The sequence below is a fragment of the Pieris brassicae genome, chromosome 10, assembly GCF_905147105.1.
Source record: "Pieris brassicae chromosome 10, ilPieBrab1.1, whole genome shotgun sequence".
Classification (NCBI taxonomy): domain Eukaryota; kingdom Metazoa; phylum Arthropoda; class Insecta; order Lepidoptera; family Pieridae; genus Pieris; species Pieris brassicae.
Genome location: NC_059674.1, coordinates 1,606,202 through 1,678,290, shown reverse-complemented (window position 1 = coordinate 1,678,290; position 72,089 = coordinate 1,606,202). Strand labels below are relative to the sequence as shown.

General features: G+C 33.9%; 1 protein-coding gene across 1 annotated transcript; it reads right to left on the bottom strand.

Moving 5' to 3' along the window:
• Window positions 1-11,369: 11,369 nt before the first annotated feature.
• On the bottom strand, window positions 11,370-71,056 carry LOC123715179 (carbonic anhydrase-related protein 10). Its single transcript, XM_045670077.1, has 11 exons — window positions 70,913-71,056; window positions 65,983-66,159; window positions 43,054-43,104; window positions 35,988-36,124; window positions 34,812-35,003; window positions 30,608-30,703; window positions 22,899-22,965; window positions 21,694-21,848; window positions 13,543-13,674; window positions 12,112-12,160; window positions 11,370-11,746 (listed from the first exon to the last, which is right to left on the bottom strand). Exons 2-11 carry the CDS (start codon window positions 66,044-66,046, stop codon window positions 11,724-11,726), a joined length of 966 nt encoding a protein of 321 aa, XP_045526033.1. The 5' UTR covers window positions 66,047-66,159; window positions 70,913-71,056; the 3' UTR covers window positions 11,370-11,723.
• Between the last annotated feature and the right edge of the window lie 1,033 nt (window positions 71,057-72,089).

Genomic DNA, 72,089 nt, shown 5'->3' with positions numbered 1-72,089 from the left:
CTCTATTATTAAAAGAACCCCGATGGCCCAGAAACCGTACAATTAGTGAGAATAATAAAATAGCTGCATTTTTTCGTGCGTTTATTTATTTAAAAAAAGCTTACTAATGCTCGTCACAGTACAAGAAAGTTACATTGTTACAAGTAAAACAAAATACAATACCTAATAAAGCACGTATAGAAAGATCTATTTCAAAATGTGAGGAAGCAACTATGGATATCCAGACATAGCTCGTTTATCGTAGGGTGCATTAATAATTATAGAAGCAATAATTAAAGTTTTTTTTTCACTAGAAAACGAACCTAAACCTACAAGTAATGTGTTATCCACTAAAGGCGATGAAAAAAGTCTTAGGCAAATTTTTTCTTCGTTTACTATTACGTAATACTATTTACAAAAAAATACTGTAATGGAATGTGCAAAATATGGTAATGTGGATGTGAAATAAGGCTGTAGATACCAGAAACATGGCCTGGGCGTCGCAGCGGCTTTAATGTGGTTAATCGAATTATAAATTAACCTGTTAATATACCACTGGAATATGCAGGTTAACTATTAAACATATTATAGAATAGGGACTGAAGTTTCACCCGATGTTAATTATTACATGGACACTTGTATGGTTGCAGCTCCTTACAAACGTTGTGTAAAACAAAAAAAAACTTGCCGTTTAAAAAGAGTGGCGGAGAGTTTATTGCCAGTTTTTCTCTTCCGTTCTACGCCCTTGATTTGAGAACTGGCAGTAAATGTAAAATCAGAAGTATTTAATGTATATTTCTTTTTTTTTGACGTTCATAAGTGTACATTGTGTTATCTATATGAATAAATGATTTTTGACTTAAAATTACAAAAGGCAATCTTGGTTACTTTCATAAGTCAATTCTTTTCTTGAAGGAAATTAGTTGAATTGGTTAATCACAGTCAACTCTGAGGTTTTATTGGTAATTCAATTTAATATCTATATAATATATATGTATTTGTAATTAAACTCCTCCGAAATGGCTAATTTATTTTTTATGATTTAACATTCAATTTTTTTTTAAAATACACAATTTTCATGGTCACGATCAACCCCTATTTTTATGTGTTAATTAAAAATTTATGACTTGAACTCTGAGGTTTATTCACACAAATTCACAGAACAAACGAAAAAGTTTTTATTCCGGAAAACCTAACAGTCTCTGGGGTAGCATAGCAAAATGTTCCATGGTATGTAAACGAAGTTTGCGGGGGCTGCTAGTAAACATATATACTCAATATACGTGCGGTAAGTGTTTTCCTAGTCGTTATCATGTGATCTTCAACATTGCATCGAAATTAGAAACCAAACTAAACTATTTCTGTACGCAAATTATTATTTTTTTATCTCCGTACTCTTAGGTACAGCCTCAGACACGGAAACCTACTTAAGTTACAGGAAATTTGATATATATATTTTTTTTTGTAGTCTATAAAAAAACATGAAATGTATTTACGTACGGTTATGTATAATTTTGTGGTAAATAAATAACTGTATATACAATTGGATAAGTGACATTGATATGCAATTATACATATTAATTATTATAAAGTAAGTCCGATTGAAATGCGGTCGAAACTGTTGGCCCCGTGAGGCCAGCGTTTATTGTTGGTCGAATTTTAATGAACCTTTCCCTGTCGCGATGAATACCGATAGGAACGTGGTTCACTGTCGAATGCTAAATGTATCCGTATCTGTAAAATAATATTGAAGCACATAGTTTTGTCTTTTGTTGATATAGCTTTTACACATTTAAAGAAAACACTTGTTTACTGGATTGAAGCTATGTATAAACTTATAATTATTTTACATAATTTTAAATTTTTCCGACTTTTTTTTAAATTTCGCGTGCATTACGGCGTGCGTGGTCACTGTGACTGAAGACAAAAGGTGTTGAATATCAAAAAGTATCACCTGTAGAGAAAGTTGTATTGTCTGTATTTATTTCCCCGGAGGTGATATCGACTAAAAGATGACGGGTTTTGCAAAAATGAATTTTGCAGAGGACACCGTGATGATAAAAATTAAGTAAAATAATTTTAAGTTTATAATAGTTCATAGCTTCAATCCGGTAAAAAAGTGTTTTCTTTTATATTAAAGCAATAAAATGAATTCTCGTTGTTCATTTATTTACACGTATGGTAATCAAAAATGACACTACAACCTCAAAAAGATCGTGAACTCTTTCCAGTTAATGTAACACACGCTGTCGATTAGAAGGTAACTTTTGACCTGAAAACGCGTTCCTGTCGAAATTTTCTATCATACGAGCGAGTATTAACTGAGCCATATAAAGAAAAGCCCATTGGAGCAAAGGCGTGATTTGAACGTTGGACGTCAAGGTTGAGAGGCACATATTGACGTCTATGTTAAGAATCGGATTTTTTCTTAGGAAGCTGACAGTAAGAATATGATTTGTAGCTACTTTATCAAAATATTTTTAGGTGTTAGTCGAAGTCATTAGCCCTTTCTGTTAGTTGTGGCAGAAATTTTCCTATAGTGCCATCTTCTTTCGAAGTTTGGTGATCATCATGTCAGCTTTCTCAGCCATTACATCCTTGCAAATTTATGAGGTTTCCCGTTGCCTTCCACATCGCTGTTTGCTGGTCCTAACAATATGACTGACGACTGTTCCAAGCTCGCACTCATTCAGTCACCTATGCAACGGCCCGCACTTAAAGGAGGTTAATGCTTATTTACTGGTTGTTATCTGGAGCTTTGTTGTATTTTCTGGAATAGCCTTTCCTAAGGGCTCCCCACTAAACCATCTAACGCTGCCGATGTGTATCCGGGGACTGCATAAAGCAACAATCCGCATTATCTTACGGTCGTTTATGCGCTACCTATGGGCTCCGGTTTTACCTTACACCTCCAGTAATTCTACACTTTTATAAATGTACATCTATTGTGCTTTACCTGACTTTAACCAAATTAAAATTGTTAATTATTTAAAGGCAGTGCATTATTTCAATTAGAAATGAATGACTCGATAATCGACGATCTAATTGATGTATCGTGTGTCATAAAGATCAGGTTGATTGCCCCAAACTTTTCACAAAATTTAAGTTTCTTGTATCCTGTAGATATACCAGGCATTCCATTTGTCCTTCCTTTCCGGAGAACGCGTTTTGGCCAAAACTCACCGATGTCTAGATTGAGCATTCTGTGAAACGAACTAGGTCTGGATGTCTTCTTCCTGATGTTTTCTTGAACCGATGTACCAGGGTTCCGTGCTTTGGCTAGCTTTTATTAATAAATTAATTAATTGGATTAAAAGGCTTTTATTTTTTAGTACTTAAGTAGTTTTATTATACAACAGGTTCTCTGAACTATAAACCAGTACCTCATCGCCACTTGGTGATGATGGAATCTATTACATTTCTCTCTCCTATACACAGCTTAATTATTATAGAATTCCAATTATTCTACAAAATGTTGTTATGTGTCTTCATCTCCTTAGGCGAATAAAGAAGTGTGTTGCTTTAAACCTACGTAAATTAAAAACACACACAACGATACGTAATTAAAAGTAATAAATCTCTCAGCAGGTACAAAAACTGAAAAGCTTAATAAACGTCTCATGTTGCGGCAGAGCCGTGGGAGCTTTCACACGTGCCATCTTGCTTTTACATGAGATTAGAATGGACAGGCCGACCCCATAATTATTATTTAATTACATTCTATTGTTCATAATCTTTCAAATATTTACTGTGGTTTTTCGGGAAATTTTCAGGTATTAGATAAAAGTTTCTTGGGTTTTCCACAACAATACATCGACAACATGAAATATATATATATACAAGTTTAATATAATAGAAATAGGGATGTTGTCGTCAGTCAGACCGTAAGGACTGCCTTCGCCAGACGCAATACGCATAATATATTAAATAGGCTGCTTAATATCTACCTGCTCACCATCTATAAACTAAAAATACGATAAAAGGACTGGCTTATAAACACACCTAACGCAGTGTTGGAGATGATTCCGAGACCTGAAATGTTGTTACGTATTTCTCTCTCTCACTCACTTACATGCAACACACTCACTCTTTCACGCATGCTTGTTAAAAACAGTTGAAAAAACAAAAATAATTTAAAGAAAGATGTAATTAAATTTTGGAAGTGAAACTTCTTTATCGGTGTTGGAAAAAAAATTACCGTCACATTTTTACGTTACGCGCCGTCTTTTTCTTGTCCCTACCACGGTTGATTCCTAGCCATTAATAGCAAAAATTTATAATAACGATAACAATAATAGTGATAATTCTATTACAATTAATGAAATTCTGTAATAATCTTAGTAAGTAAGGTAAGTGAACTAATTGTATTATTGGTATTCATGTCTATGATAATAAAAGCCTTTTGTTAAACTTTTTCTTATTTAACTTTATTTAACCAATTTCTATAAAGTTGCATATAGTAGATCATTTTTCTAAAAATAAGGTCTTAAAGAAGTTTTACTTCTTACGTGTGTACACTAGTATACGCACACATTTTTTTATGGAAGAGCTGGGAACCCTGACAAAGGTATTTTTACTCCCAAATCTTACATATTATAATGAATAAACACATTTTTATTTATTTACATTGGAAGCCTCTTTAATTTTTTTTAAAACCCGTACTTTATAGATGTCGGTATTGGCTACCGTTTTGAGACTACTACAGACTATTAAAAAAGTCTGTTAATTTGTGGTTTTATTAATATTAAATTTAATAAACAATATTCAAACTAATTTGACTTTGATGCTATTAAATAATGAAAATGGCAGTGGTAGGTATCTATCTGGTGGTAACACAACTGTATTGTATCATAAAGCTATGATGTATTTAAAACTAGTTACACAATATAATCAATACCTCTGTTATGTAACTTGTAGAGACAAATATACTTTATGATTATTAAACTTAACTGTGCTTAAGTAAAAAAAATAGTAATAGTAACAGAGTGTCTTCCCTGTAAAACTGTAATTATTGTACATTACACACAAGTATTGTATTCTTCTTGGTTTAGATCGTAATGTTAAATGACGTCTTTGTGCAAAAACAGTTTTATATTTAAAAAAAATATACTAAAATAAACAGAAAAAAATTCTAAGCACTAACTTCTAACTTTTAACTATTGTAATTAAAAAGTTTCCCATCAAATAATAAAATAATATCAGTAAATATTACCACCGTTGAACTGTCGTCAAATGTACTTATGAACCAATTCGACTTAGGATCCTTCAAGAAAATAGCGTACCAATTCTTAAAAGGCAACGCACCTGCGAGTCTTCTGGCATTAAAAATAAAAATAATTTATTTAAATTTAAGAGATGGTGGATTTAATGGTAAGGCCATTGAAATTAACAAATAAGAATTTTACCAACGCGCGATCACAGGGCGAGGTAGCGTTGAGAGAACTGAAAAAAATTAGGTGAACGCTTAATATTGTAATGGAGATCGATACTGTTATTAAGTTTACAGAACTGTGATTACTTTTTCTTTTACAGAGTTTTTTTTCGCATCTATAACATGTAATAGTTACCTCTTTGGCCATTTCAGGCACAGGTGCTAATTAACGATTTAAGTTGGCGCTTGGTAGATGTACCTGCTACCATCATTGACTCTAGAGCTGGTGCTTTCCTCGCTCATCGAATAAGTATCGCAATACAGCTAGGAAATGCTGCCAGCGTAAATGGTACACTGCCATGCGGAGCAAACTTTTTTTTTTAATTTTTTTCTTTATTTTTATTAGATTAAGCAAATACTGTATACTTGGTTGTTATGTATAGGTTTTAATAAGCGATACATATCCTATATAAATAATCTAATACACATACAAATAATAATGGGAAAATTGGTGATTTAATAAATAAATCCACTTTTTATTTCTTAATTACAAACTTTAATGTAAGTTTGTTATGGTTACATTATGCCTTAAAACAGAATTGGGCAATTGGCGGGGAAAATAGATAAACAGAAAAAGGGTGCACTTAAAACACAAATTGAAAATCATTTATGTAACACAATGTACACTTATAAACGTCAATAAAAAAATATAAAATTTTACATTTACTGCCAATTCAAGAGAGTAGAATAGACGAGAACTGACAATTAACTCTCCACCACTCTTGTTAATCGCAAGTTTTTTATTTTACAAAATGCTGCAACCATTACATCATGATTGTCATGACATCTTAAGTAATGACACATATATGGAAATCGATAACACAACTATATGGAAAGTACCAAGGGAAAGAAGGGTGCCCCACAGAAAGGTTGATAGAAAATATAGAAGCAGTAGTAGGAAGTGAATGGAGAAAGAAAGCCCTGGACAGTATGTTGGAAAAAGCTGGAGGAGGCCTAAAGGTAGCTATGATCTGTGCTGGATATTAATTTTGTAATGATTGGAAATTAAGCGGGCTTTTATTATAATAATAATACATTTTTAAAGTCGCGAAAATGAAATTACAAATTTCTGTACGAAACCTCACTTAACGAAGTTATTGGAGTGTGAACCCTGGTATATTGCAAAATCACTATGAAGACACGAGACAGCAAGATAATAAGTGTTATAGTGCTACACGGCGAAGAAGTTTGCATAATAATATGATTGTGTATCGGCGTATAGCCTTATACATTATGCATTTTAATAATATACTTAAAGTAATGCATTTATTAGTTGGGAATAGTGATTCACAAATAGCTGGAACGAAATAGTTTTCATATGAGGTCCTCTGAGATACCTTTCTTTTGATTTTGATTGTAAAAATACTGTCAAACAATTATAATCAAATAAAGTCTTTTATTGTTTTACATTTTTCTTCCTTAGTTGAACTAAGCAAACCCACACACAATTTTCTTGTTTCCCCACACGCAGTTCGAGGGAAATATTTTGAATGACAGTAATGTAACTTCACATATATACTGAACAAATAATTTAATATATTTATTAAGAAAAAATATGGTGTGTTTCTTACTATCCGGACGTATTTAACCTTTATGAATGATATAATTAAAGTGACAGTTGACATCTGAAATTTGACAATTCTATATTCAGATATATGTCACAGACTTGAAAGCTGTCAATTCTGCAATTCGTTAAACAATGATAGTTTCACCGGTGTTAAAATTAGATCGAGTTTGGGTCTCGAAATAATTGATATTCAAATAATTGATTCAACTATAAAGTACACGTGATAAAAATGCTTGCAAATGCTATTTATGGCTAGGACTGGATAAAATTAAGTAGCGTAGTGTTAATATTGCCGGGATAAACCCTCACCTGCCGTTCTTCCCACGGAAGCGTTTCCATTCCCGATATTGTACTGTGAATCTTGAATGCTATGCAAGCTTTTAAAAATACAAACTTAGAAGCCTTATTGGTCAGTAAATTATTTTAAAATTTAAATTATATCACTTTCAAGCCAATTTGTTTCGTGTAAACTTGTTCATTGGTGTTTACAAGCAGCTTGTATAATATTTATTGGAATTACTTGCTGAGTGGCATGATTTCATTAATACAACATTCTTCATGAATTAAACAAATATAAACTTACAAAAATTATTTGTTAATTGCATAGAGCATGTGATTAAATGAATCTGTTTAAGCCTAAAAAAATACAATTAAAACACCTTACTGGCATACTTAAAATATCCAATACAAATAGGGAAATATAATAAATTTTTCGGTGATTTGTAGGCGAATGTGAAGATGTTTATAAAGTCTGCTAAACACTCGTGAAGAGGGGCGCGACTTGAGTGCTCACTCGAGTACGAGTGTGAGCTTCAAGGTACTTGAGTGTCGGGTTTATTTGCGTTATATATTCATTGAGTGACAGAGATTGTGCATCATTTGGAGGCGTGCTTACAAATCTCTTACATATGTCGTTGGCATTTAAAACGACTGCTAGTACAAAGTCGTGTTAAGGGTTGATACGAAATACATTTTAAAATCTTAAAGCTTACTTGGATTATTTTAGTATCTTTTTTTTTTACCAAAGCTTGCTAAAGCTCGCCACACTGAAAAGACAAGATTTAACGTGATAAGCGCTTATAGGAAAACATACGAAGAAAAAATACTTCGATTCATAAATTATACTAAAGGAAAATTTATTTCTAAGTGTGAGGGGAGCAACTATGAACATCCTAGCGTTTCTTATTTATAAATACTTTTACACGCTATCCTTTTTAACCTCCTCTTATCGTGGATTAATAATCGTGTTTAATATTTTGGATAAAGTCAGCTTAGCGTTTTTAGGTTTCGAATGAAACGAAAAGCTGTCAAAAAGCTTGAGAGAGATAGGCAAATGTTATAACGAGACTTAGAAATTACAAAGTAAATTGTATACCAGTGTATTATATACTATAAACATACATCGCTGTAACTTCAAGGATAAGTTAGGTATGCGAGAAGGAAACTAATCATCCATCTCAGGTAATAACTTGTATGTTTACTTAACGTACTTATACTTCCAAATATTTATAGAAAGGATTTATAAAGGTGGTAACGATTGTATTTCAAACTATGTTCGTAGTTCTCGTTATGTTTATTATTTAATACAATATAAGAATACGCGCTATTAACAATTCCCTTTAAAATGCCTCTGACTTTTACGGCTTTTCCTTCTGGTAGCGTTGATCAGTTCCCACATCAGCATACATTCCCAATTCATTTTAGCATCATCAGTCCCATAAGTATTTTATAGTATATGTGTCAAAAGATAAGATATTTCAAATGTATAATATAAACTACGATAAAACGAAAAGCAATACATAAATTATGAGTCTATAAAACTTGGAAACTTCACATGACAAAGAGATCTGGCGCTGGCATCAAGAGTTGCTAACTCAAAAAATATTTGAAAAGAATTTCACCTCAGCCTAACTCTTTATTTGTACCCTCGAGGAAAGAAGTTAAAAACAGCTTTCACCGGCCGACGCGTTTGAATAAGTTTCGCCGAAGTTTTATTGAAGTTGTAGCTTTGACTGTTTGATATATGTACTTCGGCCGTGGCCGAAGTTGCACTCATAAATTATTCAATCCCTCCTATACACTTGTCATAACCAACTGCTGCAAGTGTAATTTTTGAGGTTTCATTTTTGGTACGCTACGATTGTAATTGTATAATCTTGCTTCCTTCATTTTTAAATTTTAATAAAGCAAACTATATAATATATATAACTACTACTTATCCTACGTACGAACGGACTTAGTACATTCCGTCGTCTGTGCTGGAATTAAAAATAATTTATAGAATGTCGCTGTTGTTTTTATAGAAAAAAAAACAATAATAGTGTTTTATTGTATATAAAATGGTTATGAAATCCTATTGATCATTAACTTGTTCACTTGATACGGGTTTTCCTGGTCAAGTCATACAGTGCAATCGTAAAGGATCTATTTATATATAAAACTAGTTTTCTTTATATTAAATTTTTGCTAAAGCAAAACCTACCTTCCAAAAAGCTCTTTTAATAAATACCTATACTATAATCACTACTTATATTATGTACGGACGGTCTTAGTAAGCACTTGCCATACTGGTTTTAAAAATTGTTTATAGTTGGTCCCTGATGTTTGCTTTTAAATCAATAATGGTGTTTTACTGTGTATAAAGTGCTTATGAAATCCTATTGATCGTTAATTTGTTCAGTGAAACGTATACAAGTATTCTTTGCAAAGTAAAGTAAATATTACAAATGAGAGCTTACCGTATTTGCAACTTCCGTTCAGCAACTTTTAAATATAATAAACGCGGCTAGATAAAATAATTTTTAATGAACTCAATTTGTGTAAGTCTATTAAGGTAGATCGAAGGGAAACTTTTCCAATAACGCGGGGTCGAGTTTTCCGGCGTGGAAAATCGAGCGATTTATAGATCTTAATTAGAAGTTTATTACCTTAGTTTTTTTTCTATAAACACCTGTCTGTTAATAAGTTGATTTAACTGTTAGGAAATTCTGTCCTTTGTTAACAGGTTCTTATCTGTAATGTTTTTAAAAGTCGACAACGTATTGGATATTGTCACGCTTGGGCTATAGTTCACGCTAACTATTCTGAATCTTTTCTTGACACGGAGAGGTATAAGGCTGCGATGGTAGCAGATAGAAAAGGAATAAGTATGGATTTATATTTATTTTTTAACTTAACGTGTATCACTCAAAGGATTTGAGCATTTATCTTTATCAACACACGTGAATATTATAATAAATATTATTATAATCGTATTTCAAAGCCACGTTTTGTAATGGTTCAAACAAATCAAATGTAAGTGATTTAATATCGCAATAGATTTCTACACTTGTACGGTAAAATCAAACCCTAATCAGAGACAGCTGTACCTAGTATGGGGAATCCAGGTTATAGTTAGGTTTATTTTATTTTTATTTACACTTCTTGCAGTAGAATTATAATACTTAAATAATATGGAGGACACGGGTAGCTTTAACGCTGTAGAAGAATCTGCACAATGTACAAAACTGTACTGTGAGCACTAGCGATAAATAATTTTGTAACAACCTATATCTGTTATGAATTAAGTTTTAATAATTTATTATTGAATCTACAAAAGAAAACACATTGTAGACTATGTATTGTTGATTACAATTAGAAGTATAGAACATTTCAACTGAAACTGCAAACGACTACATTGTCGAATCGTAAAAGGTTATTCAGAGAAACGTCAGCCAAACAGCAATTTTCTGATATCTAATCCAAAAGACATCATGAGTACTCGTTAAATTAAGTTACTACAGCGAAAAGCGGGACTATTTCGATTCTCATAGAATTTAAATGAGCTTTTTATTCAAACACAAGTGGAAGGTACACTAACAGACTGTTTCACTCCATTGCGACAGAAACGTATTAGATGTTATGTAAGCCCTACGTTATCTTTTACTGGATACATTACGGATACGAATTTGCGATACGCAAGGTTGCTTATTTATTAAAGTTCACCACATGATTATATATTTTAAAGAATGTAAATTCAAACATAAAATGTTACATAAATTAAAAAAAAATCAATTTTTAAATTTTATTAGCTTAACAATATAAAATAAATTGTTACGAATTGGTCTAAAATATTTGAGTTTAATATAGTCTGAATTCATTTAAATTCCAATATTGAGTATACAAATCACAGTTATAATTACGAGACACTCCGGAGGAATCCAAGTCACATTGCCCGGCAAGCCCTCAAAATCCTCAAGGCAAAGGGACACGTGGCTTAAAACAGCATCATTGCAGAGGCGAAGGAATGACATAAGAGAGCCGAGATCAATCGTGCTGGTTTTCTACGCTGCATGCTCTGTGCCCCACTTGAAGGTGTTTGAGTCAAAGGTTTCAATATTAAAACAACCAGCAAAGGCATTAGACGTTATTATTTAATGAAATAAATTACACTTTTGAAGCCGGAACATTAACAATAATTCGATAGATTTATAAAACTAATCTACAAATTATACATTGATATGATTTTCTAAATTCATTTTTAAGTTTTACTACATTATTACTTATCAATACATAGTTGGGAATACTGCATACGATCTATTTACGCGCTGAATAATCTATCCGAAAATATGTCTTACTTTAAGAGGCCGTTACATGTCTATTAGCTATGGAATTCCTAAATCAACTACGTAATACAGACTATATTATTATTATCTATCATAAGCAGGTTACGTCTGTACAAAATATACAAAGTCTTCTACAGTTTTATTAATATTGTGTCCAAGTTTTTGCTGGAACAAAAAAATAACCATTTAATTCCATATTTAAAACATAAACAGTTTTGGATACTTCTTTCCGTTCACAATTATTATGCAGCCATATTTCTGATGTACCAAAATACTTGAAATTACTGCTGATTAAACAAATAATATACATTTACCAAGGTCTTCATTCATTATGTGTATCGTGATTACTTCTAGTAGGTATTGTCTATTAGATCAATCTGTGTCTGGCACACAACGTCGATTCTGGGTCTAAGGCAAGCCGGTTTCCTCACGATATTTTCCTTCACCGTACGAGCATGTGTTAAATGTGCACATAGACAGAAAGTCTATATAAATAATTACGTTTTTAGAGGTTAAAATATTGTAATTACCTTTATAATGCATATTTCTATTCATACTAGGACACGTCTTTCCAGGATACTGAAAAAAACAAAAATGCGGTAAATCTCCAACATCCAATATATTTTTTCGCGTATTTTTTTACGCGTAGTAGAGAGAACAACTTCCTTTTTGTTTTAGATTAAATAATTTTAGATTTTTTCTTATTTCTAAAAGGGATCAGAGACCTGATGCTAAGTGATACGATCGCCCATGGACGCTCGCAATGCCAGATGGCTCACGAGCGCGTTGCTAGCCTTTTAAGAATTGATACGGTCTCTTCTTGAAGGACCCTTAGTCGAATTGGTTCGCCTAAGGGTAATACTTCAGTTGACAGCTTGTTGAACATAGTCTGCGCTTTAGTTACAGAAGTCATTATTATATATGTATTATATTTGGCACAACATATGTTAGAAATATAAATACTTCAGGAACAGTATGTTTATATTAAGTTATGTACTAATAAATTATTAATTTGTTCACAAATGTCTTTTTCAATTGTATCTCGTATTGTCAAAATTACATATTTTACATTTATAATAAATATTAATACTAATAATTAATCCAGAATTCAAAAATTTTGGTTTGTAGGCAAACAGTCTTTTGTCCGTATTTTTTTAAAAGGCCGACAACGTACTCAGGAGTCCTCAGGTACTGAGCTTACGACGATAAAACAACGGTTCAATAAACTTTTAACAAATGCCAGGTCTTATAATGCCACGAGATATAACTCAGTGTGGAATACATATATTTACTAAAAATTAAAAAAAAAAGTATTTCTTTGCAATTGCGATACAATTTCAACTTAAACCTATAGTGTCTTACGAATAAGATATTATAGTAATAATAGTCGTAAAAATAAGCCTTTATTCATCCACATGTTTCTGACGTACATTATACAAAAATAGATATATGTAGAATTTTACAATCATGCTACAACGCATCTACTCAAAGTCAGAAGACTGATTGCACTCTTGGAAAAAACATATAATTTGACCACTCAAAGATACGGCCCCTGTCCTGTAGAAGGCCTCCTCCAGATTTTTCCATCATATTTTTATTTCATACAGATGGTCAAAGACGGTAACCGAATAGACTGACACAAAATGAAAAAGAAACAAGAGAAGACCAGAATATCGATGGGAAAAAATTTGACGAACGACAAAAGTAATATATATATTAGTATTGTCTTTTGTTAACATAGCTTTTAGACATTAAGAAAACACTTTTTAAACGCATTGAAGCTATGTATTATTATTATAAACTTATAATTATTCACATAATTTTAAATTTAAATTATTCCGACGTTTCGCGTGCTTTACAGCGTGCTTTAAATTAAAAATTATGTATTATGTGATTATAATAACAATACATAGCTTCAATCTGTTTAAAAATTGTTTTCTTAATATATATATTATTCATACCTTGCTCAAGTCAAAGTCGATGTTGGTCCTCACAGCCCGATGGTGTAAAGGCTGTGGCGGGCGGAAGTTGTTCCCGAGGGGAGCTTTCGGGTGCCGAGCGTCACCTTGCATCAAACGCCTCAGGCCGTGCAACTGAAGTCAAAGCTTCATGTAAGTCACTTCGAATAAGCTTACACATTTGTAAATATTGAAATATATTTAAAGAAATTATTATTGACTTCTGAATATAAAAAATACCGTAAGATATGACGAGCCGTCAAAAGAAATTTAACGCCGGCAACGCGAGTCTTCTGTGAGTGTCCATGGGCAGCGGTAACACTTAACATGAGATGAGCGTCTTGCCCGATTGCCTCCGATACAAGTTATTATGTGACAAAACTTCGACTTATTATTATCCACATTTTTAATTCGAGCTAAATAATTATCAGGCATTGAACAGTTTTAATTTTGTTTGGTTTTAAAGGATTAAATATGTTTAACATACGAATTTAAAATTAAAAACATCACGGCATCGGCAACGCCCAATATGGCAATGTGAGTGTTTATGGGCCACAGTTATTATTTAACGTCAGGTGAGTTTACCCTTATTACATAAAAAAAACGAAGTCCTATCACCGTTTCCGTGAAAAGATGTATAATGAGTTTTTGTTTAATGTGATAAGATTCCTTCGAGGACAAAGTATACTGATTTACGTATATTAAAAAGAAAGTTAAGATGTTTTGAAAATTAGTTACACTATCTCATATTTTATATTCTGTTTATAATTTGATTTTTAAAAATTCTATTTCATTTATTTATTTAATTTGGTATGTTTTTTGTTTTATTTCGTGTATTTAGCTGTCTAAGGTGCACGTAGAATGTCCACTGAAAATCAGTGCCGATGAAAGACTTATAGCGGATTTGAGCCCATTAATTAATGTGATTGTGTTTAGACATAGATATAGACATAACATTTATTACTAACAGAACACACACAGAGAAACGCATAAAATAATGTGATATATGTAACACAATAAATAATAATGATCAAAAAAAATATATTAAAAAAAATAGAGATAACAAATTTAAAAAAAAAAAGTTAAATTGTGTAATGCGTGTGTGCTGTAGTTGTAAATGGCCCTGGCATAGCATTATGCTGAGGAGCAGAGTTGTTCCACAGCGCTGCTCATTCTGCCAGAGACCACAGCAGCTAGTTTGCGCCTCAGTCGCAATAAAAACAAATAAGAATCTATTACTCAGTAGAAACAAATTATAATAATGTTTGTATTTCTTTTATATATATTTAATGTATGTGTGTAATCATATAAATATGTAATATATACTTACAAAACTGCTCGCACTTAATAGCCTAGTCTATCATTAAAAAGTTCACTGGGAATCCAACTTGGTAATATAAATATAATGGAGCTATTTGCATAGTCACTAGTATATAACTTCTAAGCTGAATTCCACTTTAAAGTACAATAGCACAATTTGAAATTGAAAATTCTGTTTGTATAGCGGACGAGATTAACGCCCCCAGCGCACGCGACCGCTATCTGCGACCCATCGCTATTTCCACATAACACCGATTCCGATTATAGACACCTAAACGCGAAGTTTGAGATTGTAAAACCATCACTGCCATTCGCAAATTGCGTTTCGAGTTAAGACTCATTTTCATGTTATTCAAGTTGGAACAATATTGTAGAGTTGTAGAAAAGTTTTTGATAATTTGAAATTATTGTTCACGCGCTAGAATTGGATTGTTTTTGAATTAAATTTTTTTAGTGTTGGAGTTTGAGATTGTGATGTGGTAATTGTTTAAGCTACGAAGTAAAATATTATAACTACGCGTAGATAGCTCACGTAGTGACAGCTGTCACTGTCAATCTCTACTAGAACTGCCCGTCATAATTCTGTACATAAAATAACTTGTCTTGTGATATTAGTTTGTTTTATTAAATTGCAACAGATTACCTTACAATTATATTTGTCTTGTTGTTCGTTTAGTAATAATTGTTTCTTTCAATAGTTTCAGGTTAGTCTGTTAAATAAGAGATTTGTTCTCCCTTTCACATCAGTCATATTTGCGAACCTCAAAAAACTGGTTATGACCTGGGTAGGTAGGTAGGTATAACGTCTAATTACATGTCCGTCTCTTTCCAGACGTGGTGGTTTCCGTCGTAATTGTTTAAGCTACGTAATAAAATATTATGATTACGCGTAGATTGACAGTGACAGCTGACGTAGTGACAGCTGTCACTGTCAATCTCTACTAGAACTGCCCGTCATTATTATTTACATAAAATAACTTACTATGTGTTGTTAGTTTGTGTTTTTTACATTCTATATTGCAACAAATTATCTTACAATTATATTTGTCTTATTCTTCTGATTCTTTCAATAGTTTCAGGTTAGTCAGTTAAATAAGATATTTGTTATTCCTTTCGCATATGTTGGGGTTCAGTCATATTTGCAAACCTCAAAAAACTGGTTATGATATATAGGTAGGATAGGATAGGTAGGTATAACGTCTAATAACATGTCCGTCTCTTTCCAACCCAGCGGAAACACATCTTGACAGAAAGAGACGGTTTGAAGTACTACCAATAAAGTACACAATGTTATATGTTGTCTGATAAGGAAACATATTTGTATCAATTTAATATGATTCGTTGAGATTTTGATTATTTAGAAAGATAATGTAGAAAAAGAATGTATTTACCTGTTTTTTTTGATAATATAATGTTAAAATACAACTGAAAAATTAGTCACGCGTCAAGCCACTCGAACGTGCATTGTTATATAATTACCGGTTTAAAGTTAACGATAAAAGTTTATAATTAACTTGTGATCATGTACAAACCTAAACAACCCTGTGACGTTACAACCCTTAGATTTCTATTGTTTTACTTTTAATAGGCAATTTTTAATGTTTTCTAGCAAATTTCCCGACTATGCAGTTGCCATAGTATGTACAACTTAAGTAAACACTACTAACTCGACGTCCGCCGTTCCACGACTGAGCGTTTTTCAACGCAATTTTTGCCGCGCACCACCGCTATGTGGAACCAGCTGCCCACTGAAGTATTTCCGAACCAATTCGACTTAGGGTCCTTCAAGAAAAGAGCGTACAAATTCTTAAAAGGCCGGCATCGCACTCGCGAGCCCTCCGGCATTGAGAGTGTCCATGGGCGGCGGTATCACTTAACATCAGGTGAGCCTCCTGCCCGTTTGCCCCCTATTTTATAAAAAAAAAAAAACTATTTCTTTTAACTTTATAGAAATCTGCCTCTCAACCAATTGTTGAACATTATTTTTTTTAGGTTCATCTCTGTTACTTTTATAATAAAAATTCAGTGTAATAGCTGTCGTATCCATACATTGGACAGTCGAGACTATAACAACTTCTCTTCAGCTGTATTGCTACAAGGACAGGCAGCACTTTGTCTAACCCTGAACCTGCAAAGATACGATAAGAATCCACCGTGACCTCTCAACATCTGGGTAATCAATCCTGTTGGTGTTATTTGTTTAATTATTCGGGGTTTGAACCTACGTAAGGGATGAGTCGGAAGTGAACTCTACAAATAGTTTTTCAAAAATCTAACCCAAGAGACGCATAAAACATTAAAGCAAAGAAAGCGGTTTAAAAACTTTACTAGCACTTAATTTCCCCAACAAACGGAAAACATAACCAATGATTTATAATAACAACCATACAACGCCACTTTAACTTTTAACACGTACATAATTCACCGAGTCTTTGTCTAAGGCCCGCGAGTTTATTGTTACAACAAAACAGCCTCAAACCACGACTTCAGGCTAATGTAGATTGTGTATTATGATACGTTTTCGATTTTCATATAAAACTATATATTAATTTATGGGTAGTGTTGGTAGAGGGTATAATGTGCGACTCGCATCCCTGGGATCGTAGGTTCAATCCCCGGCTGTGAAAACTTACTGTTTATGTGACCATTTATGTACTTTTTCTCTCCAATAACGCAACTCAATTGTCACATTTAATTTGGGATTATACGTTTGTATTTATTATTAAACTAGAGATCTGACAGACGGTGTCCTGTCTTAACTATGAATATTGATTTCGAATTGGTATAATTAACTAAATAAATATTTCAGAATGAAATTCTAATGCTTTATGACATACAAAATTCTTTGTTTATTTTTCTGGCGCGCATATAAAACGTGTTTTGGGTTTTTTTCTTGCATACTCTTTCGCAAGTCAATGTTATGTTAAACGCCATAAGGTTACATAAAAACAGTTTGAATTGTAATAAATTTTCTATCGCAACGAAAGTATTCTTACATTTTCTAATTTTCCGCGCAATTTTCTTATTTTGTCTATATATAGATTGACACTGCTCCACCCGTATGAACACTCACTTATATTGCACCTACTTGCTAATTACAAACAATCATGGAGCAGATGCAGAAAATCTGACGCGCAGACTTAAAAGGTTGCAGCGCCATTGGTATATATATTTATATATATATGAAGTCTAAGTAATAACTCCGCGTTTTTAATTCTGCTGTAAATAAAAAATGGTTTCCGGTGTATTCATTGTCTGTAAAAATAGTAGAATGTGATCCAAATGTCAATAAAAATTTAATAATAAAAGCCAAAATTAACACCCAACTGCAATATTCACATTCAAGTGCTGTTTGCTTTTATGTAATAGGTAATAGGCAAACGGGCAGGAGGCTCACCTGATGTTAAGTGATACCGCCGCCCATGGACACTCACATTACCAGTAGGCTCGCAAGTGCGTTGCCGGCCTTTCAAGAATTGGTAAGCTCTTTTCTTGAAGGACCCTAAGCCGAATTGATCCGGAAATATTTCAGTGGACAGCTGGTTCTATATAGTGGTGGTGCGTGGCAAAAACTGCCTTAGAAAACGCTCAGTAGTGGTACGACGGACGTCGAGGTGATACGGATGGTATTTTGTATTTTGCCTTGACGTCCGATACTGAAACTCAGCTGCTGATATTACTCCGAACACTCCCCATGGTAAATGTGGTGGAAGACGCAAAGAAGCATTACAGCTGTTTATTTGAAATTTATTAATAACTTGGTACTAATACCAGATTGACTCGGATGGGAAGAGGAGTATTAAAACAAAATAATAAACGTTTGTTTCATCTTTTTTGTTTGTGATGAGGAAAGTGAGTGATGATTTGTGACGAGGCTGTAAATGGTGTAGATCAATGACATATAAACATGCTGAAACTACGAAAAACTTCTGAGGCATATTCGAAAAAGATCCCCTGTTACTGTTTCACGTATCACATTATTATCAATCGCATTATATTAAAACCACACCAGTCCTCCAATACTTTTCCGTAATTTACAGTGATACTGAATTTACGGGAGACTGTAAATTCACTGCACTGCTCAGTTCACAAACACGCCCTGGATGCGACCGCGAGGGGAAAGCTCTTTGCATCTCTATATCTTGTCTGGTACGATCTGATAAAAGCCTTTTGAGAACGAGCTTGAAGATATAGCCTCCTATCTAATTTATACAGATAATCCATTAACGCTATTAACAGTATTAAAAAGTTTACCTACAGACGCATTGCATTCTTTAAAAGGGTACTGTAGACAACTATTAAATTTAAAATGATTTTTATATCTGCTTTAAAAAGAACAGATGGTGGACTCCCAATGCCAAGGGGTTTGCGAGTGCGTTGCCAGCCTTTTAAGGATTGGTAAGGTCTTTTCTTAAAGGCCAAATGTCTTTTTAGTGACTCACTTCTATCCAAATAAATATGTCGTGTGTAATGTTGAATACATTTAAGTTTCTGTTATAAATTTGATTTGATCCATCAAAAGCTTGATTGGGTAGAATTTTTTGGTGTAAGGTTGATATTCTCTTATAATTAAATTATAAACCTTCTCATTGGGGTTTCGATTAAAAAAAATTGAAGATTTAAAAATTCCACACCTCGACGTCCGTCGTTCCCCAACTGAGCGTTTTTTAGGCAGTTTGCCGCACACCACCACTATGTGGAACCAGGCAACTAAAGTCTTTCCGAACCAATTCGACTTAGGGTCCCCCAAGAAAGGAGCGTACCAATTCTTAAAAGGCTGGCAACGGCCTCCCGAACCCTCTGGCATTGAGAGTGTCCATGGGAGGCGGTCTCACTTAACAGCAGGTAAGCCTCCTGCTCTATAAAATAATAAAAAAATGACTTTTGAATCACATTCTACTATTTTTGATAGTTAAGAAAGTTTTAGGTTTTTTATCTAAATAAATAAAACCAATAAAGCAGACAAATTTGTTCCTCGTTAGGGACTTGAATGAACAAAGGGATTTCATTTATGTATTAAAAAGCAACTGTACAATTGTTTTATGGGTACATAAAAATTATTCCGATTTAAAACACCCTTGAGAAATTTGCAATTTTAAATTAGCGTGTTTATATGAGCAGTGTTATTCTTAATTTAAAATTGACTGAGTTCTTGCTTATGAATATTGCCGGTAGGCTCACGCTCACGTGAGCTTTGAACGACTTTTCAGTATAATTTAAAGCACCGTTTGTGGCAGTGAATTTTGAGTTAAGGGCAAAGTATTTTTTGTACAAACCGTTAAGCGCTTAACCGCAAACCGCTTTGGAAACGTAACGTTTTATTAATTAAATGGAAAATAAAACTGCAATACAAATAAACTCTTCCTATTTTTAATGTTTAGTTCTTTCTTTCGATTTTTCTTATCATTTTACCTTAAGACAGAAAAGGAGACTGCGTATTTCTATGTTTATTTATGAGCTCACAAGTGTTCTTATTATTATTAACACAAATAAATCTATGGAAACCATTGTACCTGGTTGAATATGCTGGAATTTATAGAAAAGGTGGTAAACGGACAGGAAAATCACGTCATGTTAAGTGATACCACCACTCATTGCCAAAGGGGCCGTGAGTGCGTTCCCGGCCTTTTAAGAATTGGTACGCTCTATTCTTGAAGGACCCCAAGTCGAAGTATCTCAGTACTATGCATACTATATTAAATTGCTTAATTTTGATTATGTTTTATCATAAAATATAAAAATTTACGCAATTTGATACTCTTAAAACACAGAAGTGGCTGAATTTTGTTTTCGTCTAAACGAAAACACGTCTACAAATCTAACATCATAAAACTCTAAAGTTTTGATATACATCTACATAGTGAAAGGAGACATATTTTTAGATTTTTAGATTCACTGTTATAACCACAGCGGTTTAACCGCAGTGCGGTTTTGTGTTACGCTTGACGTTAAAATTTTCAAGCCATTTTGATGTTTCAATAGGTTTCATGAGACTGTTTTAATGGTGGTTCAACGAGGTTATAACTACAAATTGTAATTTAAACTTATTCATATATTTTTATTGCATTATATTAATTCTGAAAATTTATGAAATACATGAAAGTCAATTCATTTAATTTGTCCATAACGCTAAGTAATAAAACACAAACATTCCTAATAATTGTTGTTGAAACTTTTAGTTTTAATACTAAAATATCCAATCAAATAAAGTGTTTTCAAACCCAGAAATCACAAACTATTGAAAACTACTTCGGTTGGTAAGTTATATGCAAGTAGATGAATCACGATATCAAAAGAGCTTGATGACGACATTAATAGAAGCTAATATGGAAGCTAATAAAATAGAAAAAGGAAGAGATTTTTGTACAGCAAAGGGATCTTTTAGATTTGTAACGCATGTATGGTCACACGAACGCTTTTTTTTTATTGGGACCACAAAATTAGGACAATCACATGTTACAAACAAATTAAAATATATAAAAAAATTAAGACGTCACGTAGTAATACCATACAGTGAACTGTATGTATGTATAAGTAATACTAGTCACGTATATACCTAAGCTGTGGATTATAATAATAAATAAATATAACACATAAATTTAAAAAGTATGCTGTATTTCCCGGCTATTTTGAAACCCTTATGCGTTGAGCCAGGAAAGCTTTGGTTCTTGGGTCCAGTCTACTAGATGCCTGCATATTTTTTTTTTTTTTGCTTTGGCAGGAGGTAGCATAGCGCTTGAAGTTTCTCGTTTCGGAGGCAAAATTTTTTGGGTCGCACAGCCAGAGTGAGTGCGTGTACCTATTTGAATTTTTATTTGATGCTTTGTATCTCACCTGTTGCTTTGTGATATAAATTGGTTTGTTAATAACAACCCATGTAACAGTTTCGTAGCACGCAGGCGCGGTGGTAGAACCATCGTATGTCATATAATAGTCTGTGTCAGGAAGCAGTCCACGTACCGAGAGACGATTCACTGGCATTTCAGCACCTGTAAATTTACTTATAATAAAAATAAAACTAAATACATTACAAAAATAAGGTTGTGACAATATTGATCTAACATTAGGTAGCCCCTTGTGGTTAACTAGATTACAATTATTAAGTCGTACATGGTGCATGTTTAAAACATTTTTTTAAAGAAAAAGTAGTCTGTGTTATATCTAGTCAAACAAAAGTCGTAATACCTTAAGTATGCGTGAATGTATCAGTATGTGTGCGTATTATCACTTATCTATGACGAATATGTATTATATGACATTTGACGTTCATAAGTGTACATTGTGTTACCTATATGAATAAATGATTTTGAATTTTGAATACATGGTGCACAGAGTTAAATGGCCTAATAACGTATTTTGTAGTAATCTGTGGACTGTAATTGAAAAGTAATCTGAGACATCACCGTTTTGATGCCAACAAGTTCAAAATACAGTTTTCTATCTTTGGCTTACAAATAAGTGAGTACAGGGTCCAAGCGAAAGATTTTCAAAGCCCCAATTTATTTAATTATTAGTAATAGAACAGCTAACATACATATAAAACAAAACACTTGGACAATATAGAAAGCCAAAACAGATTACATAGATAAAAAATATATTTTTAAATTTAAACTATGTTTTTAAAGTGAACCTTTGTGAACCTATCTCATTTTCTCCCCCGTTAAATCTTATGAATTTATGTGTCTCTTTTAACTGTCGCTTTTTAATGTCATCGAATTTCAAACTGTAATTATTATAATTTTTACAAAATTTACATTGATATTAAACTTATAAATTGAAGAATATTTTTTTAAAGATACGTTTAAACCTACTTTTAGATACTGAAAAAAGTCAAATTTACATATATTAATAAAAACTTTTGTTTTCGAAGGTTTCACTTCTACCACGTGTGAATTGCACACACGAGTTTTTTTTATTAATAACGCTATAATATATTAATATATATCTATAAGTATATATTATAGAATTTATCACATAAAATGGAAAAGCACAGATATTTTTTAAAGTTAAAAAATAGGTTTGAAATATATAAACCTTACCTCCATATTTAATATTTTCCAATTCCTCCGTTAACACCCTTAGCTCTGGATTTGATAAGTCACCAAGCTAAAAAATAAATTAAATTCAATCTATTTTTTTTCCTTTGACACAGAATAACCGAGGGAAATCTAGCCTTTATGGCCAGTAAACTAATACACAAATCAATATCAAATAATACTCTCTTAAGAATGCCCAAGTATATAATTTACATTAACTGCCAGCTTAGTTCTAAGCGTGGGTAGGTCATATTTTTAGAGCGCGGGTAAAAGATACACTCATATGTACTGGACTTACTGGAAAGTGATCGACGACAAAAAAATATATGCACAGATGACGTAATACGCGGCTCAAGACATATAAATGGTAAAATATTTAAAACATGGTGACCCCTACTAATACCATTATAGAAACGAATTTAGCCTTTCTTTTTCTAGAATAAGTACTCTTTTGTATACATTAGCCTGGCCATAAATTTTGTTACAATTAAAAAATTAACAAAATATTACATTTGAATTTAGAATCTGTCTTTTTTATATCATTGTTCATTGGGTAGCACACTATGTAAGTAAGGAATTTTCAAATGCAATTTTTAAAACTCTCCATACGCTTGGTATTAGTAAAATGTTTGTGAACCGGGCTATTAATATGTACAATGACACCTTCTATGTTTATGAAAAAGAAAAAATTCTGGCCGTCCACTTAGTGTTCGTGTGAAAAAAGGTGGTCAAAGCAGTAAGGGAAAGAATTCGAAGAAATCATGTCCGAATGCAAAAGATTTAATCTCGGGAGATGAAGATAACGCCTAGAACCATGTCGCGTGTTTTAAAATATGACATAGAACTTGTAGCCTATAAGAGACGTTCAAGTCATTTCTTAACTGATATTTAAAAAAAGAATATTCTGGTAAAACCAAAACAACTACTTAAGCGGTACGCAGAGAGGTCACAGAAACATTTGGTTTACGAATGAGTAAATTTTTACAATTGATCAACATGTTAGTTTAGGAAAGTACGGCTTGCTCTACACGCTAACGCACACGTAATAATTTGGAGACCCTTACACAATCCTTACGATTGGCAGTGAAGAATTTTCTGGCCTCAAAGTTTAAAGGACTGTTTTGCAGCCAATGGAGGCCACTTTGAATAAGATGTTTATATTTTATATTTATGTATTAAACTGTAGAACTGTGTAAACACTGTAATAGTAATAAATGTTGTTTGCAATATTTTTTTTTTACTTTGTTTCAGTATTTATGGCAAGACTGGGTACACATTACAGATACAACCCGTAACCCCAGGGGGTACCACACGTTTCCGCTGTGGAGAATCCCCCTCTGAGCGTCCATCATCGGAACAATCAGTATTCGGTGGTGGATGAACAGGCTGCCCTTCGTATTCTGGGGTGGGCAAAAACTGCGCAAAAAACTATAGGTTTCTATCTCGGGGCAAACGGAACAATTTACCGAAGGCATCCCCTTCCACGCTCTCAGTGGACTTTACCAATGTTAGGGGGCTCAACTCTAATCTTAACGCGGTTCACTTTCACCTCGAAACTGCGAAGCCGGCCTTATTCTTCCTTACTGAGACTCAGATATCCTCCCCGGCTGATACTTCCTACCTCTCCTGCCCGGGGTACAAATTGGAACAAATATTTGTGCCGCGGGCGGGAGTTTGCGTGTCCGTCTGAGAGGATATCTGTTCTCGTCGCCTCGGGTCGCTTGAAGGAAGAGACCTATCTAGCCTCTGGCTGCGCGTAGACTGCGATGACCATCCGCGATTCTACGCATGCCTGTATAGGTCCCATAGCGGAAATACCGAAACTGAGCTACTCATTGAGCACATCCAAATGGCTACAGATTCCCCGCTCGAAGGGGTTCCTACCGCTGAAATCGTGATACTTGGCGATTTTAACGCTCACCATGCCGATTGGCTCGGTTCGGAAACCACCGATCACGCGGGAAGATCCTTTCACGACTTTGCTTTAGCTTACGACCTGTCACAAATGGTCCCTGCGATTACGCGAATACCAGATGTGGATGGTCATAAACCCTCTCTGTTGGACCTTCTGCTGACCTCACATCCGGAGACCTATCAAGTCTCTGTTGACCCGCCATTGGGTTCATCGGATCATTGTGTGGTCCGGAGTACTGTGCCTACTACGCGCCCTCCTCGGCCCCGTTTTTCGGGTTGCCGTCGTATTTGGCACTATCGGTCAGCAGATTGGGATGGGATGCGGTCTTTCTTTGCGTCCTACCCTTGGGGGCCTATGTGCTTTCCGTCGGAAGCTCCAGATTCCGTCGCTGCCTCTGTCGCTGAAGTGGTTCTACAGGGCATGGAACTTTTTATTCCATTCTCTGCGGTGCCGATCGGTGGTGAGACACAGCCCTGGTTTAAGCGTTCTTGCAAGGCGGCATCGCGTCGAAACTTTAATGCATGGGCGGAAGCGGCGATATCTCGTGATGCCAATACCAGCGAACATAAAAAAGCATTTAACTCAGCCTCCAGGTCCTTCAAACGGGAAATCGCTAAGGCAAAGTCAGAGCACATCGCCAGATTTGGCGAGAGATTGGCCCAACTCTCTTCGGGGACCCGAGCCTTCTGGTCTCTCGCCAAAGCTGTTCAAGGGAATTTTTGTCAGCCATCGATACCACCGCTGCACAGAGAGGATGACTCGCTCGCCCACACTGCGAAGGAGAAGGCCGACCTCTTGGGCTGTCTCTTCGCGTCCAACTCGACTTTGGATGACCGGGGGAGATCACCACCGGCGATTTCGCGGTGTGATAACTCAATGCCGGAAATCACATTCCGGCAACGTGCTGTTCGCAGAGCACTATCTTCCTTGGATATTCATAAGTCGAGCGGGCCTGATGGTATCCCTCCAATTGTGCTGCGTACTTGTGCTCCTGAGTTGGCTCCGGTCCTGACGTGCCTTTTCCGGTACCTGTACTCGCTCGGCACTGTCCCGAAGTGCTGGAAGACCGCTTCGATACATCCGATCCCTAAAAAAGGCGATCGCTCTGATCCGTCCAACTATCGCCCAATAGCTATAACCTCCTTGTTCTCTAAAATAATGGAATCCATTATTAATGGCCAGCTCTTGAGGTATCTAGAGGGCCACCAGCTGATTAGCGATTATGAGTACGGCTTTCGTCGTGGTCGTTCGGCTGGTGACCTTCTAGTATACCTTATTCATAGATGGGCAGAGGCAATTGAGTCCAAGGGGGAGGCACTAGCGGTTAGTTTGGACATAGCGAAAGCCTTCGATCGGGTGTGGCACAAAGCACTGCTCTCGAAGCTTCCAGCCTACGGGCTTCCTGAGAAATTATGCGACTGGATCTCCAGCTTTCTGGCCGATCGGAGCATCAAGGTCGTCGTCGACGGAGCATGTTCCGACCTTAAACCCGTGAATGCTGGGGTCCCACAAGGCTGTGTTCTGTCCCCGACCCTGTTTCTTCTGCATATCAATGACATGTTGCAACTTAGCAACATTCATTGCTATGCGGACGACAGCACTGGGGATACTCTTTACACTGGCCGGGCAGGTATTTCTCGGGCAGTTGTCAATGAGTACCGGAACAAACTTCTGTCTGACGTCGAAACTCTACTACGTGGAGTCTCGGACTGGGGTAGACTAAACCTAGTCCAATTTAACCCCAAGAAGACACAAGTTTGCGCGTTTTCCGTGAAAAAAATACCCTTTGTCGCCACTCCTCTTTTCGAAAACACTCTTCTTGAAGCCACAGCCAGCATCGGAATACTTGGCGTTGACATATCGAACGACGTTCAGTTTCGCGGTCATTTGGAGGGAAAGGCTAAATTAGCCTCCAAAAAGCTTGGTGTGCTCAGCAAGGCGAGACGGTACTTCACTCCGGGCCACCGCTTGCAACTCTATAAAGCGCAAATACGGCCCCACATGGAATACTATTCTCACCTCTGGGCGGGGGCTCCCCAGTACCAGCTCCTTCCACTTGACCGTATCCAACGAAGAGCGGTTCGAATCGTCGATGACCAATCCCTCTCCGAGCAGCTCGATCCTTTGGTGTTGCGTAGAGATGTGGGGTCACTCTGCATCTTCTACCGCATTTACCATGGAGAGTGTTCAGAGGAGTTGTTCGGATTAATACCTGCAGCTGAGTTTCAGCATCGGACGTCGAGGCAAAATACAAAATTCCACCCGTATCACCTCGACGTCCGACGTTCCACGTCTGAGCGTTTTTCAAGGCAATTTTTGCCGCGCACCACCGCTATGTGGAACCAGCTGCCCACTGAAGTATTTCCGAACCAATTCGACTTAGGGTCCTTCAAGAAAAGAGCGTACAAATTCTTAAAAGGCCGGCAACGCACTCGCATGCCCTCTGGCATTGAGAGTGTCCATGGGCGGCGGTACCACTTAACATCAGGTGAGCCTCCTGCCCGTTTCCCCCTATTTTATAAAAAAAAAACGATTTCTAGAATATCAGAGCAACTTTTCGGTCTCATTCAAATTGCACGATTGGCTATGCAGCTTTATTAATTCTATGCAAACCTTACACCAGTAATAAATAATAGGTATCGGAGAAATTTGCTAACCACGTTTGACTTTGCAAGCCGGCGATATATGTACACAGCCCGAGACACCATTGAACCGGCCCGCATTAAATCGTAAAACGATCGAATAGCTCTTTATATAAGCTGACTCATCAAGAAATATTGTCCACGGGCTATTTATCCAACCTAAGTCTAAGCATATGTTTGTGACACTTATATTTGAATTAGTATCTGTATTGATAGATTGTTTTAACCAAATTCATTAATTTTTGGACTATTTTTAGTGAGAAGCTTTTTTTTACTTATTGAGAATATCGCGGTCAGTAACTGTAAGTACATTTACTTTTATATACGAAATATGGTGGCACTAATAACACCTTTCCGATTCAATTACTGTCAATTGAATCCAAAAGAAAACAAATGAAACGTAAAAATATAAAGTTGTCGAACCAAAAAACGGGAAGAATTTTCCCTTATTGGGTACAAATCATACCTTCGTTTTAAACTTTCTACCTTTTTAAATTTTATTAACGTAAAACTGTGTTATTCAAATCAAATTAAATTTTTAAAAATCAGTCGCGATACAACCTTATTAGGTCCTGGCCTCAGATTTCATGATCATTTGTAAATCTAACAGACAAGTAGATGATCGGCCACCTGTGCCTGACATAAGCCGTCGAATTTTTGGGTCTAAGGTAAGCCGGTTTCCTCACGATATTTTCCTTCACCGGTCGATCTAATGTTAAACATCGAAAAGAACTGGCGAGAAAATGTCCGCCACTCTTATGCAACGCCAAGTTTTGTGTTTTAAAAAATGTTTGTAAGGAGCTGCAACCATTACACCATGTTCCACATGACACTTTAGGTAATTAATAATAAATTACATTAAAATGAAAGATTTGTCCTCTCTCAGCAGGAGGCATGGTGAAATAGGAGCACGCACTTACATTCTCATGGGAACAACACGCAAACACATAGTCAAAATAACTATACACGAATTCAAGTCCAACAAGTCAACACAAGTGGCACCTGTTCACGAGTATGACGCATGGCCAGCCAGCATAAAATAGATTGCAAAGGTGAATTGTACTAAGGACCACAAGGCTTTATAGCCATTGATGATGAACATCTCTTACAAATAAAATTTATAAAATTATCAGTTATAGACATGGGATACCAAAAATTAAAAACCTACATACGAAATCACCAAAAATTTGATTCAAAGAAATATTATTTTTAACATTAATTAAATATCTATAATTCTGAACTCATTGATATATTTTTTATAGAACATGGGGCAAACGGGCAGAAATTGATATTAAGTGAAACCGCCGCCCATGGACACTCAATGCCAGCGGGCTCGCGAATTCGTGGCCTTTTAAGAATTGGTACGCTCTTTTCTGGAAGGAACTACGAAACTTTGTCATTACGAATTTATACCTTGTTAACATAGTTAAGAAAATATAGCTTGCATATAAGACGCAACATAAACTGGCAAACTTTCTACTAAAGCTGTGTCGTTGTTTAAATTCAGGTATTCCTAACAGCGTGCTAAACAATTACCATTTCTGTAGTTGTGCTAAAATTTGTGTAAATGCAGAGAAGTTTGCAAACGATTCTGGAAATGAGTTTTGTATCGGCTAAATTTGATGTATTTATAATATATTTTACTGAACTTATTTCAGTGTCGAGATATAGCAGGATGACCTCTAATAGGCAACGATGGCAAAATGTCGTGAAGCGTCATTCTGCCCCTTCTAATACCACTACTACATAGCGATCACGACCGCTCTGTCATGAGTGTACCGGATAAGAGAGAACTTATTTCTAAGTTTCAGAGATTTAACTACTTTTAATTTTAACTAGCCTAGTAGAAAGTAAAAAAAAAACACCTTGGTTCGAACACATGACATTCACCTTGATGAAGAACGAAAACCACTTTTATATATTTTATGATAGTTTAGTTTTGAAGTGGCATAAAAGAAAAATTCGATTTCTATGTTACTACTTAAACCAAGGACTCAAAAACGCGTCTCAAGCGAGTAAACGATAATAGCTATTTAGTAAAGAATATTAAATCTTTTATAAAATATTGTCGCTGTTTTAATTTATTAGATTCGAATCAGAGGCAAACATTTTTCTTTCGTATTTCAGACAGTTGTTAATTTGAAGTAATAGCAACGGCGGCTAATCCAATGGCGCACAGAAAATTCCAATTTCCTTAATTAACTAGTTTGGGGTGGATGCTATGAAAGGTGCGGCATCGTTGATAACACGATATCGATAACTCACTGTATCCTATCTCTAGTATAAAACAAAATTCTGTCTCATGTTTACACTCATGCAAAGGATTTTAAGGCGGTCGCATAAAGTGATACAAGAAAAATAAAGATTAACAACTTATGATATTATAGTAAGTATAGTATTCCCTATGGAGCCTACCAGAACGCAATGTAAACCATTATTACTTACCGTTACATTGTATCCGTGTGAAGCCAAATGAGGTCACTAAGTACGTATAAAATATAATACTATTAACATAATTAAATGAAAAGGAAACTGGCGGCCTTATCTCTTTCGAGCGATCTCTTCCAGATCATTAAGACAACATACCGGTTATATTGACAAAAATCAATGGTCCCGAATGAATTCTATATGATACTTAATAGCAACGTCATCGGCTGTTACGACTATCGGTTTTTACGACCAAATATGAGAAGACCCTTCGATGTCGCTATAACAGATTTTGACTGTAGTTATTTAGACTAAAACAGGAACAAAAAACTAAACTAAAGATGACACATGAAAAAGAAAAAGTCCATATGAATTACGATAATTTTAGATCATTTCACATGAGTTAGTACGAAAGTTAGGGATACGATGTGGACAGGTAATGTTTGTATAGTAGAGATTTAAAGGAAGATAGAGAAGGAGCTAAGCTAAGCTAATGCTGGCATAGAAATACATATTATAGAGATAACAATCTTCCTTCATAAGTGGGAACATCTGTTGGTTGTATGCATCAATCCATTCAATAGTAAAACTTGGAAAATTATCAATAAAATAGTCGTTAAAATACTGTCAAATAAATTTATCCTCCATTTTTGTACTACACCTTACACCTTAGAATACGCTTAACAAAAATGTAAAAATGAACATACTTTATCCAATACAATACACACCTGTAAGAGTAGAGAAATCGAAACAATCCCCTGGGCTTTGTGTAAAGCCTCCGAAAAGTTTGAATACAGTTGCGAATTGAAACCAAATATTTGAATCTGTAACAAAAGAAAATCTTGAATGTTAAAAATCGTATTTTGAAGCCATTTAACAAAGGTTGTTATAAGGAAATTTACAAAGTTAAATTGTGTTGTGAACGAAGTTACATGGTTGTACAGTAGGATACCGTCGTCTTGAAAAATACTGTAGATTTTCTTGCATAATAAATCTGTCATAATTGTTTTTGACTGAGTATTTTATTTATGTATTATTACTAATCAATATTTTGAATTAAAAAAAAATCTTTGTCGCTAACGAAAAGAACAAAAACTTATAAATATATACTATTTATATAATAAGGTTTTGTTTTTGACATAAGTATTTTATTTATTTAATTGTTAGGAATCTTACAGCTAACATACATATTAAAAAAACACAAAACACTATGACACTACAGAAAGCCAAAATAAATTAATTTAAGTTAAATTTTAACTTTACGGATTTTTGTGTTCTATATCTATTTATATAAAATAGATATAGAACACATTTGCTTTAATTATTCAATAAAATCTATTTTTAGCTGGTAAGTATTTGATGTCTCTTATCATTTAGAAATAAACAATTTTCACTTTGTGATATACTTATGCTTGCAAACATTTGTGTTTCAAAACTGTAGTATGAGGTCCAATGCCTTTATTCACTTATTAAAAAAATATTAAGTTTTAACAATTATACGGGTGATATGAAGTTACCGTCATTTAGTTTAATTTAATTATTATTGAATTAGTGTTAGTGGACGTTAGTCTTAAGTATTAAATAAGTATAAAAAGAACATGTATGTTTCTTAGGTTAAATATCCTTCAGTAAAGTTAAACTTAAATTACTTATTAGTCTTAAATAAGGCTAAATCGTAAATTTCCATGATGTCTGAGTTTTTACTCACGTATTAAATCTATTAGATTATAGTTTTACTCTAAAGATCAATAAGTTTGTGATGTGAATGATACTATCGTTGGCATTTAATCTTTACTAAGACAATTTTTTCGCTCATTGAGGTCTCACAGAAAGCTCAAAAGATGAAAGTCTACTGTATTATTTCAACTGTAATGGAACATCACTGGTATAACGTGACTCAGGAGGTATTTGCCAAATAAACAGTGTGCCTCAGTTAGCCTGAAGTCGTTTGTTGGGATTACGTTGGGTACGGGCCCATGCGTGTAAAACATCTGTCACTTCTTTTGAACTTAAAGGAATCCGCGACGAAATTCCAACATATTGGCTGTTTATTTGTGGCTTAGGGTGTTTGATTTAATGTTACGTTTTAACAAGATGGCTTTTTAATGCTTCGTTTGGGTTACGTTTGTGGATGGATTGGATGGATAGTAATATTATACGTTTTCTTAGTTTATCTACGTGTATTATTATTAAAAAAATCACTAGCGCTACAACCTTTATAGGTCTGGGCCTCAGATCTCTTTCAAAGTCATTTGTTAATCAAATAGGCAAGTAGGTGATCAGCCTTTTGTCCCTGACACACGCCGACTTTTTGACTCTAAGGCAAGCTGGTTTCCTCACAATGTTTTCCTTTACCGTTCGAGCTAATGTTAAATGCGCACATAGAAACACACACATGAACGCGCTCAGCCGGGGATCGAACCTACGGTCTCAGGGAAGAGAGTCGCACGCTGTAGCCACTATTATAAACTAATTTGTTAATTAACTAGTGGCCATTATTATAAACTAATTTATAAAATACTAGCGGACCCGACAGACGTTGTCCTGTCATAACTATAAATATTGATTACCAATATAGCTCCGATTATATTATATATGCTGCACAAATTCTGTCAATGTCAAACGCCATAAGGACACATGAAAAAAGTTTGAATATTAAAAGCGCTATGCACTGAAAAACATTTGTTATCGTAACAGAAGTCAAGATTACTTAATATGGTGGTTAATTTCTAATTTTCTTTTTCTTCTTATAATAACAAACACAACAAATATATATATTAGGTAGCCTGGTAGGTATTAACGGTGAAACGAGCTGGTGCTTTCTTCGCTCCAATATTGCGATACCTAACGGTGCCTACTCATTAGGTATCGCAATACAGCGGTTGGTGCCAGGTTGGGATCCCCACAGGGACCAACCTTAAAAAAATCCATTTATCTAATTTTAATTATTATTATTATTTAGGTTAATAATATTGTATTTTTAAAATAACTCAATTAAATTAAATGAGTTATCCTAGTAAAAACGAATATGCTAATAAAAAAATCTACACTAAACACAAAAATAGTGATTAGACTTTTTACGAATAATATTTTTGAAAATTCCATAGTTTTACTGTAATTTGAGTATCGAACAAAAAATCCATTAATTTGAGACAATCTATAGCTCAGCTAACAATATGTAAATCAGTGGCGCTACAACCTCATTAAGTTGATTCTTAGATATCTGTATCTGTTTAATGATCATTTGTCAATCTATGATCAGCCTCTTGTGCCTGACACACGCACGTGAACTTTTTGAGTCTAAGGCAAGCCTCGCGATATTTTCCTTCACCGTTCGAACGAATATTAATTGCGCTCATAGATAGTCCATTGCTGCACAGCCGGGGATCGAAGTTACTCACTACTCACAATATATCTTGCATAATATATTTAGAATAAACAAGATTAATTAACGGAAGGAAAGTATTAAACAGAAACACGAGCTGCGAGCGAGCTAATTAGCATGTATCTCAGTTTCGTCAAGTTACGCCCGGTAAACACTTGGTTTGATGCGCCCTAATTGATTGCAGACTTGCTAACATTCGTACCAGGAATAATAAATTCTATATTATCGACCTAGGCCGTTATTACGTAATCCCTATTCTAGGGTATTTTCTCTTCTTTTCTATCGGGGGTTCTTATATTTAATGACGGAGGACAGATGTAGTAAATCTACTTACGTAATAACTGCATACGTTTTTATTAAAATATGGAAATAACTATTTAAGTGTTTTTGAAATAAGTTCGATTCGTTACAGAAACAAATCTTTCTGGATTTAAGCGATACTAACTAAATGTTTAGCCCGGCATAATAATGCCGTACAAAGTTTGTTATCGGTTTGGTGAATACTTTTCGTATACATAACCATAACTTGCACGCGTTAATTTACGTTAAATAACGCGAAATCGAGATCAGACCGCGACCTAACCGTGATTGACCTTATAGTATCGATCCAGACTACTTGCATTTAGATATATATAGATTGATACATTATATATTGTACATAGAATTCAATAACTAAATACGTTATTTGTTATGTTTATTATTAAGTTTTCTTTGAAAAAACATTTTCATATATCTAATCTGCTGTCAGGATTCATCGCACTGTCTGACTGAAAATTCTTTGAATTATTTTTTTATTATAAAAAATAGTGTAAAATCTATAGTTGCATATATGTGAATATGTGAGCACTATATATATAATATATACATAATATATTATTAACAGGAGCTACTATATAGTTATCTGCTACATAGTTTGTTATAATACCATGCTTGTTCTGTTAGTATAGTACATTTTTTCGTTCTAGGTACTTGGTCTTCGCATATAATTATCAAATCAAGAAAGAATGGTTGCTTGCCCATTCGTTTTGACATTAAAACTACCTTTTGTAAGGGGAGTAATTTTTATAAAAGTTTTTAAATGTTTTTTATTTGTAATTTTGACTTTGAAAAGTGCCTTTTTAATAAGCCTAATTAAAACAAATGAATTTGACTGATGAGTTAGTCTTTGACGTGAACTTTTTAGTCCACTTGCAGTCTAAGCTATGTATGTTAACATTTTTAGTTTAATTACATAAATACAAATCATTGATTAATATGAACATATTTGATTTTTTAACTATGTCGTACACTTTGACATTTAAGTATACCAGAAAGAAATCCATGCAAAATCCGTAACATATTATAAAAGTCGTTAATAAAATTAATGCAATCATTTAGCTATCTTATTTATTAACATATTATACATTAAAATAATGTTTATAAATACTTTCACAAACACATTATTTTATTAATCAATGTGGAAAACGGCCTCACAGCATAGTTTCTTTTGTTACCACAGAAATAAGTTATCAAATAACAGAATTATCGATATGGGATAATTTGCTTACCTCAGCAGGGAAAGAATATCCATTAATTGCATGTTCCGAACCAAATTGATCGTGTAGACCGTAATGTATGTGGATCTCGTGAAACTGATACTTGTACGAGAGCGGTCCACCTGTTATATTGATGTGATGACGAGTCTCATTTTCCACTGTGAAGATCACGGAGTGACCCGTGTTGCTAATTAATCCATTTATCTGAAAATTTTAGGATTTCATTATCAACCCAATTTGACAGTTTACAGATGTCAGAAAAAAAACATTGACATTTTTTAATTTTTATTAAATATATTTTTATTTATTTATTCATTTTGATCACGATACATTAATTTTATTTTATACTAGTAGCTTTATGTGGCTCCACTCGAATTAATTCGGTCGTAGTACAATGTTCTATAGTCTAGCAGTTCTCGGTAAATAGACTTTTATATGCAATTTTTTTTTTCTCTATTGTCAATGGTTTCCGCACGCAGTATAAATTTTCATTGGCCAGTTTTACACTTTGGGTAATTACATACAAAACATTAATATTTTAAATATTCTATAGCCTAAGCTCATCAGGGATTACGTTGCTGTAATGTTGAAATAAATTTAAGAATCAGTTCAGCAAACAATAAAAATAATAATAATATTAGTTTTTAAAATCTAAGTCGATATGTAGAGAGCGGGAAAAAATACGAAGAAAAAAATATGAAGAAGAGGGAAGAGAACGAGATGAATAATTACTCAAGACAAAGAGATGTGGTAAAATATGTAGGAGGCTTTTATCCTAAAAGGGGCCATACAAAAACTAGACCACTAAAAATAAATCTAACTTAAAAATTGTAGAACTTATACTACCATCACTATTACTGATAGTAAACTAACAATTGTTTGTATGGCTTTATTGATAAAGCTAAATTAGAATTAATAGTAATAATTTGGACAAGTTAATTAAAAACGGACAAATAATATCTTAAACCAAAATTTAAGAAAACACAACACATCCAAAAAAATATCAAAACCTGAGCTATGACTAGTATCATACATTTTACATAAATTTATATAATATTATATAACTATGTAATTGATCGTTCAGTCTTTGTCTTAATAAATTAAATTATGAAATCATAATAGGAAACAAATCTCGAGAGATAATGCTTATTTTCTTAATATGTTTTTTCAGTTAATGATTAAACTTACCCTATGCTTATCTATATGTAAAAATCTTAAGTTGGGATCGAAAAGCAACTTCTCCGGTTCCAGGTTTACCGGAGACTGTCTGCGGCCTTTGTTGCATAGAGACCATTCTGGGTTGATGAGTCCCCAGAAGGCTGGACCTGTTGACACAATCGTTATATTAAAGAACCTTCAACCTTCCCATACAGATTACCATAAATGTGTATATTTTTTACGTTGAATTGCTAACCAAGATTGCTAACCAATTTTACCCCAAGAAGTTGGTTAAAAAGAACTGTCAGGCTGAAAATCCCGTATCTTCCTCCAATGTCTACTATTTTAGCTACATTGCATTTCGAAATGATCACCTTTTATATAATCTATGTCTCCCCTTTTTTTCTTCTCTTCTGTTTAACTATTTTTTTCCTACGTGGAGAAATGTGTTTCGCATTCCCTCCCGCGGCACGAGAGCCTTATGGTGGAGGGTTATGTGGGACTCCATACAGTTCATACCCACTAAAACCCCTTCAGCAATCACCCACGTCAGGACACGGCACCAACGTAGCCTCCGCATCCCGCCACGCCGTCAGCCGTTGAATTCACAATCACGGTCTTTTTTACTAACTTAACCCATTACTAGAACCTTCTAGTATTAGTATAAAGCCGAAACAAGATCATAGAATTATAATTCCTCATTGTAACCTTCTACCACCTCCAATAGATGTATATTCTGTTTAATATGCGAAGTTTAGAGTTTAGACGATAATATTTTTCTACCATAATCTGGCAAATAAATAAATAACAATTCCCCTATTACTAGAACCAATATCTGTATATAGTATAATATATAATACTCCCCATTGTTACCTGATATCCAATAGTAGTATATAGTTTCGAAGATGCCTTCTAGTTTCGGAAGTATGTCAATAAGTACCAATACGAATCCGTAGTATCTTCAACTCGAGTCAAACACTATTTCTCGTGTACGACCTTATTAATATTGCGAACAGACAAAACGCTTGTTAACAAAACCACTTGCATTCCGAAACACGTTCATTATTTATTGTGTTCTTTCTTTTGTTTTATAAACTCATATCTTTGGTTTACTATCTTTCAACAAATTAACATCAAACATTTAATAAGGTTTCGAATTTTTCTGTTTAATTCGGAATAATGTCTATTAAATTAAAATTCCACGAACCTGAGTGCAAATTAAAATTTAAGGGAAAAAATCACAGCAAAAGTTCACAGCATAAAAAACACTCAAGGGTGTAATTAATAATAACATAGGTAAATATCGAAACAATTGCAAGTCCGACTTATCAAGCAATACGACACTGTCTAATCAAACAAGGCAAGCAGCCGTGTCAAAAATGATGTTACCCTCAATAAAATTAAAAATCAAACTACCCTCAATAAGTGTATTTTATGACCACAAAATTCATAGAAAAATAGTCAGGATTTTGAATACAACAGTTGAGACTTAACAATTTATATTAAAGCGTGGTTAGATTCCACATTGCCACGATAATAATGACTGGCCATTAGATGGACTTGATTAGAAATTATAAATTAACGAATAAATCTGTGGTGGTATCAAAATGTTTGTTTAAATTTGTGTAAAATCATAATGTGAACGATACTATTTTATGAATTATTTGTTGAATATTAATTCTGATTGAACAGTTTTTAAATATTTTTTTTTTATTGATCAATTTTTGATGTTCTGTTGTACACATTAATTACTCAAAGCGGAAAAATTATAGACATCCAATCAAAAGGATGTTTATTGTTAAATACATTGATAATAATAAATTTAGTTTAATTAATTATAATTTTTTACTGTTTTGGCTGATACCTTAAAGAAGAGAAGTGATAACTCACGGTGGAATAATTATAGATACAAGATCGAATCGAGAAGACGAACGTCTATGGTGAACCTTGGTTGCACGTTTAAAATCTTACGGATAAGAAAGTGAAATGACGTAACCATCACAGTAGCTCTACTCTGATAACCAAGGTGTACTAATTCCAAGTAATACTTCTTTGGGCATGTAAGGGAAACATGATGAGGGTCAATTTTTAAGATGCGCACGCACATCGTCACAAGAAACCGACAGCCTGAAGTTAGCGTAGTCAACGTTTTAAAATAAAAAATGTCAATTAATTATGTAGAAATATTTTTTGTAATATTTAAATAAACTTTATTTAACTAGATATTGCTTGATGATAACTTTTTTCTATTGTTAGTGTCGTTTTTACAAACGTAGAATAAGGCGAAAGATTTTTACCTTGTTACGCCAATAAAGTATAACTAACGCGTGTGTACACACATGTTTTTTATTTAAAAAATCTTATTCTAGATTTTTCTATACAGACCATCAAAGGAATTACTTCTTTGGTAATATTTTTCAGCGACAAAGGCATGTAGCTAGAATTAGTATGTGGTCTCTGCTCTCTTTGGGTAATAAATTTTATAAATAAAATCTTTATTGTTTAACCTTGGATGTCCACCTCTATTGTATTGAACTCAACTTGAAGTGTTTTAAATGCTGTCAAAAACAGCGGTGATTTTTCATATTAATCCTACGTACTTAGTTCATACATTAGACCAAGGTTTTTACGACTGGCAACATAAGAATTCTTGAAAAGTGTAACTGGCGTCAAGAAAAACGCTCACGTAACCAAGGTATTTCAATATGTGAGAAAACAGCGGAATCGTGGCCAAAATGCTTTGGATCGCGTTCACGGTTTTATTATTTACGGCCTTGAAAATTGCATGAGCACAGCGGCTGTGGTCACGCCTACTTTATTGCGTTAAGTGAACTTTTGTATACTTTTTGGCACGGCAAAAGTGCAATTATGTCACTTGCACACTTCTAATTAAACCTTCGTTTAACGTAAGGCGGATATCGTCGATTTAATCGGCAAAAATATAATTGTTATTGAATTCTCATTGGAATGTTATAGACATATTACAGGACTACTTATAAAATAATAATACACTTAAATAATATTATTTTTTGTATTTTGTTTGTGTTTTGAATTGTCCTAAGACAGGAGTTTTGTTTTGGGGTCTTGAAACGTACTAATTTTATTTACATATTATTTTAAATTAAATACAAAATATCGATTAATTATTTCTACATATCATCTTTACTAAACAAATGTACCGTCCCGTAAATTGCTGAAGAATTTGAGCAAGTATTTTACAATAGACGTTCCTCTTGACTTGATGTCTATAATTTTACCACTGTGAGTAATTACTTCTTTTATTTAAGGTATGAGATTGAACTAAACAAATAATATACAGAATATTACATTATCATTAATGGGTAAAACCGAACATCAAAAATAGATAAATTAAAAACAAATCAAACATTTAAAAACTGTTCAATGAAATAAATATTCAAGTAATAAAGAAGAATTATAAAATTGTGTCGCCCACATTGCGCCTTTTAATTTCATAACAAAATTTAACACATATATATATATTAATTCGTTAATTTATTATATAATTAAGACTGTTTTACAATAATAATTACACAAATTTCCTCTTTACTAACCAAAAAACGCGTGACTTTGAATTTAGAATTCTATAATTAAAAAAAGAATTAGTAAAGTAGATTTTCCAGGGAATTTTAAATATAGAACCAATATATTTAGAGGACTTAGACAAAAATGTACTACATACACTGATTACTAATGGCGTTGAATATTACAAGAGATCGGGGGGTTTGGAGGCTCACGCAACATCACTTTGCTAATACCCACTGGTTGTAGATCGAACGTCAATACATTTTTAACGAACGTCGATGATATTTTATTAAACACCTTATCGGAGTCCTTTGATTTAAATGTAATTTGATTAAAGTTCATCATACTTAGGTATTCATGGGCCAAAGAAGGGTACTGATAGGAAAAGGGGACTAAATGTGTGGATTATCGACAGCCTATGACTGTAATGTACTTATTTAGAATATAAAAAAAAATAAAAAAAAAATTCATTGGTAAAATTTTGGTATCTTAAATATAAAATTAGATGCTTTAGATATGCAATTGTTATCGGTTAAATGAATTACTTTTAGTGACTTCAGCAGACTCAAATCTCTGAGGTCGTAGGTTTGATCCCCATCTGTGCACCAATGGACTTTGTTTCTATGTGTACGCATTTATTATTCTCTCGGTAAAGGAATACATCATGACGAAACCGGCTTGCTTTAGACCAAAAAAGTCGACGTATGTCGAGTATTTTTGGATGAACTATTGAGTCTAAGTTTAGACTTAAAGCTTAAAACAAAATTCAAATTATTAAAATTGATTGTTATTTTATAAGTAATACCTGTATCAAAAAGTCGACGGCGTGTGTGACCATTTGCCTATTAGATTGATAAATTATCATGAAACTGATACAGAAATCTGAGGCCCAGAGCTAAAAAGGTAGCGAGTATATTATGATTATCTATTGAGTCTTAATTTAAACTTAAAATTCTTCATATAGAATTTTATTCATATATTTCTACATTGAGAGTAAAATTTATGTCGTAAACAAAACTTGAGGTAAAATGTAGAGGCACTGGAAAGCTCGTGGAGGAACATAAATCAAACTTTTACTGCACACATAACGTGCATATAAAATTGGAGTAAGACTGAAATTTCTGTTACGGATAGTATGATAACACACCTCACAATTTCGCGAGTAACGCAATATGAATGCAAGATAAATTGGCCGTATAAATTTCATGTCACGTAAACCGGGAAAAATGTTATCGGCACGGAAAAATTGATACCGGAAACGTTATATTTGCGGTGCGTTTGCGGTAGGTCAATGAATTGAGATTTTCACTTCATACACACGATTTGCTGTTTTGTGTTTTAATTTTTATGTTTCAATTGCAACGTGATTTATGTTATTTCACGTACTTTATGGCTTTTTCTTGTCTTCCCATTGACGACTGACTTCCCAAGACTTGAATGTTTAAAATACACTTTTGTGATTGACGTTGCCGTGAAAAACCTCTGTGCTGTCAATAGAGCTTTTTCTTGTCTTCCCATTGACGACTGACTTCCCAAGACTTGAATGTTTAAAATACACTTTTGTGATTGACGTTGCCGTGAAAAACCTCTGTGCTGTCAATAGAGCTTTTTCTTGTCTTCCCATTGACGACTGACTTCCCAAGACTTGAATGTTTAAAATACACTTTTGTGATTGACGTTGCCGTGAAAAACCTCTGTGCTGTCAATAGAGCTTTTTCTTGTCTTCCCATTGACGACTGACTTCCCAAGACTTGAATGTTTAAAATACACTTTTGTGATTGACGTTGCCGTGAAAAACCTCTGTGCTGTCAATAGAGCTTTTTCTTGTCTTCCCATTGACGACTGACTTCCCAAGACTTGAATGTTTAAAATACACTTTTGTGATTGACGTTGCCGTGAAAAACCTCTGTGCTGTCAATAGAGCTTTTTCTTGTCTTCCCATTGACGACTGACTTCCCAAGACTTGAATGTTTAAAATCCACTTTTGTGATTGACGTTGCCGTGACAAACCTCTGTGCTGTCAATAGAGCTTTTTCTTGTCTTCCCATTGACGACTGACTTCCCAAGACTTGAATGTTTAAAATACACTTTTGTGATTGACGTTGCCGTGAAAAACCTCTGTGCTGTCAATAGAGCTTTTTCTTGTCTTCCCATTGACGACTGACTTCCCAAGACTTGAATGTTTAAAATCCACTTTTGTGATTGACGTTGCCGTGACAAACCTCTGTGCTGTCAATAGAGCTTTTTCTTGTCTTCCCATTGACGACTGACTTCCCAAGACTTGAATGTTTAAAATACACTTTTGTGATTGACGTTGCCGTGAAAAACCTCTGTGCTGTCAATAGAGTTTACTATACTGCATCTGTATCTTTCGTTATTGTCTCTAGTAGCTTTCTGTTTCGTATAAAAATGGTATTGAAAAATGTTATGCTATGATCGTTTTATCGCTCTTGAAGGCTATTGAGTAATCAAATCCAATTCTATTGAAAAAAATATTTTTTTTTATGTTAGTCTACGTACGTTAGCCATCGATTAGCTTAGACCTCAGACTTGGCTCGATTTCTTTTTCATATTAGAGTCTACTTTATTATGCGATATTAGCTTTTTCAGTGATCTTATTCTTTACGTTTTTGTAAGCAAGATTTTTACTTATGTTTTAAGATACTCCTATGAGCTGAACCATAAATAAATTATGTAATTTGTGTAAATTACATTTGTGTAAATTTGCACTCTCTTTTTAACTTCTACTTCTTCTTCTTCTTCTACTTCTACTAATTGTTAGTCTAAAATTAAACTAAACTGAATTTCAAAGCCAAACAATGGTTAAGTGATTAATGCTCACAGCGTTCTCAAAAGAGTGTGATCCATTCCCGGAACAATAAGTTTTAAAGTTTTTCGTAATCATGAATAATTATAATAAGCAGTACAGTAGTCAAGATCAACTAAAGTATTAAGTAGATAAAATGATGTCAAAGTTAAAATTATTTACAATCAATAATATGATGATCGATGATAACGATACGAAATACTTATTTTTCATAATTGTCTCAAAAGGACACAATCTATCATTACGATCTAGCCTAACTTTATACTAAAAATATTTTTTACCATTGTAAACCATATGTGTCCAATAACATTACATACAGTCTCTAAGGGAAATCTGTTCTTGTGTACCATTTTTCCCATTGCCACTGTTTTCCAACTTGAGACTAACGTTCACTCAAAAGAAATATTTATAAACTATTATTTTTCTTAATTTTACTTAATCTATATATAAAAAAATAAATAAAACAATGGCGCTGCAACCTTTTTAGGTCTGGACCTCAGATTTCTGTATCTGTTTCATGACCATTGTTAATCTAATAGGCAAGTAGGTCTGTGCCTGACGCACGCCGTCGACTTTTTTTAAACTAAGGAAACCTCTCACGATGTTTTCATTCACCGTTGGAGCGAATGTTAAATGCGCACATAGAAACAAAGTCCATTGGTGCACAGCCGGGGATCCGGCCAACCTCTTAATCTATATATGCAAAGGGAATATTAATTGGCTCACCTGATATCCCGTCATAGGTCCACCATTCTTCCCAGCTGACGCCGTTGACGGCTGCAATCATACCTCTAATTAACTCTGTACCGTTCCAATTATGAATTTACGGAAAAACCCGCAAATCTTGAACAGTAATTCGTACTTAACACGATTTTGATGAATGTTTATGAAAAGTTGATTGTATGGTTCGTCTATATGTGACGTTAAATGGTAGAATATTATATGTTGATTAGTTCGATAGGTCGGACGACACAGGAAAATAGTGTACAGTACAGTAAATGCATTAAAATTCGATGCAAACAAATTAGCACATTAGGATATTTATAAAAGGAACTTCAAAAAAGTGAGCTAGAAAAATACAAAACTAAATCTTATAAATAACTTAACTAAATATTAATTACTATATAAATTATCGTCATTTATGTGTCTTTTTACTTTTTTTAATGTATTTTTAATGTATCATCTTTTTAGTTTAGTTTGTTTTTTTTCGTTTAGTTATGTAACATTTGGGTACGGTTTTAAGTAAAAAATACATTTCCCAGTTCCTCCATAACAAACTTAATAGTAAATTGCATATTTTTTTTGTATATTTTTTAAATTTATTATTGCCAGTTCTCAAATTAAGGGCGTAAAACGAACGAAGAAATCTTCTCACTCTTTTATATGTTTGTATGCACCTACTACCATTACAACGTGCTCATTCTGACTTGTTAAAGCAGTTTATTATTGTAATTAAATAAATAACAAAACCGACCGTTTCACTTCGATCAGCAAATGAAATAGAAGGGAGCACGTTACTGTGAAACCATTCTTTTTTTATAGGTTAGAGAGGCTACATGCCTACGGGATGCCCAAACAGGGGCAGTCATCGCAGCCCAAGAGTACCCATTTTGGTGTAAATTGGCCGGCCTTTGAAGGAGAAGAATGCTATTTTTTTGGAGATCGTATCTCCCAAGATACCTAATCGATTATACGGTTTGTGAGCAAAAGAAAATAGCTAGCGAAGCGGACTGTGGAAGACTTCCAGCCATCAAGATCAACTATATTTTTAAATACCAATACATAGAATTCATCTATTTCCTTGTTCAGTATTACCAAACTAGTTCGACTTAGGGTCCTTCAAGAAAAGGCCGGCCACGCACTCGCGACGTCTCTGGCATTGTCAGTGTCCATAGGCGGTGGTATCACTTTACATCAGGTTCGCCTCCCTGCATGTAAATGTAATGATTTCATTCGTTTTAATTGTTTATTAATTATGTAATTAGGTATTTACATAGTTTTATGTGAATACTTTGAAACTTATTGTTTATTTTGTATTTGTGATTTTTGGTGTTTTACATTTAGATGTTTAGCTATCCTCTTGTCAACATCTTATAATCAATAAATGACGACTGATGATTGCCATGCAACATGTACCGCATACACTATTGTTTCAGCGTTTAAATTAAATAACCTAGCGTTTATCTTACAGTTAATTTGATAGAGTCTCATAGGGATTGTCGTCTCATAATGTAATGTGAATATTAAAACAGATTGCATTTTGTTCTCTTTAAGGTAGAGACTCTTTGGCCTAATTGAAGATGTAAGATGACGCCTAGTAGATAGTTCCGGTGACATCAGAGCTGGTGATTTCCTGGCTCAACGAATAAGTGTCGCAATACTTTTAATTAATTATAAGAAAATGGAAATACTGTATATTTGATTGTTATGTTTAGGTTTTTATAAACTATTTTCTCTAATCACGTTACATATGTTTGAAAAGCATAATGAATTCCCTGAAAATTGGATTTTCAGTAAGGCGCTAAGAAAGAAGATTTGGAGTATGCCAAAGGACAAAGTTAAAAATTGTGTACTTACAAACTTAAAAGACGCCATAACTCATACAAATAAGTTAAAGTGGAAATTGACCGGACACATTGCCCCCATTTGTGATGACAGGGTCAAGAATTGCCAAGGTTGGAATGGCCCCGTGGTATTGTGGCAAGAATGAGATACACGTGGAAGATTTTGGAGGAGGCCTTCACTGCATTCGAGGTCGAGTACTAATGTAAAAAATGACATGGATTGAAAATATTTTATAGAATATAGACTTATTTGATTTACAACCTCCACCAATACTTTCCTGTCAACGTCAACGAATTATTTATTTGCATACTCTGTTCCATTTTAATTGCTAGCTCATATTTCACTCATACAACATACTTTAAAATATTGACACGAGGCAACAAAAACATTGGCACCTTGACATTATGTGTTGTTAGTTGTTAGGATTTCCTTAATTCTGGAGTCGTGTGCTCGAACTCCAGCTGCAGCCCTGCATAATTAACAATTAATTGTCCTTTCAAATATCTTCAGTTTTTTTTTTAATTTTAAAGTTTATAAAATAATAAATAGAAAGTCGGGGTTCAACATATTTACGTCTGAACCTTAAATTTTGTTAGAGTAATATTAGAATAAATAATTGATTGAAACCCGTAAGGAAAGCGGAAGCTTAGTCATCCCAAGCAAACCTGGTATCGTACAGTTGAAGATGAGGTAAAGAGAACCAGAGAGCGCGATGGAGACTCGCGTTTTGGACGCCCTCTGGGACCTAGGGGTTATAGGAAGTCTTGTCCATATATACGTCAGATTCAGTTAGTAACAATTCAATGTTAGATGTTATGTTAGTATTGGTTTGACAAAACAAAAATACTTATAAAGTGGGGATGAACAACATACCAACGTCTTAAGATATGAGTGTTCAAGATGTTCTTCATCAAGAATGTCAACCTTATCCGAATAATTAAAACCATCAGTTCGGGACTCGGCAATAACTGCTGCACTTCAGAACTACGGCAAGCCTAGTGGCAACTTTTTTATTATCTTCTGCGGGTATTTGCAATCAGCCCAGTGGCTATGAGCGAAACTGTTCTATGGCTTCTCATTGGAAGCATCTACTGTATTTTACCTCTATGACGCTCGGTGACGCTTTAGTCGCCTCACAATAGTATGTGCAGTTTCTATGGTGACTTAGCGAGCAAGTTCGTTCGGGTGACGGATTACGGATCATATTTAATGCCAGGTTTCCATATGCAACTTGTATACGAATCATATATTTACAGATCTGAAATGATATTGCATGGAAAAGCAATAAATATTCATATCTCTGCACATGGCAACTGGACTGTGCAAAAATTCTAAGAAGGCTCTATTTTTTAAGTGATTCTCACTGAACTCGGGTTGACTGGTAGAGGTCGCTGGAAAGAGCCAATGACTACCAATTCCTTTTCAGTTCTCAAATCAAGGACGTAAAACGAACGAAGAACTCTTCTCACTCTTTTATATGTTTATATGCACCTACTACCATTACAACGTGCTCATCCTGACTTGTTAAAGCAGTTAATTATAGGTTAGGGAGGATACGGTATAGCCAAACATCATCGTCATCGCAGCCCATGGGAGCCGTTTTGGTGCAAATTGGCCAGCCTTTGAGGGAGAAAAATGCTTTTTTTTGGAGATCGTATCTCCCACGGAAGAGATCCCTAATCGATTATACAGTTTGTGAGCAAAAAAATGGCTAGCGAAGCGGACTGTGGAAGAGTTCCAGCCATCAAGATCAACTATATTCTTAAATACCAATACATACAATTCATCTACACAATAGAGCATTTTTAAAGGAAGTTTTTGCTGCGTATTACCACTATGTGAAACCAGCTACCAACTTAAGTATTTCCAAACTAATTCGACTTAGGGTCCTTCAAGAAAAGGCCGGCAACGCACTCGCGACCTCTCTGGCATTGACAGTGTGATAGGCGGTGGTATCACTTTACATCAGGTGTGCTCGGGTTGACTGGTAGAGGTCGCTGGAAAGAGCCAATGACTACCAGTTGCTTTTTATTTAATTATTTAAAATGTATTATGTTTTTGTAAAGAAGTGTTAAAAAATAAATAAACAAAAGCATAATTGAGCCACAAACATCGTCATAATACTAAAACTGTATACTAATATAATATTGGGTAAATAATATAAAGGCAATGTTTAGTCAAATAATAAGTATCTTTCATAGGAAGTCGGCTATTGTTTGCTTATTTACTTTTCTTTGAACGTTATCGAATCAATATTACCTATATAATCATGTACAAAAATAAGAGTAAACTCGTATTATTATTATATGATTATATAGTATATAATTATGTGATTATAAATATATGTCGAAGTATATTTATTTGATCGTTAACAAAAATAATATATTTTAAGTAGTTTCTCATAGAAATTATCGGGTTTTACTGTATTTTTATTTTATAGTGTATATCCTTAGGCAGACCAGTGTTGGACTAGTGATTTACGTAGTAGCGTGCAACTTGAGGCCGTAGGTTACATTCCCAGCTGTAGACCAATGGACTTTCTTTCTATGTGCGCATTTAACATTCGCTTGAACGTTGAAGGAAAACATCGTGAGGAAACTGATATAGACCCAAAAACGACTTCGACTGGGTGTGTCAGGCACAGGTTGGCCTCCTACTTGCCCATTAGATATCTGAGGCCCAGACCTAAAAAGGTTGTACCGCCACTGATTTAGTTTATTATACAGACCGAAGTTTCATGCACTCAACTTCACTGCGTTTCGTCACCGCAACGCTGAGGTCGTATTAAATTAATTATCGAATATACGCTATTGAGTGGTGTGGAAAAACCTGTGTTCAATCCTGTAATCAGATTTGGAAAAACTTCTAAAATTGCAACAACGTCTAACAAGGGGTCCATGGGCTAAAGACACCCGAACGAACTATCGAATGACGTTGTATATATAAGGTTTGTAATTAAGTACAGAAAACAATTATTTCAAAGGCATTTAATTAGGTTATACACTGCACTAAGCCATAAGGCTCATCTAAGAAATTAAGAACAAAAATTAAAATAATTACCGAGTAATAGCTAAATTTCTCCAAATAAAATTCAAAAACAGGAGCACGATTTTCAAGAGATTAAAATTCTAATTTGAGTTCCCTTAATTAAGATTATATTAGGATTATTATACTTATAATATTTTGTAAGCAATTAATTCAAAAATTCTTACGAATTTCGGCCCGTAATTATCTGAAGTACCTTTTATTACCGGATATTTGGATGTTAAATTATTTCGGCTTTATCAATTTCGGAAGATAATTGGTAGTGACTATACATTTCTAGATTGTAAAGGAATGATGGAGTAGTGTTTCTTTAACCTAGGGAGCCTCCTCGAACAGTCGAACCAATTTCCAACTGGCCCGGCCCCAGTTTATTTCCGGTCCAATAATGTTGTATATTTGACTTAAAACCAGGATAGGTTTACTACTAATAAGTTGTTATAATACCTGCAGCTAAATTTCATTAGTGGATGTCGAGGCAGAATACGAATCACCACCTGTATCACCTCGACATCCGTCGTTCCACAACTGAGCGTTTATTAAGGCAGTTTTTGCCGCGCACCACCACTATATGAAACCTGCTATCCGTTGAAGTAGTTCCAAACTAATTCTACTTAATGTCAAGAGTGAGCTTAAAGTACCGGCAATACACTCGCGAGCCCTCAGGCAACGTGAGTGTCTATGGGCGGCGGTATCACGCGGTGAAGCTCCTGCCCGATTACCTTCTGTTATTAAAAAAAATATTATAACTCAAAAATAAAACTGGTTACAAATTATACAGGGGAATAATATAAATCTTCTAAATCAAATAATACTAAACGATAGGATTTTTGATTTTTCATTACCATTATGTCTAATCAGTAAACATTTTCTTAATTGCCATAAGTCCGACGATTCAAAGAATAAAATAATATTAATACATTTTCAATGAAAACTTATAATAAAGAGGGAAATCAAACAATTTCAAAGAACATGTCTATAATTTAATGATCAATACTTGATAAACTAAAATTTCATAAATTAGAGGGTACTTTATAATTATTCAATAAGAGGGTACTTGTATTTTTATACCAGTTAAATAATAAATATTTAACGTTATTATGTATCAGTTAGTAGTTAGTTAATGTCCCATAACCCCTAGGTGGGGCAGAGGGCGTCCACAGTGAATCTCCATCGCGTTCGGTCTTGAGCCTCGTGTTTCACCTCGCTCCAAGTCTTTCCGGCTCTCTTTGCCTCGTCCGCAACTGTTCGGCGCCAGGTTTGTTTGGGACGGCCACGCTTCCGCTTTCCTTGCGGATTCCAATCAAGCGCCTGCTTGGGAATATGATTGAGATCCCTTCGGAGTGTATGGCCTATCCAATTCCATTTGCGTCGCTTGATCTGCTGGCTGATCGGGGTTTCTCGACAGCGCCCCCAAAGTTGCTCGTTAGAGATCTTTTCAGGCCAGTAGATGTTCAGAATACGGCGAAGACAGCGGTTAACGAAGACTTGGAGTCGGTTCGAGATGTGTTTGGTGACCTTCCACGTTTCACACCCATAGAGCAGCAGAGATTTGACGTTGGATCCGAATATTTTAACCTTGATTCGACGCGTCAACATCCGTGACTGCCATATAGGCCGAAGTTGTGCAAAGGTTGCTCTGGCCTTGGCAATGCGCGAAGTGATGTCCTCTTCTGTACCTCCAGTTTTAGACACGACGCTTCCGAGGTAAACAAATTGTTGAACGCTTTCTATGTCCTCTGCACCCACCCGCATTGGGGTGCGATTCTCAACTCCAACACGCATTTCTTTCATTTTCCGGGTGTTGATTTTGAGTCCCGCAAATCCCGCCTCGCATTCCAGGTCGTCCAACTTAGATTGCATGTCGCGGTGCGTGTGACTCAGCAGACAGAGGTCATCGGCGTAATCCAAATCTTCTAAGATGTTGGTTAATCCCCACTCTATTCCGCGACGCTGGTTCTGATGTATGCGATTCATAATCCCGTCGAGAACAACCAGGAAAAGTAGAGGCGATTTTACGTTATTATGTATTTATAATTAATTCAAGAACATGGAAAATCCAATGGCGGTGACCATTTAGGCTAGGCCTCCGATTTCTGTATCCGTTCCAAGTATTTTCCAATAAACATGTGGGTAAGTTTGGCTTAGCAGCGCTATCCGAATTGGATCTATCACTTCCCGTCATAGTAAAAGCTATGGTGGAGGCTGACAGTGAACGCCCATGAAGAGACGATGACCCGCTGACGCACGTACGCCATTGTGACCTTTGCTCCGAATTGGGCAACTTGGAAGTTTGGCTCGCAGTAGCGCATCAGACGCTTGACGGAGACACGGATAAAGGGAAATGTTACCGTGCCACCCGTCCATAGCGAGCAGATGTTGGGTTTTAACGAGTAAGGGTTATTGTACCTTACAGTCCAACCCCTACAATCCCCGCGTCACTTTCTAAAGTAAATTGACTTCCCAACAATAAAAAAAATTAGGCAGCACCGTGTGAGCTTCAGACGCCCTCGACTTATAATGTCTAAATCCTCACGATATTTTCGTCCACGTCTAGTAAGTCCGTCGGTGCAAGGCGAGTTTCGAATCTATGATCACAGGAATGAGAGTGCCAAGTATGTTATTAACAATTTAAGTACATAAAAAAACATCTCTATAGAATGTAAAAACGTATAATTTATACATTATAAATACGATAGTTCACTGAAACCTACAACGGGAACGATCACTCGAATTACTTGGATGTATTTGCGATGCAGGCGGCGCGTCCAGGGTGAACTTCGAATGCGAATGCAAAAATTTAAATTAAAAACATAAATCAGGCGTGTATCGAGTAACTTTCGAGATATACATTTCAACTGCACGCCTCGTACGTACTTGGCATATTAAATTTTTATTTGAGTATTAAAAAGTCACAAAACGTATTAATTACTGATCGTAGCGCCTTGGGCGATTAATGACCCCATTTAGCTATGAGAATTCAAAAAAATCAGTGGTGCTACAACCCTTTTTGGGTCTGGGCTTTTTCTGTATGTGTTTCATGATGATTTGTCAATGTAATAGGCAAGTAGTTCAGCCTGTGCCTGACACAGGTCGTCGACTTTTTGGGTCTAAGGCAACCTGGTTTCTTCACGAAGTTTTCCTTCACCGTTCGAGCGAATAATGCGCATTTAGAATGAAAGTCAATTGGTCAACAGCCGAGGATCGAACACATGACTCAGGAATGAGAGTGAAACACCCTGATGCCACTAGGCCAACGCTGCTGCCATTTCCCATTTATCGAGTACGGCTTATCATATTCCCACACATTACACTCACAAATATTTAAGATCTTACACGATTTTTTGTTTAATTAGATTATTAAGACTACTTTTTGTTTTATATTTTCATTTATAACTTATATTCGTTTTAAACATAAATGTACCACGTAACTACCATGTACCCTTACTGTAATCTAGTCACATACAACACAGGTGTGTATGTCCCACAGGAGACTATCGTCAAATCCATTTTGTTACTACCACATTGTTTTAAATAAAGATTAACATATTGATTAACATGAGCATTTATAGAACATTTTTCTTCTTCTTTATCATAGTCTTCATCTTTAAAGGTCGTGGCTGTGTCGAAAGCCTTGCTGCCTCAACACTTTATCCTCCGCTCAATTATGTTGACACCCGATAGCTATCTCACATCGAGAGATTCTCAAGAGGTTTAAGATAAAGCGGACTTAAGTCTTAATTGTTATAATTTAAGTGAACTTACAAGCCTATGCTTGGACGAAGCTCGGTCCGGCTTAAAGAATTATACAGTCGGAAATTCAGCACCTGGGTCGCAGTAAATTGTTTCCTATATTTAGTAAATATTTTTGATAACTTTGAGCCTTTATATAAATATATTAATAATTGAAACTGTTTAAGGTTGGGGCAATAGATATCTGTAATAGTTTATTTCTTATTACTATTAATTCCAGAATTCTATAGCTATATTTTTTCTTTAGTTTATTTGCCTATTAAAAATGGTACAGTTCAGATTGAGGCCACCCTGGTAAGTCAAAGACCTGTGACAGTGAAGCTTCCCTGTTCTATAATTAACTTGTTTTAATTATGAGTTTCATGTACTACTTATTAATATTTCATTACTAAAATAATGAAAAATTAGTATAAGAAAATTAAAACAAATCTTAAAAGTTTGGTCCCTTTGTGTACCTTTAGTGCTGGCAGCATTTGCTCGCTGTATCGCTATACTTATTCGTTGAGGGAGGAAAGCATCAGCTCTGGGTACACCGGTACCTATCTACTAGGCGTCAACTTACATCTTCAACTGGCGCCTGTGGAGCTGAACCTCACGGCCCAAGAGTCTCTACTCCAAAGGGAACAGAATCTAAGTTGGAGAACTCTTACATTTGAGTCGTTTAATATTTTTCTCCTGCTCTGCGGCCGCCCCAGCTTACTTACTGACGATGTTATACTGTACCTTTATAAAATTTTGCGTGTTTAAAAAGACACAAAATAAAAAACAATTGGTATTAAAATATATTTTTTTATTATTTTAAAACCTTTTATTAAATTTACGAATACCAGTGTCATCTTAACCAAATCTGATTGAAACACAACGTAACACGTACGTGTCGATTTTGTTTTAAATTGTTTTGCCGTATCAAATCAAAAATGTTTATTGTGTCTCAAATTTTACATTAAACACATAAGTTGAGACAGCCCCCGTAAGTAGCCAGAGACACTTGTGTTGGGGTTGAAGAATAAAAAAACAAAACAAAACCCTGCCAAGAAGCAAAGCATGTAAAAAATTTAATAAAATGTAATTCTCATAGTCTTGAAAATTCTATGAACTTATTCTATACATGCGTGTTTGTGTTTCTATGTGCGCATGTGTGTGTGTGCTGTGCATGGTGTGTGAGTGAGTGTATGCTTGTTGTTAAGTATATAATTTTGTATGTATGTCTCAAACTAGCTATTAAAATATTATTATATAAAAAAAATATAACTGATCACTGTGATTGTGTAATGCAATTATTCATTCATACAACCTGCTAAAATTCAAATGAAAAATGTAGAGAATCCCCGCTTTTAGAATATGAATTTAATATGTTAAGAAGGTAAAAATATAGAAAAAAAACAGTGGCGCTACAACCTCTTTAGGTCTGGGTTTCAGATTTCTAAACATGTTTCATAATCATTTGACAACGTATAAGGCAATAAGGTGATCAGCCTCCTGTGCCTGACCCACGCCATCGACTTTTTGGGCCTAATATATGTCGGTTTCCTCACGATGTTTTACTTCACCGTTCAAGCGAATAACCGTTCACCGTTACACGCGTACATAGAAAGAAAGTTGATTGGTACAGGAGTTCGAACCTACGACCTCAGGGATGAGAGGCACACCGAAGCCACTAGGCCAACACTGCTCAAATATATACAATATTTAAAGATTTAAAGAGAAGTCGAATGTCCAAAATATTTTTATTATATTATTAAAATATACGAAATAAATAGATTTCAATATAAACTTATTAAGGTTGGGGAAATGGAGGCCGCTGTGCTGTGCTCTGTGGTTTCACCCGCATTGATAAGGTACTAGACTTAGACTTTTCTTAGTAAATATTCTTTTAAATGCAAATAAAAGATAGTTGGATATATGGTGTCGCGGACTTTTTCATAGATATTGATGTGTTCTATAAAACTGTAGTACGACACTTTGCTCTATTGTAAATAGTTTCCGTAGCGTTCACGACTTTAGGAATTTTTATTGTGTTTTTCACACCTTGGCTGTGTTCGTAAATTTATAGCGAACCCCTACTTTTTCTAACATATTCCTCAATGTTCATCAAGGATAATGTAGGGTTTGAAAGGTGATATGAATTTTCAAATCAGTCCTGTAGATTTGGAGCCTATTCAATGAAAACAATTATTTCGAGAATTCTTTAGAGTCGCGTGATGTTAGAGCTTGTTTTTTTATCATCGTATCATGATAGTTATATGTATCCACGCTGCTATTTAAAGACGATACATGTATACATAGCATATGTCATTATTATTTCAAATTTTCGAAATAAAAAGCATATAACAATTGTAATAGTGAAAAAAAGTTTTAAATCGGACTAATTTTTCGTTCATTCGTTATGAACTTACAAATCACTCCTTTTTATAATATTAGTATTTATTCATAGTATACGAATGACTGGCAACAGTATTAACAACTGAATATGGTATGTATTGAATGAGAATTGAATTTGAGAACTGATTTGCTCCAGTTCAAACAATTTGTAGGACTCAATAATTGAAGGCGGAAAGTTTCTTGCCAGTTCTTTTTACCCGCTCTACGCCCTTGACTTGGGAACTCGTAGTAAATGTAAATTTACAATTAATTTAACTTCTTTTCTGACGTTCATAAGTGTACTTGTTTCCCTATATGAATAAAGATATTTTGAGTTTATTAACTTGTAAAAATTGTATTTAAACATTTACTGTAGGTAACTTATAGCAACAGCTAATAATAATAAAATCTTTGTTTTAATAGTGGTACAATTACATCGATTAATTATAAAAATCCTCACAATCAGCCATATATAAATAAACATGAAATGTTATATTATTTTTTATAATGTCATATAATAAGAACATTAACATAATGTCAATATAATAAGTTATTTAGACTTGTTGTCAAATTTATAACCTAAATACTTATCCACGCTATAAAAGCACCTTGCTTATAAAGATTCAATCACCTTTCCCTTGTAACAATTACACGGCAGTGATCTATAACTTCTAGGGAGGTGATTAAATAGCAATGGCGTAACAATTTTTGGAATCCATGTAAAATGCACTAAAATAAAATTTAATATTGCTTGGAACAAACATAAGATTGAATTCTTATGCATTGTTGCATTTTGCAGACGCATTTGCTACGTGATGGAGAGAAGGGTTCGCCAGTCAGCGAATGTCTCAAACCCCTCAAATCTTCAGACAGGGAAAAATCAAATGATTTTGTGTGACAAATTTTTAGCTTATAATTCAAAAGATTTAAAGAGTATACTAAAAGAAAAAGACTAATTCGAGTTATTTTTTTATTTTTGTTTTATTATGTGCATTTCTTTTACTGTTTATATTTGCGATGCTGTGAATCTCAAAACATTGAGTACAACAAAAAACTTGGCGATTAAAAAGATTGTTCTTCTCTACCGATCTACGCCCATGATTTGAGAACTGGCAGTAAGTGTAAAATTAGAAGCATTTATTATGTATTTCTTTTTTGACGGAAATGTACATTGTGTTACCTATATAAATAAATGATTTTGAGTTTTGAAATAAATTGAGCGTTTTTTTCCTTTCAAGAAAAGAGCGTACCAATTTTTAAAACACCAGTAATGTACTCTGCCATTGCGAGTGTCCATGGGCAGCGGACACCTAACATCAGATGGGCCTCCTCCCTGTTTGGCCTGCATGATCGGCAATATCAAAAGAGGCTTTGAATATTATTAAAATAATTAAATTATTTAGTGTCTCAAGTCTTGAATCTAAAATTTAAACTATTACATATAATAGCGACCCGCCCTAGCTTGGAAAGGCCAACAGTGAACTGGAAACCTAGATCCAGAAATGCCTATCTATAGCTAAAAGAATTTTCAAAATTTGTTCAGTAGCTCCAGCGATCCGCCCCTACAACCTCACCCTACAACTTTTTTAATACATATTAGTATAAAACAAAAGTTCAATTCAATTTATAAATGATCATGAAACAGATACATAAATGTTAGTAACGTTGTAGCGCCATTGATTTTTTTATAAAACAAACTAGTCGACGATCGTTTATTTTTTCTGAAAGTTAATCAAAACGAACAATACCGATTTATAAGGCCATCAACCAATGTCCAGTAATGTCAAACATACAAACATGCTTAGTACTTTAGTTTAATGTACACGATAATAATAATAATAAAATAATTAATGATGTTTTCATACATCACACCCCTTTATCACACATCTATCTACCCATTAAACAGTCCACACAAATTCTCGATATCAAAAATCTTTCATATGAAACTTTCAGATAAAAAAATAAACAATTCAAACCCATGCAAATAATTTCATTAGTTAAATCTTGAGCATTAACGAGCTCTTTGAATTAAAAACTTGAATATTTTAGTACGATACGTCTCGACCAGGTGCATCAACTCTGTGTAATTGTATAACCGTCTCTCGGTTTTAGAAAATAAGGTTGATATTCGTTAAGCAGTAAGCCTAGAGATATATCACTTACGTCACTGAGAAGGGAAACTGATTCATTTCCGATGCACGGTTGGAGCTCTTTGTGGAGTACGTCGGCTGCGAATTGCTCACGTTTTCAACATTTGATTGGGACATCAATACGTCTAAAATATTATTGCATTTAGCGTCATCCTTTCAGTACATTTGAATGATTTACAGAGTTTTGAAAATGGAAGTGTTTGGTTCGTAATTTAAACGATTTTGAAAATAGAATCTTCTTATTTGACTCGTAATTTCTCTCTCCATTGCCCAACCTGTTTAAACCCTGACAATGCTGCTCGTCCCGAAAAGGCTGCTTCATTTTAATTATTTAAAGAAAATATAATCTGGCCAATTCGTATCTGCCCTAACGTCTCTGAATTTCATTGATATATGATCAAAATTATTGAGATACAGGATGTGGTAACTGCGGGTAGAAGACGATGTGGCGGTTCGAATTTTTTTTTTGTGTAGTAAAAGTCTCATTCTCGAGATATTCTACATTAAAAAAAAAACAGCTATTGCCACCCCTTTTGTGCCAAGACGCCAAATGAATCTCTCCGTTCTACCCGGTACCATATAATACATTCGTTACGCCATACCCTGAATCAGTGTTGAAACCTGAGATATGAACTTTATTAACCTGAGATATAAACTTTATTAATTTGAGAAATAAACTTTATTAACTTGAAGTAAAAACTTTATGAAATTGAGATATAAACTTCATTTGATTGAGATATAAACTTTATTAAATTGAGATATAAACTTCATTTGATTGAGATATAAACTTTATTAAATTGAGATATAAACTTTATGAAATTGAGATATAAACTTTATTAAATTGAGATGTAAACTTTATTAAATTGAGATATAAACTTTATTTAATTGAGATATAAACTTTATTAAATCGAGATATAAACTTTATTAAATTGAGATATAAACTTTATGAAATTGAGATACAAACTTTATTTAATTGATATATAAACTTTATTAAATTGAGATATAAACTTTATGAAATTGAGATACAAACTTTATTTAATTGAGATATAAACTTTATTAAATTGAGATATAATTTTTATTAAATTGAGATATAAACTATATCAACTTGAGATATAAACTTTATCAACTTCAGATATCACTTTTATCAACTTGAGACATAATCTTTATCAACTTGAGTTACAAAATTTAACAACTTGAGATATCAACTTTATATAGTTGATAGATATATGAATCTAGCGAATAACTAATAATAATTGAATTTTCATTTAGTCTTTACATTTATTTCAAGTCAGGTCCTCGCCTCTATTTCCTCGGACACATACGGCCTGCATCCGACCGTGCACGTCGTCTTCACGGCTCGCGCATTGTGCCCACCGGATCTAGATGCGATTCTTGAGAATCGCAACTGGTTCGCCCTTCATCGATCATTGACGTTCACCACGAGATAGCTCCTTACCGAAGCCCTCAACATCATCCCAACTCATTAGTTCGTAAAAACATCAATTATTACCCCTTTCCGACAAAAACGTCAGTAGGAGACCCCGACATATCCTTACGGATCCGCATGATCCAATCCCCGTAGATAACGACAAATAAAAAACCGCCCGGGCGGCAAATAACAGTCAACATCAGCTTAGGGTAAAAAACCGCCTTTACGGCGTAAACGTACTTAGACATAGACAACATTTATTACTAAAAACACACACACACACACTAAATAACAATAATAAAAAGGGAATATAAATAAAACAGAAAGAAAGATAACAATTTTTTTCCAAGGAAACATGTACGTTTTAAGTGTGTAATGCGTATGTGCTGTGGTTGTAATTGGCCCTGGCTCAGCATTATGCTGAGGAGACTGTTCCACAGCGCTGGTCATTCTGCCAGAGTCCACAGCAGCTAGTTTGCGCCTGAGTCGCAAAAAAAGCAAAATAATCTAATAACACTATACTTTGTAGCAAAAAAAAATATATCAGTAAAAGTTAACAGTGTAAGTAATGAAGTTTTGTGTTAAATATAGTAAAATAAAATAAATTAAAAAGAAGAATAATTGTTAAGAAATAAATAAATAATTTTTATTGGTCGGATTAAAAACTAGATGTCGTGGGACTTTTGTTGATTAACTAATATGTTCTTTGCGAGAAAACGACGACTTCGTATCAGTGAATTAAAAGTAAAAACGCCCAGCCATGGACAGTCCGTCCGTCAGTCATATAGCAAGTGTAAATCCATCCCAGCTATAAATGTTACAATATACATTCATAATAAGTCTAGCATATTCACGTAATATGTATTGTGATATGAAATTCAGATAGAATTCATCCGCCCCAACGAAGCTTTTGTTGGGCGAGCGTCAAGTGCGAAGCGATCGTGGGCAAAACGTAAAGAACGTCCAATGCACCGTGAAATTGCCTATCTTCCACGTGAATTTATACATCGATGACATTTCAATTGGTATACAAATCACCATAACGAAAATGAATTCTTTAGAATATCTGATATTACTCGTTTGAGATGGCGCTACAAACTTAAAAAGCTTTAAGGCCTTATGCCAATAGAAAAAAGCTTCTACATGCTACACCAATTTTATATTATTGGTTATGGTATATATTTAATTGAGTGGAAAGGAGTTGTCAAGGACTTCCATACAATAGGGGTTTGAAGTTGGTCGCAAGATTATTAAGATATATTTACTTAAAGAGTCTAAAGCACAAGCCACTGTGTGTAATGATGATGGTGATGATGATATATTTAATTCTTATTAATTAAATATATTTATATTATAGATTAAAACGGCCATAAAGAAAATACAACAATAACAATTACCACGTTAACAAAATGCTCCCCAATCCGGCTGGCCTCCGTGGGAAGAGCAACCACCAGTCACCACCCTTTACATATGATAAAAAATCACTTCCAACGTAAGATCTCTATCACACAATTAGACGGTTTTACTCCAAAAGGGATTTTTTTTACAACTTATACTAATACTAGCTGACCCGGCAAACATCGTTTTGCCATATATATAATTTCCAGGCAACATTTTTTTTAGTTCAATAAAAATAACCTAACTACTATAATAAAAATAGGGGTTGATTGTAGAGGAGTGACAATTAAGGTTTGTATGTATTTTTGTATACTGTATCATAAAAATATAAAAAACAAAAAAAAATTGTTTTTATATTTTTTTTGAGGTGGGCACCCTTTATCACTTAGGGGTTTGAAATATAGATAGTAGCCGATTCTCAGCCTTACTTAATATGCATAAAAAAATTCATAAGCATCGGTCGAGCCGTTTCGGAGGAGTATGGGAACAGACATACACGTCGAACGTGTGACACGAGAATTTTATACATATAGAGATTAAGAAATGTTAACTAACCAATTTTTGTATGGATTCATTAATAAAGCTTAATTAATAACAGTTAAAAACGACATATACAAATCTATAATATATTTGACAGCAAAACATTATATTCTTATATTTTTTATTACATATTAGAAATGTATAAACTTTCCCTGAACTTTTACAAATATTTCAAGTTCTTAATAAGCCAAATCGGTGCAGCCATTCTTAGTTTTTGAACAGCTATCATTTATACATGTAAATATAGTATTTTTATTTTAAAGTTAATCTCCGATACTGAAGCCTATTTAGAGGCTAAAGAGAAATTGTGCTATAAAAATTGTATAATCATATTATATAATATTTTAATCTACGAACTTGTCAGCCCAACTAGTTTAGATAATACATTGTAATCCTGCCGATACACTTACAGTATAGCTTATTCTCAATATCGAAAGCTCGGCAAAATATGGATTGTCGCTTATGAAACAGTATTTTCGAGACCGCATCGATGTTACGTATTCAAACCGAATCGCACCAGCGTGGCCCTCCTACCTATGCAAATTCTACACTATTGCATTTGTGCTCCCCAAATATCTATAATAGCGATCAACGTAATGGAATTTCCTGTATACATATGGAGCGTTTTATCGCTTATGCCAGAGGACGCTTTCGGTACAAAGTTGAAATAGTTTTCTTAATAATATTGAAAGAACATTTTATCATAACACACCTAACATCTCTCTTTTTTAATGAAAATTTTAAGTAATCAATAATTATAAACGTCAAAGTTAATAAAGAGATAGCTAATTAATTGATGTAAACACAGATGTATTTTTTTCTTAATAGAACAAGGCGGCGCAAGAGGCTCAGTGATGTTCGGTGACCAGAGGATTGTCTCGCAATACTTTCAACGCCAGAATAGTAAATGCGTTGCCGGGGTTATTAATTTAGGTACGCTCGTTTCTTGGTTTTGTTAATACTTCAGTGGGTAGCTGGTTTCATATAGTCGTATGTTAGAAGTATCTTAAACATCGGGTAGAATTTTATACGCTTTAACGTCCGATATACATGAACTGCAATATTCAATTGTAATAAAATATTACATATGTCAGAGAACTTAAACGCAAAATAAATCACTTCGGAAAATATACAATGTCATGTGTATTTAAAGGCCGGCAACGCAACGCCCTCTGGAATTTACAGTGTCCACGAGCGGTGGTATCACTTAACACCAGGCATCCTGTCCTTTCGCCCCCTGTTTTATATAAAAACTATAGATATGAAAATAAAAATATCGTTGTGTATTTGAGTCCCTTGACACAAGATATTTGTATTTATTACTTCGTTGCAAAAACGGTACAATTTGATTCAAAGATACTTTATTTCTCAAAAATACCGTATTATGAAATTATTTGAAAATAAGCCATTTAAAATGAAAATACCTATTAGTTTCTTACAATATGTACAATATTTTTACAAAAGTGCAGCACAGCAAAGTCGCATCGATGTTACAACATGAATATTGAATAGTAATATTTGACATAATTAAATGAAAAAGAGGGTAACTTTTTAGGCAGCCTTATCGCCTTCGAGCGATCTCTTCCAGGCAACCACTACTTCCAGGTATTCATTGTATATAATCTTAGTTACTATTTGGTACAACATAAACAATTTTTAATTTAGAATTGACTGTCTTTAGTTTACGCAAGTACTGCTCTTTTAAATTTACTCCACCACTGCAGTATTCATTTTCGATAGACTACTGGCCATTCATTTCTCCAACCCAAAAATAGTGTTAATATCTGGGGGCACGGCAGTGCAGTATCCTCATTTTCGACATATAACTTCATCATGGATCAAACTAGAAGCCCGAATTTTTATTCGTTAGAAAAATGTTCAGCTGCCAAGCAGTGATTGTATAAATAATTTCAAATTTCATTCAATTTCAACCAGATCAAGAATTAAAGTTAAAGTTAATTAAGGTTAAAGTTTTTATCCCTCACAACTGACCGATCATCAAAACTCTAAGGTGCTTTATTTGGCATCTTGCCGAATCAATTTATATATTTAAAACATAAAATATTTTAAATAACGATATGGTCATACATGTTGTTAGCTTATCACGTTATAACTTAAGATAGAAAATCCCTTATAATAATAAAAGCTATTTATTCTCTGACCTTTTTACTTACATGCTATTCTTATAAAATTTTAGTTATCTTAAATCCACGTAGCAAAATAATAGATTTATTAGGAACCACTTTGGTCAGGTTGTCTGTGGACATATGCCTCCCCCAATTGTTTCCACATCTCTCTATCCTTGACAACCTTCGTCGTTGATTTGGGAGATCGTTCTCTCATATTTTAATTTGTAGCCCCCATAAATGGTCCCTTAAGTAGGAACTGAATAAATTGACCGACTTAGTATCACATGGAACGAACTTTTGTTCGTTAGAAGAACTGCGTTCCGATTGTTGTTTTTAATTATGTTTTTGATACCGTTAATGAAGTACATACTAACCAAGCCCAGAAATATCACAAATATATTGAATACTAAATGTGCAAGAACAATGCTCCAAGTTAAATTAAACTCTTGTTCAGCTTTCGTCCGTTTGAGCTTAAGACCAGCGCCACCTGCGACCAAAACACTACTGAAAACACAATTTACGTTCCTTTTGTGACTTTTATACAATTTATTTTACATATTTAGGTACTGCACGTTCATTCATAGCTTTAATTTGCCAGATGTTCAGCGTCTGTTTTCATTTGAAAGCGTTTTAACGTGGAATAAAAATTATTGCTTTATGTCTCGTTGGGCATTCGGTTTACTAAATAATTTAATATTCTTTATGAAGTCATGTGTATTATGATAGCTTACTTTTATGTACACGTTGATATATAAAGATTATTACAGCAGTAATATGGCCCATACGAAATATGGGTTGGTGGTAGAAACGTGATAAAATTGGGACATCCGTACTCACTTTTACTACAAAAAGTTTACAACTTATTTGTTCATTTCTGCGTCATGGTCGGCAAGAAAGTATCTGGTGTACACTATATGCTTCCACGATTTCGGTCCAGCGCATCTCTTTTACCTCTCTCATAGTATACCGTTTTGAGGACGAAGAGTCTTTCACTTGATCGGCCCATCTGGTTGGTGAACTGCCATGTGATATGCCTTCTGTGTTGCCAACCACGATCAGTTTTTCAAGTTCTCATCGCCTCTGCGCATTGAATGGCCGAAATAAGATACAAATCGCTGTCGGCATATGGTCAGGCGAGACTGTAGGCCGAGTTGTGGTCAGGATCGTAATCGCGCTTCGCAGTCCACGGTATTCTTAGCATTCGCCGCCAGCACCTCATCTTAAAGGCATCAGCCTTTTGCCTTTCTCGAGCCAAGAAAGTCCACATTCCTACTCCATACATAGGTATAGAATACTAGAGCCAGTATTAGTCAACAGTTTTAATTACAAAGATACACAACATCCCTGTGACTGTCACTCGAGATCATATTTAACATGGACCGCTGCTCTTGCATATTTACTCTTCAATATGTTTTCAGACTTTACTGGCCTCGATTGTACTATTTATAGAAGGTCATTGGTGTAAACATGAAAGATATCGATGGCCAGACGCGGAAGTCTATCGCTGACCATGATTACTGCAGCGGTGGACTACTTGCGCAAAATAAATTAGTCAGTTGACTTGTAATGTTGTAATTAACTAGTGAAGTGTTTTCTTTGCGTTACTTTGACATTTATAAGATTTATTAATTAAAGAATTATATAATAATCAGTGGCCCTACAACCTTTTTAGGTTTACAGATTTTTGTATCTGTTTCATGATCGTTCGTCAATCTTAAAGGCATCAGATCAGATCAGCCTCTTGTGCCCGACACACGCCGTCAAACTTTTGGGTCTTAGGCAAGCAGGTTTCCTAGCGATATTTTCCTTCACCGTTCGAGCGGATGGTAAATGCGCACATAGAAATATAGTCCATTGGTGCTCAGCATCATAATTCTTTAATGGAATTTAATCAATAAATCACTCATAAACGCCGTTCTACGATCAAAAAAGCTGTTATCAATTTCTCTTTAAATCATTAGTCTCGTCTTAACACACTCAGTTCTCTATTATTATCATCATAGACTTACTTTAAACATTTAACAAAACCTAACACCCGTAACTAGTAAGAGCAGTGTTGGCCTATTGGTTTCAGCATGGCTCTGGTCCCTGAGGTCGTAGGTTCGATTCCCTGCACCAATGGACTTTCTTTTTATGTGCGCATATAACATTCGCTCGAACAGTGAAGTAAACATCGTGAGGAAATCGGCTTGCTTAGACCCAATAAAGTCGACGGCGTGTGTCAGGAATCCTATTCCGGTTGATCACCTACTTGCCTATTAGATTACAACAATTATCATGAAACAGATTCGGAAATCTGAGGCCCAGACCTAAAGTGATTGTAGCGCCACTGATTTTTTTTAAATACCCGTAACTGAGTTAACAAACAATTTATTTAAAAAAAATTAAGTACATCAAAAAACATTTATGTAGTCTTGTATTACTAATAAATTTAAATGTATGTGTGTAATGTTATATGCTGGATTTGAAAATCATAAATAAATGCGAACGTATTTGCTGTTAATTAAAATATTAGACACATTGATACTTCGACCGCGGAGCTATGCCAAAAAAATAAACATCGAGCTTTGGAAAGCTTAATTCACTTATTGAAGTTTACCTCATCATACATAATACTATATCTACGATATATGCTACAAGCTACCTTATTTTTGTAATATTTTAAACTAAATATACAATTGTTGGGCTAAATATTTTGGATACAATTGAATTACAATATAGTGATAAACAATACGAGTGCAAACAAGGTCATAAAACACGTCCAAGGAACCGGCCTATATATAATCTGGTTAGTGATAAATTGGTAAACAGCACGCGAGCGACACAGCTGCTTCCGGTTTCCCTCTGACGCCTTCATACCTCCATACCTTAAGGTGTCAGCTATTTCTAAACACGGGCTTAATTTAAGCCATTTAGGCTATTTCTATCAAAGGACGTATATATGTATTAAACGTGAGAAAACTGTATTATCCAGAGATTTTATCGAAACGTAGATAAATATATCCTTTTTTATATAGGTGCATAAATATATATATTGTAAGGGCCTGTGTTATTTAAGCCTAGTGTAATTGATCGGACTGGGAGATACACGGCAAGCGACCAGCTACTTATAAAACATTATCTATATATAAAAATGAATCCCTAGTTATCTTGGATACGGTATCACGCGTAAACGGTTGAACCGATTACGCAAATTCTTTTTTTTGTTGTGATTGTTATTGTGAGAAGATTTTAATGAAAGAAAAATATGAATAATTGAAAATGTTAGAATACTTACCACCGTATTAAGTAATCATAGCATTTTTTTCAGTGCATACATAGCGCTGTTACATTTCAAACTTTTTTCATGTAACCTTATGGCGTTTGACGTAACATTGAAAGAATGCGTGCTACAATATATAGAAAATAAATGCTTCGATCATAGTAAAATAAAATAATAACATACTATTTATATACGCGCCAGAAGAACAAACTAAGAATGTTATCATAAAGCATTTTTAGTTAATAATACCAATTCGAAATCAATATTCATAGTTTCTTAACAGGACAACGTCTATCGCTAGTTCTGTAAATATTTAAACAATAAGTGAGGAAGAGGCTGTGCTTAGCATGATGATGTCAAAAACGTTTTAGAATATGATACGGGAGACATAGCTCTAGCTAAGTCCCGACTGAACCTTTAACTTTTAACTTCGGGCGATTGTAACCTGGCTGAGGAAGTTTTCAATCTGCTCAATAATTACTTTTTCGTACTGCGAAAGATTTTTAATTTCAGTTTAAAGGCCAAAAATGGATTGTTACAAGCTTATATTTTTTTAGCAATACTTAATTTAGTCCAAAGGAACATTATTTTAATATATTCACGATCGTTCAAAAACTGTTTAATTACTTAGGCTTTAGAATTTCCGTTCACAACTATCATTATGAAATTATATAAAATGTTAGGTTATTTAGTTAGTTTTTGTTTGTATTTGACGAATCGGCTTTTCTGTGTATGTCTATCTATAAATTAAAAACAAAAAATGGACCTATTGTGATGCGATTTTTTGTAAGAAAGTCGAGGTGTATCGTCTGTGGTATTCTAGCTGCTAAAAGAGTGTACCACTGTTGATGTGTTTTTGTAAGAAAACCGTTATCTGTTATTGTTAGCTGTGCCAGAAATATGAGTGGTCAAAGACCTTTGAATTTATGACAATTTAATATGTCTTGAATATGATGTGTTGGTTGATAATGCAGATAAGAAAAACTTAATTCACTTAATTAAAAAAAATATAACAAAAAAACTTACCAGTAAATGATAATAATATTTGGAGAAACGTGGAGGCTGTTGCAACTTCAAACAGGCCGTGCATTGTCTAGGCACCGCTGTCACTAGCCCATGTAAACTGCCACATTTGAAATACTTCACGAGTCTCTCAAGCATTCCACGACATTACACACGATGTCAAAAATGGATACTTTATACCTGAAAAAATATATGTTTAAACTTTTTTTTTCAAAACGATTCAAAACGAAAGTATTCTTCTTGTGCAACAAATAAATACCAGCAGTTAAATAATAAAATTCTATTATGTTGAGTTTATTAAGTCAAATATCTAAAATAGTTGCCCAAAAACACAACACGGAGAATCTAAGGAACTGTTTTAACTATACACGTCTTTTTATTGTTTATTAACTTAATACTAATAATATAGAAAACTTATTTAATTAAAAACATAAAATAAACAAAGCAAACAAACCAAAAACCCAATCTATTTATAACTAATTATAAATAATGCAGTTCTTGTAAATTCAGCAAGTCTGCAACTAAATATATCTCTCACAAGCAATAATATTTTGGGTGCGCAAGACACGCGTAACTGGCGCTTTGAGTAAATTCTATTGATTTCAAAGATTAAACTAACTTCTGCTTATTTGGTATAGCTGTACGCTATGTCGTTACGAGCTTAATTTAATCGTTTGAATTATCACCATTCACTTCTTCCACAAAATACTGTACCAAAATTTGTAGAAATATATAAAATAAACGCTGATTAAGCCGCAGTTAATATAATTTATTATTTAGATGTGTTTTGGTTGACATATATAATGTTGAGGGAAATCATATAACACTTGAACGTACCGTGGTATGAGCTTTAAGCTGTTTTTATCACGCGAATGGGTCGTTATACCAATGGTTGTTTGATTTGAAAGTTCGAGGGCACCCTCAAGAACTACACTTTATCTTGTAAGAATTGATTTGTAAAATTAATAATAAGCTTGATATATTGTTTATGTCAGACTTCACTATCATTGTTCCAGTATTTAAAAGTATATGAATCAGTAACGCTACAACCTTTTATGGTGTCAGATTTCTGGATCTGTTTCATAATAATAGGCAAGTAGGTGATTAGCCTCCTGTGGCCGAAACCGTAAACTTAGACCTACTAAGGTTTCCTCACGGTGTAGTAAGAAAGTCTATGAGTGCACAGCCGGTGATCGAACCTACGACCTCTGGGATAAGAGTCGCAGAGTCGCAGTTGAAGTCATTAGGCCAACAATGCTCGTATATATTGCATTATTGGTGAATATATTTGTATAATATATTTTATTTTGTAAGTGAAACTGTTTTATCGGCGTTGGCAAAAAAAAAATACCGTCACATTTTTCCGTTACGCGCTATCATTTTCATGTCCCTACCACGGTTGATTCGAAGAGATTCGAAGCCATTAATAACAAAAAATATAATAACGATAACAATGATAGTAATAATTCTATTACAATTAATGAAATTCTGTAATAATCTTAGTAGTAATAAGGTGAAATAAAATAATTGTATTATTTGTATTCATGTATATGATAATAAAAGCCTTTTGTTAAACTTTATCTAATTTAACTTTACCATTTTCTGTAAAGTTGCATATAGTTGATCACTTTTCGAAAAATAAGGTCATAATGAAGTTTCACTTTTACGTGTGTACACTAGTACACGCACACATTTTTTTTATTATAATCCTGTGTCATGTATGCGATTATGATGATACAGTAGCGCTACATCCCTAATGTGTCTTGGCCTCAGCATCCATTTCTTTGATATTTTTTAATTCAGAATCTGACAGATGTCATCGAATTTCCGGTAAGAGACGTTTACCATTGAAGCAACTGTTTATTTAGCACATAGAAAAAAGTTCCATTGGAGCTACGCCGCCAACTCCGTCAAGCTTCTAGGTCAAATAATTATGTATTATCGTTACTTAAGATCAACGCTATTATTATAATGAATAATTTCAACATTTATTATATGAAAAATGATTTTTGTAATTGACTCAAAGATCATTTAACATTACGATCTAGCCTAACTTGAGACTAATAAGTAATTTAAAGTAACCTAATTTACTAAAAAGGATATTTAGAAAGTGACCAATAACTACTTACAGTTTTCATTTCAGAGAAGACACTGTTCTTGTGTACTATTACAAAAATATATCTTAAATGAAGATAATATTAATATAAATAAGTCAAGGTGTTGCTAACTTCGGAATTCGATGGCTTTTAAATTTGGATTTGTCTTTAATGATCCCGATTTTCAGTAATTATAACCGTGGATGAAATAACAAAAAATGTCAATAACGTTATGTTAAAAGACTTGAATAGAATGGGAGCAGTGCAGAGTGGAATGTCAGGGAAATTTTTTTGAAAAGGTCCGCTATTTCAAAGCCACGTCGTCGCATTGAATGCGTTTTAATGAAAAAACACGCGCCGATTCGCTACAGTCAAGGGAATTAAATCCACAGAGCGGCTCGCGATTTCAAATGCATCGGAATTTTCATTTGCCCGAATATTATTTTCATAGATTCCACATGCCCCTATAAATTACGATAGCATTGATTTTTTTAGTGTCAATTTCCTATAGTAGTAAACAGTTATCACTCCCTCGTATGGTATAGGAGTGCTGGCATGTTTTAGTCTCAATTACGAATTGGACAATACAGTAAATTTTTTTAATATATTAGAAGGCAATGGGCAGGAGGCCCACTTAATGTTAAGTAGCCCGTCAACACTGACATTGCCAGACGGCTCGCAGGCGTTTAAAAATTGGTATGCTTTTTTCTTGAAGGACCCTAACTCGAATTGGTTCAGAATTACTTCAGTGAGCAGCTGGTTTCTCATAGTGGTGCAAAAACTGCCTTGAGAAAAGCTCATTTGTGGAACGACGGACATCGAGGATGGTTTTATTTGTAATGAATCAACTACACAATTGAACAATTATGAAACGCGTTTTTACAAGCTGACGTGTTGCTAATAATATTTATTAATAATAACTTACTTTGTTATTCATTATATTTTCTCATATAAATAAACACTGTATAATATTATCTCAAGAAGAGTGATTTTTGCCGTAAGCACGCGGAAATGTAGATCTGTTTTATGAATTACATTTTGATAAAATATATGTTGCATTTTTAGACTAGCATACACATGAGTTTCATCTATACTAGATATGGAATTATAGTTTGAAGTAATTACGTCGAAGTAAATAAGGTATTTAAAGCTCAAAAACATTTATATATTCTATTAGAAAAAATTGTAGAGCAAACTATTTATTTAGTTGCATACCTTTGTTTAAGAAGCACAAAATTTTATCTCTTCATTGTATATAAATTTTAGAAATGTCCTTATTTTTTCGTAAAAACATAAATATTTTTAAGTTGACGGTTTACCGCTGTCGAGGTAGATATTGGGAGAAATTGACTGTGTCAAAAAATAATCTGGATATGTACAGAAAAAACTTATGTATGGCAATCAAGGTTTATAATAATTTACCAATGACATTACAATATCTTCCTACTAGAGTTAAAGTACTACTTTTGCAAAAAAATGTTATTCTATTAATAATTCTTTGCGTGAAACCGATAACCTATTTGCGATAAAATTATACCAAAATTGTCTATAATGATATGACTCATAATGTTATTGTTACTTCTAACGTGTGTTAAGAGAAATTTGCAGAATTGTGGCAGAATATGCGAACTTTAGATTGTACCACCATAACATTTTTGTACCGTATTCCTGCAAATAAATTATTATGATTACTAAGTAATTTAAAAATATACTTATCATCAAGTTGTAGTTTTTTAATTCTTTATTTTTATTTAACATGATTGTTTTTAACCGGACATTTGTTATAAGTTCATGGTTCGATTAAACACTAATATACACCGAACTTTTTGCTTACAGTATTGGTTTAAAGGAGAATATTCATTATTAATAAATAAACAAACAAAACACAACGTTACTTAAAAAAAAAATTTATTCTTTTATCTTTTTATTTATTAATAGTTTAAACATATAATATTATTAGCGAACTTGTAAAAGTACAGATTAGTTTTAACAATATACAATGTTTTATTCACTATTTTTTGTATTTATTGTGTTAAGTACTTAACTTACTACAATACAAACAAACTATATCTATACGATAGAAAAGATTTATCATCTACTCATAAGGTTATTGCGTTTTACTAAAACCGACGTAAAAATGGAACAAAACCTTATAATAAACTGACAGTTTATTAAGCCATTTTTTTATATTAATCAGTTTTATTTTTTTAACCTAATAATCTGTATTTTAATAGTTTTACTTTGAAATAAGTCTAATGTTTCTCTGATTTATTTTGCCTTATATAGTAATGTTTTATGGAACTTTCTCATTACAAAATGATTTTTTTACATGAGATACTTAATATATACGAATGAGATACACGTTACTATCAGACAGTTGCCCTGATTTTAGTCTAATATACTTATTCTGATATGTATCTTTAATTCCCCTTTGAATTGGTTAAATTCAATTGGAATATTAGACGGTAATTGATTAATAATTGCACAATAATACTTAATAGATTACTTCAAATAATTTGTACGCGGCTTCGGCTAGATAAGCAAACAAAAATAATAGGTAATGTATGTAAAATTTAATTTAAATATACATTAATGGGCATATACAAAATTTAATATAAAACGTTTCGGAATCGCGTAATTCACGCATTGGTATTTCTTGATCAGATTTAATTTTTCGTACTTTAATGCACTTTAAAAACGTTGAACCTAAACAAAATAATTGTAACACTGTGGCTCATCTTAATGAACTGTTATATTATTATAACTGTAGTGTATAAAAAAAATACTTTTAGTTGTTGTCAGAGTCGATTAAACTTGTTTAAAAAGTTAATACTTACATAATTTTTTTAAACTATTTCAAAATGTTCATTCTTATATAAAAACACAGACTAGACGTTAACAATTGTGTTATTTTTGTTAAAGATCGTAAATCTAAAAGTTCCCGCCATTTTCGAACTTAGTTACACGTCTTATCTCCATGACGCGCGCGACGCGACTGAAAACATGCTCTACGGAGGCTTACAGTCAACACATCCTGAATGGTCTATCTTTTAACTTTTTCAACCAATATATTATAATAAACACCTTATGTTGGACGTCTCGTCAACTGAAAGACGTCTTTAAGTCGTTTGATTTAAGGTAGAATTTGCAAAAAACTAATATTAAGTTACGTCATTTAAAACGCGTTGAATCTGAAAAGTTGACGCTTTCAATTCGAAAATGGAATAAGTGAAGTTTTAATGAATTTTATTTGAAACGTTTTCCCTTTACAATAAGGTTTATATTTGCGGTAACATACACATTGGGATATATTTAATAACATGGATATTGCTGAAAAGTTTTCGTCGGCGGAAAGGGATGAATATAGATTTAAGTGACAAAGGGAACGGCCTACTACATCGTAGTGGGGATGATCTTACAGTACAAAGATTTGTTTAAGAAATTCTAAAGAAAATTCAATAGGTCGTACATTCGTATAATGATAATATATATAGCGTATAGAAAAGGACAATAAACATTAATTGTTGGACTCAACATATAGTTCAAAGCAACACTATGCCCGATGCCAACATGAATTTAATATAAGAAACGAAAACTTATCTGTTTCATGATCGTTTGTAGATTGAATAGGCAAGTAGGTGATCAGCCTCCCGTGCCTGACACACACCGTCGACTTTTTGTTGCACTGCCCCAGAGAGCAAACTTTTTAAATTTATTTAAATTATTAATGATTATACCATAATTAAAAGTGATATACAAAAAATATATATTACGTACGCCTTATTTATTTCGTATTGGTTACCAAAATACATACATACATACATATAAATGAGAACATACACACTCGAAGACGTTTACATTAGTTGTATTAAATAAACCCGTAGTTAATAAACACGTAAACCCAAACAGAGACTGCATTGACCCAAAGTTGAAATTATAATTACATATTTATAAACGTGTATTTGAGTTATGGCTTTGTGTATTTATTTACTAACGTTAGTTAAACGGAATAAA

What these genes read in the sequence shown, in the direction of transcription:
- LOC123715179 (XM_045670077.1), bottom strand. Translation starts at nt 66,046, where the DNA reads ATGCACGGCCTGTTTGAAGTTGCAACAGCCTCCACGTTTCTCCAAATA. An exon ending in GACCTATGACGGGATATCAG is followed by an intron (nt 36,125 to 43,053) that starts GTGAGCCAATTA and finishes TTGTGTCAACAG; the next exon opens with GTCCAGCCTTCTGGGGACTC. An exon ending in CGATTTCTCTACTCTTACAG is followed by an intron (nt 22,966 to 30,607) that starts GTGTGTATTGTA and finishes TTTATTTTTTAG; the next exon opens with CTTGGTGACTTATCAAATCC.